Source organism: Salmo salar, chromosome 06 (assembly GCF_965601325.2).
Source record: "Salmo salar chromosome 06, fSalSal1, whole genome shotgun sequence".
Classification (NCBI taxonomy): domain Eukaryota; kingdom Metazoa; phylum Chordata; class Actinopteri; order Salmoniformes; family Salmonidae; genus Salmo; species Salmo salar.
In genome coordinates, this window is record NC_138296.1 from 66,308,844 (window position 1) to 66,380,932 (window position 72,089).

Genomic DNA, 72,089 nt, shown 5'->3' on the forward strand with positions numbered 1-72,089 from the left:
CACAGTACAAAAACAGATAGGCCATCAATCAATCGCATACTCCTCACGTCCTTTCATCTCCTCAAAACCCATTGGAGGAGAAGGTCAGAGGGGAGGGACATCAGGCTCTCATCCAATTGGTTTTGAGGATACAGAGGACTTGAGTAGTATGCAATAGAGAAAAGGCCATACTCTTCAAGCTCATATGAACAAAGTCAGCAGTCTGCAAGAAGAGACATGACTGGAATTTGAGGGGATAAGCTGAATAGCTAGGAGCAGTGTGTTCACAGAGAGCTGCTCTGAGCTTTCATGTAGCTTTGGGTTGGAGGCTGGAGGTGTAAACAGTGTTCCACACCCCTGTGTGAACGACCAAGCCGAGCACACTGGCAGACACCACCTCACACACACTCATCACTCTGATCACAGCCACAAAACAGGCTCTACTCAAGCCTAGTCTATCTCCATCAGACCATCACCCTACCCCCCGCTTCTGAAGAGACCAGTGACTTGTTATCAGGGTCCTCAGAGAGGCCATCATACCCCCCACAACCCAGCTCTCTCCCCTCGGGTGGGCCCATAGCTGGGAGGACTGGGCAGCAGCAGTGTCGCTGATCATCAGCTGCTTCCCCACGACTGACACCAAACTGCCACATTCCTCCACAGACAGACACAGGCTGAGTGGAGGTGGGGGGGGGATCCTGTAACTTCCTGCTTCTTTGGGCGCCGGGACTGGAATGCCAGGCATCCTAGGGCCGAGGCTACGGCTGCTGAGAAACACATTTTCACATAGTAAAGAGAGCTTGACATGAAGAGGTTAACTGCTGGTGTTTTTATTCAGGGCTCAGCTTACAGCCAACATGCAGTAGACACACAGAACGTTTTGAATGAGAGTGACATATCACAGAGAGAGAGAGAGTCTGTAGAGAATAACTTCTCGCAGTACATGTACATACAACCCAGCTGAAAAGATCTCCCAAAAAGATTTCACAGAAATGAAAGAGTTCTTAGCTCCATCCTAAGTTTTGTCTTCAGTACACAGCAGCAACACCACACTCACAGGTGCTTTAAATACAGTCGACAGCATTTTTCATTTCTTTTTTTTTTTCTTTCCTCTTGGCAATATACATTTTCAAACTGCGCACTTGTATGTACACACCTATACACAATCGATTAGACTGTAGTATCGGTACCATTCAACATGGCTTTGTATTCAAGATCCATTTAAATGGAACTGGCCTGTATAGTAGTTCTTCACCTTGTCCAGTTAAACAGAGCATCTAAAAACACAGCTTTGTGATGTGTTGTAGTCCAGTTTACTCTCCTAAATCCCCTGCTTCTCAATATGCCAGACTAACTGTAAACACTCTCCCGTTGCCTTTTCATTGGCTCTCTGATCACACTGACCAGATCTGCCTCCAGACTGATGCGACGCAGCCGTCGGCTTCAGAGCATAGAGCCCCCTGCAACATGGTGACAAAGCCCCCATTGTGGGGGACTCCATGCAGCGACACCAGTCCTTTCAGTCACTTCATTCACAGTGTGTACTTACAATTCTTTGTTAAGAGCACGGACTGACTTTGTAAAACATCCTATAGTAGGACCCCCTGGGGACAAATCTACCACTTTTAACTGGGGTACTGCTTTACTTAATAAAGCACTCGGCTTCCTCTATGCTTCCCTGCTGAAAGCAGCTTAACCTCAGACCGAGAGATTCTGAAAGCTTTATCATGACCTCAAAATATACTGTACAGTTAAGGAACGAAGTCACATTATATCTTAATCTATGTTACAGTCACAAGCATCAGTCACAGTTGAGAATGAGGAGAGGCATTTTCAGGACATTTCCTGTCTCCATCACCATTTGCTTTTTAATAAATCCCCCCACCCCTTAAAAAAAAAATAGGACAGTTAAAGTAACCATCTGTATTTTCTTATTCACAAAATGTCTGCCAGCACAGCCTCAGATACAAACACAAACACTGTCGTCTCCCACATTCCGAAAGTCAGTTGAGAAATAATTTACCGATTATGTTTGCTACAGTAAGCGCAGTCTAAAACGGCCGTGAACTGATCAAAATCATAGTTTGACAGTTTAGTCCTGTAGTCCCAGACATGTTCCATCTTCAGGTTCCTCCAGAACTGCCCTCAGGGTCTGGTCTATGGTCCGGCCTGTGGCCCATGGTGGGGGCCACCCTCACACAGTCCCTGGGGGTGGAGTAGGTTTCCAGCACGGCCGGCTTGGCCTGGGGCCTCTGGTAGTCTGAGAGGCCACTGCTCTGGCCCACAGGCTTGTTCACCTTGGGGCTGTCGTAGACCCCCTCAGAGTTACTGTGTCCCCGGTCTATTTTGAGCTGGGGCATCTGGTAGCCCCCGGAGGAGCCCACCCCTGCCTTCCTGTCCAGGGTTTTAAAGGATGGGGTCTTGCTGAGGACCACACCTGGGACGCTGTAACTAGCCGGGTCGGGCAGGAACCCGTCCTTGTGGAAGGTGTGATGCTCGATGATGGGCGTGGCGTACTCTGGCTCCTGGTTGGTGAGAGGCAGGGCATACTGGTTGGCTGTGTGCAGGTAGTCGTAGTGGGTGGAGGGGTTGCTAGGATCCTCCTTGGTCTCCGTGTCCATAGGCCGGAACGTAGAGCCCTTCCTGGCCACTGTGCCAACACCAATCATCAGAGGCTGCTGGTACTCTGGAGGACAAGGACACAAGACACTTAAGAACAGAACAGAATACTACCAACTTTATTACCAGTGCCCCGGTGATCAAACGTGACAATCTGTTTTGGAATGAGCATATTAAAACACCAACTTAAATTGTTTTCACTCAGTTATAATGAATAACATGACTCTGTTATAGATAAAAAAGGACACCACTTTTTCAACACGGACATTATCTCTTTGATTTATCTGCATATACAGGCAGCAGGTTTACAGTGCACAGGGAGCCTGTGATTTATCTAAATATAGAATATTCAACCCTGGCAGAGTATGTGAATCATCAATAATTGGTGCCCTGAAGGGAAGCTGTGGATTATTAACAGTAGCAGTAGGCCATTATTCATCTGGCTGCCTCTCAGCCAGTCAGGAACTATTCAGCAGACTACTAGAGGACTTTCCAAAGTCAAGGATTACACTGGCTAGCCTCCTACTGGCTCCAGCTTTAATGATCAAACCCTCTCCAGCTTACCAAGAATTACATCTAATTACTGATAAGAGCCAGAGAAGAGAGGATCGTCAACTGGCTTTTCAGGCCATTGTGTGATGTCTTCTTACTTTGTATGGTCGGTTCACACACTGAGCCAGGAGCTTACAATGAGTTCTAGATTACCTTGGCCATGGAGTGAGCAGAGAACTCTAAAGCAGAGAATTGTGTGCGCGAGAAGGGTCACAGTTACTGTGAATGGGGTTGTCTGTAAAGAGTGGAGAGCTTTACCACCACACACTGCCTGGGTTATGGAGTAATTATGGATCAATACAAGTAACCCAGCCTCTTGTGAAGGAAGATGGAAGTTCAATAGCAGGTGGTGGTGCCTAGGGCTGTTACGGTGACTGTATTACCGCCACACCGGCAGTCACAAGTCATGAAGGGAGTCAAATTCCATGTGATCATTTAGTCACGGTGATTAGGCTTCTCCAGGCTCTGATGCTGATGGTCATTAGTAGCCTACCAAACTTGATAACTGCCTGGTACTCAGCACTCTATTGTCCCTCTAATCACTCTGACATCAATGTAAATGTAATCGAAAATATAATCAAACACTTCATGAGAGCCCATGAGCTCATGTTGTAAAACATTTCTATAGGCTATGCAATTGGGTGAGAAAACAGTGTTGGCCTCTACTAAAAAGAGGAGGATCCCATCAGCTTTCTATAGGCTTTTCCTAATATTAAGTAGGGCTGGGCAATATGACGATGTATATCGTGTGACGATAAAAAAAAGTATATCGTTTCATATTATGCTCTTGTTTATGTCATTGTGTCGCAAATCACACTCTATACGGCAATATTTTAAGTCAATTGGATGACGCTTTGTGTTCTTCCACACGTGCCGTGTGAAAGGAAATTTGCAACACAAACAAACATAGAGGAGAGTGAACGTGACATAGAGCACGGAGACACGGAGCTCGTACCTAAAAGAGGGGCTACTTCGGTCGCATGGAAGTGGTTTGGGTATGAAAAGTCTGACACGGACCAGAAAACAGTCCTCTGCAAATTATGCCGCAGGCCGGTCCCGACAACAGGCTCAAACACCACTAACCTCTTTTACTACCTACGCAAGAATCATGTGAAACAGTACGGTGAAAGTCTACGGATGAGACACAAAAAATGAGTTGAGTGCTCAAAACAAACCCCCGACTCAGACGTTGCGAGAGGCTTTTGCCCGCGACACACCATATGGCAAAGAATCACGAAGATGGAAGGAGATAACAGCTGCCGTTACAACTTACATCTGCAAAGACATGGGCCCCAATTTACACGGTCGAGAAACGGGGGTTTCGTGAGTTGGTGCTAACACTCGGCCCAAGGTACCAAATTGATTTGTGACATGTATTAAATGCCAAAATAACAAGCAAAGTGGGAAAGCCCCCCAAAATAAATACATATATTTTAGGCCTATATTTATTTTGTTTTCAACTATAGTTGAAGTGTTTTCTATTTACCTTTTTATACATTCATATTTTATTACATGCTTAATAGAAAATTTGCACAAAGGTTCTAAATAAGAGGAGAAATAACCTTTTATTTGTTGAGTAAAATTCAAAATGTAATAAGAAACCAGGAACGCACAATCCCTGCATCAGTGCTCAGACTGTCCGCAATAGGCTGAGAGAGGCTGGACTGAGGGCTTGTAGGCCTGTTGTAAGGCAGGTCCTCACTAGACATCACCGGCAACAAAGTTGCCTATGGGCACAAACCCACCGTCGCTGGACTAGACAGGACTGGCAAAAAGTGCTCTTCTCTGACGAGTCACGGTTTTGTCTCACCAGGGGTGATGGTCGGATTCGAGTTTATCGTCGAAGGAATGAGCGTTACATCGAGGCCTGTAGTCTGGAGTGGGATCAATTTGGAGGTGGAGGGTCCGTCATATCCTGAGGCGGTGTGTCACAGCATCATCGGACTGATGAGCGTTACAGGGAAGACTGTGCGTTACAGGGAAGACATCCTCCTCCCTCATATGGTACCCATCCTGCAAGCTCATCCTGACATGACACTCCAGCATGACAATGCCACCAGCCATACTGCTCATTCTGTGCGCATGACAGGAATGTCAGTGTTCTGCCATGGCCAGCGAAGAGCCTGGAACTCAATCCCATTGAGCATGTCTGGGACCTGTTGGATCAGAGGGTGAGGGCTAGGGCCATTCCCTCCAGAAATGTCTGGGAACTCGCAGGTGCCTTGGTGGAAGAGTGGGGTAACATCCCACAGCAAGAACTGGCAAATCTTGTGCAGTCCATGAGGAGGAGATGCTCTGCAGTACTTACTGCAGCTGGTGGCCACACCAGATACTGACTGTTACTTTTGATTTTGACCCCCCTTTGTTCAGCGACACATTATTACATTTCTGTTAGTCACATGTCTGTGGAACTTGTTCAGTTTATGTCTCAGTTGTTGAATCTTGTTATGTTCATACACATATTTACACATGTTAAGTTTGCTGAAAATAAACGCAGTTGACAGTGAGAGGACTTTTCTTTTTTTGCTGAGTTTATATCGGGATATGAGATTTTGGCCATATCGCCCAGCCCTAATATTTAGCACATTGTTTCTCTTTACAACAGCCTACCTGGCTGGCATGAAAATGAACCACGGGAAAAGCGTCCTCCATTCGCTATTTAAGTGCATAGATGAGATGTATTTTCCCCGCTGCCCCTGTTTCGAGACAGGTGCATGATAATGGTCCATTCTAAATCAAAACAAATTTCACACATATATTATTTAGTATATGTAAAGACAAGATTAAATCAAGAATAGTCTGATGGGTGAGAATACTAGCCTATCACTTGTGAATTATCTATTATTACCAGCATAAGAAACAAAGTCTTTTTTTTGCGACTCGCCCATGTTTTAATAAGGTTGGTATCACAACTAAAGTGGCCAAATAACGTTTTAAAATGAAGAACATTAGAGCCTAACTGGCAAACATAAACAGCGCATGAGTTTCAAGTTTGGGGAAGAAAATGTTCACCATAAAAATGCACCTTTAATAAAAGCATTACAAGCATAATCACATTTGGGGTCACTTTTGATAATGGTGTTTTCCGCTAATGGAACATTTGCGCTTATAGCCTACTGCCGTATGCACATTGCTGCGCTTATAATGTGAAGAAATAGCCTAATAGTTTATCAACATTTGAAGGTAAATGTTCTGAACTGTTGCGTCAACCTCATTGCGTAAAAAAGGTTTTTTGATGCTAGTGGTTGTATTCATTTGGGATCTATGTTTGGAATATTTATTTCTCACACAGAATAGAATAAATCAACTTTTATACTATGGGGGATAGGAGATAGGCTAGTGCTTTTGCTGTTCGTTAGGCCTACTCATCTAGTTGGCTGACAAAGTAAATGTGGACAGTTCTTCCAATATCTTCAATATGCACCTCGGAATTGGATAAGAGTGTGAGCAGTTATGTCTCCAATGTGTCGGTTTTCACTTGTAGCCTGTGAGAAAGACCGGATCACGTGATGGAGAGCCATGTGAGTAAGAGGTGCTTCAGAGCATGCAGCACCCAGGGAGAAGGGAATTATAATTATTATATTTAGCCCCAGTGTACAACGGCCACAAAAGTTATGGATTTTTTAGGAGGCATTACAGACACGCAAAGGGGATTCTGCTGGGAAATTCGAGGCATTATCAAGTGCTTGTTAAATTGTGAATGAGAGACTGATGAAGTGTGTACAGCCTGCGCAAAAAACAAAGCAGAACTCATGCCTTTAATGTGACTTTTTTCAAATCATTGGAGTTGCATCATGCAGCCATAGAATGTATTAAAAATCCAAACATATAGCCCTACGTTTGTAGAATAATTAAAGTTACATTAATGAATCTAAATTAAGCATATAGGAGTACCCATTTCTTTGTTAACCGCTCAACACAGAAAAGCCACATGTGCATACTCCATGAAATCGTTCGGAGAAACTATCCTTTTTATTTTATTCAGCTTTGTAAAATAATATAAAGCCACGGAATTTTATGTACATATTCGTATTCATTCCTTTACACTTGTGTGTACAAGGTAGTTGTTGTGGAATTGGTAGATTACTTGTTAGATATTACTGCATGGTCGTAACTAGAAGCACAAGCATTTCGCTACACTTGCATTAACATCTGCTAACCATGTGTATGTGATAAATAAATTTGATTTGATTTTGAACTAGTGTAGCCCACAGCCATATGGCATAGTCAGATCACGGCCTAACATAAGGACAACTCAGAGTATGCTATTCTGTTCTTCTTAAATGGACTACATTTCCTTCATATCATGTTTCTTTAGACCTGTCTAAAATAAATAATGGCTTTATTGTGAAGGTGTAGGCTATATTACATGGATTTATAAGACTGGATTTATTCAAATGTAGATGTTCCAAAGGTCTACATCAGTGGCTTATAGGTTATGTGTGGAAGCCAGGAGATGCTAAAAGTGTTCATGTTAATTATCGGTCAATTACCATGGGACGGGCAGTTATTTGTTTGACAATCACTGGCTGACGAAATTCCTTGACCGCCACAGCCCTAGTGGTGCCTCCACAGAGTGGTTCTATATTCACTTCCATGGGTGCCTCAGTCTCTTGAGTTGTGATGATTGGAAGCGTGGGAGTATGGACGCACGTCTCAGTGAGTGCATGTGTCCTCACCTGCCATGGTGCTGGTGACCAGGTCTAGTTTCTGTATTGGGTCTTTCTCTGAACTGTAGCTGATCGTGAACTCTGTGGACTGGTGCCTGGCAAACGGGTGCTTGATCTGCTTCCAGCAACCTGAGGGCCGGCAGGCAGTAAAAAGACAACTCCACAGACAGACATAATGACAGGTCTCCAGCATGGAGAGAGAGCACAGATATAAGCTCCAGATGCAAGCCTAGGCATGACTGAATTTTCACTAACCACAACCCCCCACTACACAGCACCGACATGTTGTCACAGATCAACAAATGGGCTCTGGTAGTTTCATTAAAGCAGCCATAATGATAAGGAATGATACGTAACCTGTCCACTGACTGGGTATCACTATAACATGGATTATCCTGCCTACAGTTTGTAAACAAAGGATTATTTCTAGGGCTCATCTTCACCATACATGTTCTGTTTCTCACAAACAAATTATTCAATTTTGATGTGCAGTAATATGAATGACATCTTTTACAAAGTAAATTGTTCACTGACCTGGTTTCTGGTCATCTGAAGATCCGTACGAGTTCTCTTTTGTCTTCTTCCTGTGACAGAAAGACAAATGCCTTTGTGAACTCCAGTTACAGGGAGGACAGTGGTGCTCCCTCACCCCATTCCTCTGATAACCTCCTGGGGGGAGATGAGGCAGGGGGGTGAGGTGTCCCCTAAACACCACTGCCTGGCTCTGCTGAGCACCCCTTCTCTCGTTTCTCTTCCTTTTCCCCCTCTCCCTTTTGCTCCCTCTCCTCTCTGGCCACATCTTCTGACACTGACAGATGACCCCGTAAGGCATTAGCATGCTTCAGCCGAACGAGTGTGCTCGCATGACAAATGAGAAAAAAAGCATCAATAGTACTGTTTGTCCATTTTGAGACGCAATAGTCACTTCCTAGTCTGTACAAGGAATTGTATTTGGGGTTTTTTACTCATTATTTTCTCATCTTTACAGGAAAATGCCATGGGCACTATCTGATGTGTGGAGACATTTCACTGCTTCTAATGTAGAATGAAAAGCTGTGTACATGAAAAATGCAACAAAGATGCAGAATCATCTGGCCAAGTGCATAAAGTTCCCTCAGCGCTCACAACAAGCAACCTCTGACAAATGTCCCTCTACCTCTCTTCGAGGTGAAAATTATGAATCAGACACCTTATCGATAGCAACAGCTCATAGTCCTCCTGGAATCAGAAGTTTTTTTTGACTCAATGGAGGAAAGGTAGTCAGAGAAATGCTGATGAATGTCTTGCTTGAGCTGTGTATGCAATTGGTTCACTTCTGATGCTCACAAGCAATGTGTAGTGGAAGATATTTCTGAATGTTCTTCCCCCAGCATACACCCCTCCAACCAGACATACTTTATCTACTAATTTGCTGGATGCCGAGTTCAGAGTTCAAGTGAAGATCAAGCAAATCATATTGAAAGCAGACTGTATTGCAATCATCTCTGATGGGTGGTCGAATCTCCACCCCTCAACCAGTATTCTACAAGAGCACAGACACAAGGGACAGACACACCGGTCTCTACATTGCAGATGAGCTGAAAGCAGACATCAATGACTTTGGACCACAGAAGGTGTTTGCACTGGTGACAGACAATGCTGCGAACATGAAGGCTGCTTGGTCTAAAGTGGAGGACTCCTTCCCTCACATCACACCCATTGGCTGTGCTGCTCATGCATTGAATCTGCTCCTCAAGGACATCATGGCACTGAAAACAATGGATACACTCTACAAGAGAGCCAAGGAAATGGTTAGGTATGTGAAGGGTCATCAAGTTACAGCAGCAATCTACTTCACCAAGCAAAGTGAAGAATAAGAGCTCCACTTTGAAGTTTCCCAGCAACACTTGTTGGGGTGGTGTCGTCATCATGTCTCCAGGAGGGGAAGGAGTCTGATGTCTCATGTTCAGACTGCTTGCAGATGTAAGAGAATAAATCTGTACTGCCCTGCCCACTTCACTGTTGACAGTCTCCTGGAGGGGAAGGAGTCTCTCCAAGAAATGGCCATATCACAGTCTGCTGATATGGACAGCCACATCAAGAGGATCCTCCTGGATTATTTATTTTGGGAGAGAGTGGTAAACAGCCCGAAACTCCTGAAACCTATAGCAGTAGCCATTGCATGGATTGAGGGAGACAATGCCATCCTGTCTGATGTTCAGACTCTGCTTGCAGATGTAAGAGAAGAAATCCGTACTGCCCTGCCCACTTCACTGTTGCTCCAAGCAGAGGAAACTGCAGTTCTGAAATACATCAAAAAGCGTGAAGACTTCTGCCTGAAGCCCATACACGCTGCAGCATTCATGTTGGATCCCAAGTATGCTGGCAAAAGCGTCCTGTGTGGTGCAGAGATCAACAAGGCCAATGGTGTCATCACTACCATGTCTCGCCACCTTGGCCTGGATGAGGGCAAGTTTCTTGACAGTCTGGCGAAGTACACTTCCAAGCAAGGGCTTTGGGATGGAGATGCAATATGGAAGTCTTGTCAACATATCTCATCAGCCACCTGGTGGAAGGGACTTTGTGGATCTGAGGCTCTTTCCCCTGTTGCCTCCATCATCCTCCAAATCCCACAACCATCAGCCGCCTCAAAGCGCAACTGGTCCTTGTTTGGGAACACACACACCAAAACACACAACAGGCTGACCAATACAAGGGTTGAAAAATCGGTGGCCATCCGGGCAAATTTGAGGCTTTTTGAGCCTGACAACGAACCATCCTCAACAAGGTTGGAAAGTGACAGTGAAGATGAGGCCTCAGTCTGATGTTCAAGAGGTGGACATTGAGGAGGTCCAGGGAGAAGACATTGGAAAGTGACAGTGAAGATGAGGCCTCAGTCTGATGTTCAAAAGGTGGACATTGAGGAGGTCCAGGGAGAAGACATGGAGGAAGACAGCCTGAGAGGAAGACAACCAACGCTTTAGTTTCTAGACTATCATTTTACAGAAGTATGTTGAAAAAGTTTTTGGGAGATGAGATGGATCATTGGGGATCATTCAATATTCCCTTTCTTTTGTTGTTCAGTGAAATCATCCCATGTGAAGAGTCAACTCTTTTAATTAAAGTTCAATTCGTAACTAAATACATTTTTTTCTATTGGAAGGATTTTAATAATTAGCAATTACGTCTACTTATGATAAGGTAAAAGGTTTATGTTTCTGTCTCCATATAATATGGTAAATATATCCAATGCAAAAAACAGCTACATTTAAATGGTATTAATATCACATTTCGCTAGATTTACATTTATTCCCATATATTCCCCAAAATGTGCAACCCTTGTCTGACCGAAGACTCAATTTTTCATCTAACCAAGTTGTTTGGTTCATTATTTCTTAATGAAAAAAACTGCATGAAAACGAGTCATCTCTCATTGAATGGCAACAAAGACTTTATTGAATCCCTACTGTTTTTTGTTTATTTTGGCACTTTTTACCCCTTTTTTCTCCCCAAGTTTGTGATATCCAAATTGGTAGTTACAGTCTTGTCCCATCACTGCAACTCCCGGACGGGCTTGGGTGAGGCAAAGGTTGAGAGCCATGCGTCCTCCGAAACACAACCCCGCCAAGCCGCACTGCTTCTTGACACACTGCTCGCTTTACCCGGAAGCCAGCCACACCAATGTGTCAGAGGAAACACCGTGCAGCTGGGGACCGAAGTCAGCGTGCATGCGCCCGGCCTCCACAAGGAGTCGCTCGAGCGGTATGGGACAAGGACATCCTGGCCGGCCAAACCCTCCCCTTAACCCGGACGATGCTTGGCCAATTGTGCGCCGCCTCATGGGTCTCCCGGTTGTGGCCGGCTGCGACACAGCCCGGGATCGAACCCGGATCTGTAGTGATGCCTCTAGCACTGCAATGCAGTACCTTAGACCACTGCGCCACTCAGGAGGCCCTATAATCCCTACTGTTGACCAATCACAGACAAAGAAGCGCAAACTTCAGCTACCGACTTCGGCTTGCCTCCAGAAAAAAAAATGTGCCCGAACAGCCGACCAAACAAACATTTCACAAAATGTCGTCATAATATAAGCACAAACTCTTCCGAACTGTTTTGGCTGGGAAGCTTGAGGACGCCTTTAAGCCCCTCTACCTTCCACCTCCACATAACCAAAGACAACAAAGGCTGGTAGTAAAAAGATGAATGGTATACATCCACATATGTGTTGTGCATCCTCCTCCAGTGTTCTCTCACTGACACGAATGACTGTGGTTGTGTTGGTGGTCAGGCTTGTTATGTTAGCTGAGCAACAGAAAGGCAGCCATTTCAAAGGACCGTTCTAGGAATCTTCCTGACCCTCATTGTCCCATACATCTCTCCCTTGCTCCAATCTATTCATTGTCCTCCCCTCTCTCTTTTCCTGAAAAGATCTCCTCCTCAGGCACATTCATACTGACAGACACACAGGCAGGCAGACGACATCTTACACACATAATTAACAGACATAGTCTAGAGAGTAGGCACACGGTAGAGAGAACCCGCTCAGGCCAATCTGAGCTCGTCAGTCACGTTGTCTTGGGGACAGGAAACCCATGAGTCATTAAGGTGCAAGCTCTTTTTACACGACCTTACACTACTGTCTCTAAAAGCATTACATTATCTATTCAAATGACATGAACGACCCACTTACTTCTGTAGCATCTTGAATAGACAAATCCCAATGAGCACCACAGATAAGACTGTGGGTATGATGATGATGGCCAGCTTTACTGAGAATAGAGAAGAGAGAGCATGTTAGCCAGCTATTACACAAACAAACATCTGGTGGAAGCAGTGTTTTAATGAGATGGGTACCTAGGTCTGCCTGGGAGGGCACCGGCTCAGTGATCTTCTCGTCCCCCACCGGAGGCTTGGGTTTGGTGGGTACCGTCTCCAGGGTGACCTGGGATGACATGTTCACTGAGGGTAAAGAGGGAAAGGGAGAAGAGTAGAGACAAAGGTAGAAGAGTGGTAGCGAGTGAGAGAGAATGAGCGTTGAACGATCAACAGGTGTGCCAATAACATTCAGCAAAATTACAGATCTATCCTACTTCCCCACTTTATTGTAAATGTACTGTAAAACAATAGGTCAGTTCCCTACAGGAGCTGATCTTCCTCACCAAAGCTTCTCTAAAGGCAGTCATCAATCGCAATTACTGACTCACTGATAACACCATCTGCTCCTGCAGCCAGACCCACTCAACCAGACTGATATATTTCTGCTGTAGTCAGGTTAGATATGGTTAGGATTTGTACCTCTGACATAGTTGCAGCCCAGCAGCTCTACACTCATGGCAATCCTCTGGTGCCAGGTGTGAGGTATGATGCGCAAATAGCGGGCTATGATTGGAGGGTGGAAGGTGTTCCTGGTCTGATGCAGACTGTCCTGGTTCCCCTCAAATATCTGCCCGGGAGAAAGGGGGAGACAGAGGGAGAGAGAGACCGAGACAGAGAGAGAGAGGAGAGGGTCAGAGGGACAGGCAAGCATTCTTGTGACTCATGAGTAACAGAAGACATTGATTATGCATATAGGAAGGCCTGTTGTTGTACAATAATGTATAAAGACAGTTAATTACGGAACAATAGACATAACAGGAAATTGAATATGGAAGTCAGATATAAGATAACTGGATTCGGAATACTCACCATGTATTGTGTTCTGTTGTTCTGTGTGTAGGTCCTCCACCGACGACTCTCCTTGTGATCGATCACGAAGCTCATCACATAGTAGTCATAGTCCAACATTGTAGAGCCAGTCGTGATAATTCCTGTAAAACAAAAACAGAGCGCATGAAACTCCAGTCAAAATGTCGCATTTTCTTTCTATTGTTCAGCATGTTTCACCCCCCCTTTTAGTGATGTCACCCACTGGTCTGTCCTGGAATGTACTGGAACAGGGACAGGAGACATCACCTCAGAGAGCAGAACAATCACTGCACCACCACGTGGAAACCTTCACAGTCATTTGCAGCTCCCAGACAGTATGATTGAGCATTTTTGTAGCAGATGAGCACCTGGCACTGAGCCAGAACAATATGGCGGCAGACGGGCGACCCGCAACATGTCATTACTCCACATTACACATGGCATTGTGGGTTATATGGAGACGCAGCACACCTATCATTATAGGAAATGACAGTCATAATTCCAATACAGAATCTCAGACACTCAAGGTATTGAAATTAACTATTGGATTTTTGGCTCATGGTTGAAACTGTACTTTCGGTGAACTTTGAGTGTAAGAGTTTCCAATTCATAATTGCTAAATCAAATCAAATTTTATTTGTCACATGCACACATGCACAGAATACAAGACCTTACAGTGAAATGCTTACTTACAAGCCCTTAACCAACAATGCTTTAAGTTTAGAAAATAAATAAAATTAAGTGTTAAGTAAAAAAAAATACATAACTAGAAAATAAAAGTAACAAATAGTTAAACAGCAGCAGTTAAATAACAAGTGAGGCTATATACAGGGGGTAGCGGTACAGAGTCAATGTGCGGGGGCACCGGTTAGTTGAGGTAATATGTACATGTAGGTAGAGTTAAAGTGACTACAGCAGAAGTAGCAGAAGTGTAAAAGAGGGTCTGGGTAGCCCTTTGATTAGCTGTTCAGGAGTCTTATGGCTTGGGGGTAGAAGCTGTTAAGAAGCCTCTTGGACCTCAACTTGGCGCTCCAGTACTGCTTGCGTGCGGTAGCAGAGAAAACAGTCTATGACTAGGGTGGCTGGAGTCTGACAATTTTTAGGGTCTTCCTCTGACACCGCCTGATATTGAGGTCTTGGATGGCAGGAAGCTTGGCCCCAGTGATGTACTGTGCCGTACGCACTACCCTCTGTAGTGCCTTGCGGTCGGAGGCTGAGCAGTTGCTCTCCGGACAGCCCAGTCGATGAAAATGGGGGTGTGCTTGGTCCTCCTTTTCCTGTAGTCCACAATCATCTCCTTTGTCTTGATCACGTTGAGGGAGAGGTTGTTGTCCTGGCACCACACGGTCAGGTCTCTGACCTCCCTATAGGCTGTCTCATTGTTGTCGGTGATCAGGCCTACCACTGTTGTGTCATCAAACTTGATGATGGGGTTGGAGTCTTGCCTGGCCATGCAGTCATGAGTGAACAGAGAGTACAGGACGGGACTGAGCACGCACCCCTGAGGGACCCGCATGTTGAGGATCAGCGTGGTGGATGAGCTGTTCCCTACCTTTACCACCTGGGGGCAGCCCGTCAGGAAGTCCAGGATCCAGTTGCAGAGGGAGGTGTTTAGTAGCAGGGTCCTTAGCTAAGTGATGAGCTTTGAGGGCACTATGGTGTTGAACGCTGAGCTGTAGTCAATGAATAGCATTCTCACATAGGTGGGAAAGGGCAGTGTGGTGTGGAGTGCAATAGAGATTGCATCATCTGTGGATCTGTTGGGGTGGTATACAAATTGGAGTGGGTCTAGGATTTGTGGGATAATGGTGTTGATGTGAGCCATGACCAGCCTTTCAAAGCACTTCATGGCTACAGACGTGAGTGCTACGAGTTGGTAGTCATTTAGGCAGGTTACCTTAATCCAGGTGCCCAAGAACACTATGGTGGTCTGCTTGAAACAGGGACAGGATGAAAATGAAGACACTTGCCTGTTGGTCAGCGCATGCTTGGAATACACGTCCTGGTAATCCGTCTGGCCCTGCGGCCTTGTGACCTGTTTAAAAGTCTTAATCACATTGGCTATGGAGAGCATGATCATACAGTCATTCGGAACAGCTGGTGCTCTCATGCATGTTTCAGTATTACTTGCCTCGAAAACGAGCATAGAAGTAATTTAGCATGTCTGGTATGTTCGTGTCACTGGGCAGCTCGTGGCTGTGCTTCCCTTTGTAGTCTGTAATGGTTTGCAAGTCCTGCCACATCTGACGAGCGTCGGAGCCGGTGTGGTACGATTCCATCTTAGTCCTGTATTGACGCTTTGCCTGTTTGATGGTTTGTCGGAGGGCATAGCAGGATTCTTACAGGCTTGCGGGTTAGAGTCCCGCTCCTTGAAAGCAGCAGCTCAGTGCGGACGTTTCCTGTAATCCATGGCTTCTGGTTGGGGTATGTACGTACGGTCACTGTAGGGACGACGTCATCGATGCACTTATTGATGAAGCCAGTTACTGATGTGGTGTACTCCTCAATGCCATCAGAAGAATCACAGAACATATTCTGACAACAGAAATCCAATCTACCATAATGTGATTATCAGAAAAGCATGACCGTCTAGGAAAGAAAGGGTTGTAGTTCCTCAGACTATAGAATCTTATGATTGTTGCACAACAACAATTCTACTACAAAAGTGCTTCCATTTTCAATAGCTCGCATTCCAATCAATACAATGTTCCTCTTAACTCTGAATTTCGGAAACGGCAGACAAAGCAGACACTCTGTATTGACTAGAACCCAATGTGTTATAAAGCAGCATGAAATTAACTGGTGACTTGCTGACTACACACACCACGCTCAAAATAAACTCTCGTGTCCGGCATGGTCCTATATTTAAACCAGCCTTCGTAAGTCTCTCTCTTGTTTGTAGAGGAGCAATACAGAGGGGCATTCTCTAACGCTGTGTGGGTGTGTGCGTTTGTGTGTGGTGCACCACATGTCCCACGGTTTGGCGGTGGTGAGCCCTCCAGAGTTAAATCACGAGACAGACCCCTTTATAAGGATAACTACCCCCTTTAAAACAACCTTAATCCCCGGATCCCATTTCTATCCATCCTCTGCTTTTTCCGATAGATGTGTTCGTGTTGCGCCTTAGTCCTTTTACCATCCTCTACAGAGGGCTATGAATGGGGGGGGGGGGGGGGGCAGCCAGGCAGGAGAGGGTTAAAACTGAAGGCCTGTTTTTAAATTGATGCCACGGAGGGAGGAACTCTACAGCAAAGCTCTGCCATTGATCCTTTATGACTTGGCCAAGAACACCAGGGCTTCTACTTAATTACGGTTAACGGTTACAGTATGCTGAGCACGGAGCAGGCCCAGTAAGAAGGGATTGCCATTCATCAGGACAGAGAGCGTGGCAACGGTGGAAATATGTACCAGTAGGCTACAACCAAATCTCAAAATTCCAACAACAAAAAAAACTTAAGCGTCGCCTGGTAACCCAAAGGCATGCTGGGCAAGCAAGACATGCTCTATAGGGTGTGGAGCCAATATGGGGAGCCAAATAACTGAATAAACCCTGAGAAAAAAAACAGAGTGCTACTTATCTTCTATTGTTAAGAGTGAGTTAGAGAGGCGTTTTGGATGAGTCATGTTTGAAAGCAGATTTCCCTGAGTAGGACTCTTATCTCACCTGTGATCCTCTTCTTCTCCCCCAGGTCCAGCTGGAGCCACTGCAGGCTGTCGTTCTGGTCTGCAGCCCAGGAGCGGCTCCCTGATCCTGGGTCAGCCTGGGAGCTGTTGGACGCCCAGTCAGACTGAGGACCCATCTCTCCTGCCCTCGGCCACCATGAACTGGCACTCACAGACACAGTCCGCAGCACTGACTGGTTCTTACAGTCTAGAAAACAACAAAGGAAGAGGAAAAAGTAAATAACATACAATTCTCCTGAATTAAACTTAACAAAAATATTCCCACTATTTCCTCTGTCTCACTCCAAAATGACTGCTAGTTTTTGTTTTTCTGGTTTATGATGGTGATGAAGTTTAAAACCAAATTCAAAGGAGGGGGACTGTATATTGTTTCTCAACTTTGCACCAGCGTTTAATTAACATAAAACGCATGTGGAAGCAATAACACAGCCACTCGTGGTGAGCATTGACTCAACAGGAAAATGTACACGTCTTAAAAATCCGCCTCTGTACTCTTAACTGGAGTCACATGTTGTTAAAAAAAGAAAAAAAAGCACAAAGGCAGTGGAGAAGCATTAGGGGAATCTGAGCCCAGTTTTTCTAAAGCCCACTTCTTTCTGATGGGAGACATCCTGTCAGAACAGTCACAGGAGCACCTAGTCTGACTAAAGCCCTGTCAACTCCACAACTAACTAAAACCCTATGTAACAACTATGACTAAAGCCCTGTCAACTCTTCAACAAACTAAATCCTTATGCACTAGGACCCTAAGGCAGCTATGACTCCTGTACTCATCACCATTCCAACATAATGAGAGTGTGGACAGAGGACAGTCAATAAGGAGCTAGTCTTGATTAAAGTGCAGGACATCGACGTTGTTGACGAGGTCATGAAGCTTCCAGACTAGGGAAAGTATGTCATGGCATCATTTGTCAGTGTCAGGACATTTGTCAATGTGTCATGTGAACATTGATGCTGTCTAAGTCAATCGGAGAGACCTCTCCACTCAAAGATTGATTTGTTAAAGGGAGCAGTCCCCGAGGCAATAAACTAATGATCACATATTAAGGCCAATAGTCCACAAGAAACATAACGAAATTGGAAATGTTTCACATCACAAGTTCTTAGAAATTGGTACCGTTGTCCAGTTACTGAGCATAAATATGACTAATACATGCAGCCAATCTGCAGTTGTATCATCACAAATCTGAATTAATACTTCTGCTCTCTATACTAAACACCAACTGTTTATTTCAAATCAAAACTTATTCGTCACGTGCTTCGTAAACAACAGGTGTAGACTAACAGTCAAATGCTGACGGGCCCTTTCCAACAATGTAGAGAGAAATAGTACAAAAGTAGTAATAATAAAAATAAATACACAATGAGTAACGATAACTTGGCTATATACACTGGGTACCAGTACCAAGTCGATGTGCAGAGGTACGAGGTAATAACTTGGCTATATACACAGGGTACCAGTACCGAGTCGATGTGCAGAGGTACGAGGTAATAACTTGGCTATGGGGTACCAGTACCGAGTCGATGTGCAGATGTACACGGTAATAACTTGGCTATATACACTGGGTACCAGTTCCGAGTCGATGTGCAGAGGTACAAGGTAATAACTTGGTTATATACACAGGGTACCAGTACCGAGTCGATGTGCAGAGGTACAAGGTAATAACTTGGCTATGGGGTACCAGTACCGAGTCGATGTGCAGAGGTACGAGGTAATAACTTGGCTATGGGGTACCAGTACCGAGTCGATGTGCAGAGGTACGAGGTAATAACTTGGCTATATACACTGGGTACCAGTTCCGAGTCGATGTGCAACGGTAATAACTTGGCTATTTACACTGGGTACCAGTACCGAGTCGATGTGCAGAGGTACAAGGTAATAACTTGGTTATATACACAGGGTACCAGTACCGAGTCGATGTGCAGAGGTACAAGGTAATAACTTGGTTATATACACAGGGTACCAGTACCGAGTCGATGTGCAGAGGTACAAGGTAATAACTTGGTTATATACACAGGGTACCAGTACCGAGTCGGTGTGCAGAGGTATGCGTAATTGTGGTAGATATGTACATATAACTAGGAGTAAATAGATAATAGTAGAAGCAGCATACGTGAGGAGTCAAAAGAGTTTGTGCAAAAAGGGCCGATGCAGATGGTTAACTATTTAACTAAATAGCTACCCGGACTAACTATTTAGCAGCCTAATGGCTTGGGGTAGAAGCTGTTCAGGGTCCTCTGACTCCGCCTGGTATAGAGGTCCTGGATGGCAGGGTGCTCGGCCCCAGTGATGTACTGGGTCGTACGCACTACCCTCTGTAGCGCCTTGCAGCCGGATGCCAAGCAGTTACCATACCAAGCAGCGATGCAGCCAGTCAAGATGCCCTCAATATTGCAGCTGTAGAACTTTGAGGATCTGAGGGCTCATGCCAAATCTTTTCAGCCTCCTAAGGGGGAAGAAGCGTTGTCATGCCCTCTTCATGACTGTGTTGGTGTGTGTGGACCATGACAGATCCTTATTGATGTGGACACAGAGGAACTTGAAGATGACAATGATGCAGCCTATGGGGGCGTGCTCAGCCCTCAGTTTCCTGTAGTCCACAATCAGCTCCTTTGTCTTGCTGATGTTGACGGGAGAGGTTGTTGTCCTGGCACCACACGGCCAGGTCCCCTCCCTATAGGCTGTCTCATCGTCGTCAGTTATCCGGCCTACCACTGTCGTGTCGTCAGCAAATGTAATGATGGTGTTGGAGTCATGCGCAGCCACTTAGTTGTGGGTGAACAGGGAGTACAGGAGGGGACTAAGCACGCACCCTTGAGGGGCCCCAGTGTTGAGGGTTAGCGTGGCGGATGGGTTGTTGCCTACCCTCACCACCTGGGTGCGGCCCGTCAGGAAGTCCAGGATCCAGTTGAAGAGGGAGGTGTTCAGTCCCAGGGTCCTTAGCTTAGTGATGAGCTTGGAGGGCACTATGGTGTTGAACGCTGAGCTTTAGTCAACGAACAGCATTTTCACATAGGTGTTCCTTTTGTCCAGGTGGGAGAGGGCAATGTGGAGTGAAATATAGACTGCATCCTCTGTGGATCTGTTGGGGCGGTATGCGAATTGGAGTGGGTCCAGTTTCTCTGGGATGATGTGAGTGTGATTATTTGTGGGTGTTTCCTGGAGGCCTGCCTGCCTGCTGTGAGATAGACAGCCAGAGCCTATCTATCTCCACAGGTAGAGTTGACTGACTGGATGAAACTGTGCCAGATTGCAAACAGCCGTATTAAAATAAACAGACAAGAGATAAGGGGTTCCCATGCTTCCCAAGATAAGATGCGACTACGCTAACTTTCATTTTTCCAAATCAAGTAGGTATTTTGCCCATTTGGCACTTGTTGACTGTGAATGATTTCCTTTTTCAACACCTATCAGCAAATTGTCCGAAATGCCAGCATACAATTTTTCATATAGTAAGTTGTAGGTAGGCTTTGACAAATTTCTGCCTGCTTAATTCAGCACATTTTGTTTGAGATACAAATATTTAAGAGCATAAAATCAGTAGCGAATGAGAACAAAACAAATCTTACCATTAGTGACGAACGTGAAGAGAGCATCGGACAAAGAACCGCTGGAAGAAGAAAAATAAGATTTCCATCAATGGCGGACTGTTAGCTTCAACCATTACAATGATACATTGAGGGCCTGCCATTGTGGAGGAACACCCATTGTGGCCACAAAGGAGAATACCCAGATTGTCACCCCACCCGTTCTCTTCCCAAATCAGCCTTCCCCCCAGGACCCAGTGCCTTTTTCCCCTGCCCTCCTACACTCTCTGTGGAGTCTCTTCTCTCCTCGCTGCCTGTAACTAGGGGATTAACCTGAACACTTTAAGACACCAGGGGTGGTGTTAATTAAAGGGGGCGAGTTGGAAGAATCATCTTTCTCAGCCATCACTCAATATCCTGTCATTTTCATCAGCTTCCTGGATCTGATGTCTCTGAACAGTTCAGAAAAGCAGATATGGTGGTTCAATTATATTTTGGGACGATTAGAGAGGTGTGTCAAACTACAAAAAGATAAAATGCTTTAATGTGGGTACTAAATTTCACCTGAGTGTCAAAATAATCGAAGTATCTCGGTCAAAATGTAACTGATCCTGCTACAACGTGGATACAGTACGAACAACCACACAGGTATCCATCTTGATTTGACGTCATCCAATTTCATATTACAAACAAGATATTGATATTTTCTTCCAGAGACAGACTTACATCTTCTGGAGGTGGGATGGGGCTTGAGTGAAAGGGATGTTTTCCTTTCACATTTCATGTCCAAATCCAGCAGAATCCAACGAGAAAATGTCAAACTTGTCTTAACACAATGGCTTAACAGCGTCCAATACTTTCTGCATTTCATTCATACCACATTAAATACCGTTGGAGTGTTGCAGTTAACAGTGTGTTCTGACAACCCAAGTATTCACACCTTTTAGCAAAAGCCAAGCATTTGGAGAATAAGCCTTGTATTAGGCTGGGGTTGTACCTTTACAACGGAGCAGCACTATGCTTTATGTAAATTTGATGACATAGCACTTTTCAAGGGAAATCCACAAATACTCAAGGTCTATAAGGAGGTGTATATTCAATTCAGCAGTGCATGTATAGCCAGTGAATCCAACGAAGCATTAAGAAAGTGATTGCTTGATGAGCAGAGTTCATCTTTGCATGTATTACTTCTAAATGACAGAAACCTGTGCCCCACTGAATATATTACGGACAGCTTGAGTGATGGCCAATATTATTCTCTCCTCGGCCACCTCAGACCTCCATCATACATCTCTGTGATTGCCATAGGCCAGACTGAGTGTCTCTGACATTAGCGAGGAGCTGGCTAATCTTATCGCTGAAACAGTGCAGGAATGCTAGCCCGCTAGCCCTGCCTGATGAATCCTGTTTTGACTGAGGTAAACTATCCAAGGTCAGGGGCAGTGGGCAGGAGCCATTTATTTAACACTCAGAGCAAAGATGACAGAGAACATGATGTGTCCCATCATGCAGGTTTGTGTTCCTTAAGGAAAGTTATTATCAACCACTTCTTTCAGAATCTTACAACGAGCTATCCTAAGCCAGTAGATCATGTTTTTGGACACCAATTGGTACCTCTGCTTAGGCTGCATTTACACAGGCAGCCCAATTCTGATCATTTCTGACCAATCACATCAGATCTTTTCACATCAGATCTCTTTCAGAGATCAGAATTGGGCTGCCTATCTAAAGCGCAGCCTTAGTAGTAGCCTTTAGTGCTGTTAAGGGCAACATATGACGCCTAACATTCACATCTACTGTTGTTGTACTGCCTACCCTTTTAATCATGGCATGTCATTCCGCAGTACTCACTCTTTGGACTGGATCCCATTGGCTCTGGTGGCGGGGTAGTGACTCAGGCCTTTTTGGGTCTCCACGGATACCCAGCCTCCTAACTCATCCAGGATAACCCCGGCATGGACCGCAGCCTTACACAGCACAGACGTCTGAAAGCAGCGAGAGATATGACACAGACAGTCAGCACAGATAAGCATGACTAGAAGAGGGAGAAGAGTGAAACTTCGCACACTGGTAATGAAAGTCTGACCGTGAGCTAGCCAAAAACCACTTCATCAAGACAGTGTAGGCCACGAAACATACAAGTTTAAACATGGACACTAAGTGAAAAAGCTTGCACTACGGCTTCCATCAGCGCATCTTTGTTCATTACAATGCACCATCCCTCCATCTGGGAGGTTCCCCTTTACGGGGACTGGCCCCGCCCCATGATAGATGGCATGTACGCAATGCCGCGCCCCATCATTCCTCTGTGTCAGCAATGGGAGCACAGGCATCTCAACACAAACGAAAGAGCCAATCTCATGACATGGAGCCACAGTCGACTAATCTTATTTAATTAAGGCCCATGCATTCTCAATCACGCCACACTTCACTTAAGCATGGAAAAAAGGCACATTGCGATTGCATTCAGGGGCGACAATTACGGTAATTGTAGCTATAGGAGGAATGTCAAACATATTTCTCAGTGGTGAGTTACTTAGAAAAGCAGCACCTTGTCACAGAACATAGCTCTGGAATAGCTAGCTGCCAACCTCTCAGTGAATGACCCACCCTGCTGCTGAAATGAAGGACTGGGACAGGTAGGAATGACCTCAGAGATAACCGTATAAAACAGACATTTTCTACAAAAAGACAGGATTGACGATTTACAGTTGATGACTTACAATTAACATGGCAATCACCGGAGCGCTTTAAAAATGTATCCGAGCTCTGCCGATAACATTCTCCATTAAGGTCCATCAAGGATCAATTGAAACAAGCACTCAAACACATTAATACAGACAAAAATAATGAATTACTGAAAACATATTGTTATTCAAATGTAAAAATAAATATACTAACTTTAACATGGGGACAAGGTGAACGCTCTGTGCTAAAATCCGTTTCGGCTCATTTCAGCCTGCAGCAATTTCCTCCCTTTCCATGTAAAAAGCCATTCCAGACAGGCTAGATTCCAGACAGGCTGGTCTGGCAACTAGGTGTTATAGGTGACCACTGAGCACATATTCCATGCTGGGTGGGGGGGATGGGAGGGAGAGCTGCTGCTCCCATAATGGGACCAATGGCTGGGACCCTGAGGACCTGCTTTACAGAGTCTCTTATCTGGAATAACAGCTGCTCTGGGGACAGATTTAACTGCCTCATGAGTATTACCCTGATCTTTTATATACTGCAGGGCAAGACACCGTAAATACAGATAACTCTGCCCTGCTGCCTGCCCATCTGTCTGTCTGTCGATGGAGCAGATGGATAGGCTCTGGTAGTTTGTATATTAGATCATGGCCCCAGTCAGTTATGTCTAGAGACTAATCATGGACTGGTGCTGGAGCAAGGCCGGGTTCAAGGCTGCTGCTGCTGCTAGGAGGGGCATAATAGACTAGATAATGGTTTTAACACTTCAGCCAAGGACTTTCTGGTTCTAACTGAGACTGGCCATGTGTCCTGCCTCGGTTAACCTTCTTGTCTATACCTCTGCTGACTGCTGTATTTCAGAGAAGCATTTACCATTTTAGCAGCGGGGGGGGGGGGGGAGATAAATACCACACAGTAGAAGAGGAACCAGCAACAGTTACTTACTTCCCTGCTGTCAACGCCCAAGGGTCATATTCACTAACTAAAGAGACAAATGACCTTTAAACAAACAGAATATACTGCTAAATGATTCATTCACTACAGTGCTTCTTAACACGGAATGGTGACATATGGAACGATAACCACGTTAATGACCTATATGCAGTGTATCAAAACAATGCGAATGGTTATACCAAATATACTCTGAGGAACCAATAATACAACAAACCGCCCGGTTGTGTTAGTCTAAATGCAAATGAGCGTGTCTATTGAATGGGTGCAGTGGACAGATAAACACCTTCTATTCCACAGGCTTTATCTCGTAATCTAGGCCCTCCACCAAACCCTCCCTATACAACAGCCAACGTGGACTAATCGATCGCTCTGGAGACGAGCTCTATGGTTCAGTCCCTCGTGCTTCTTCCCAGCAGCAGACGGTGGAACGTTGTTGTTGTGCTCCAGCAGCCTATTGTTGTGGGGCTTGAGCTTCCTGCTGGGCTTCCTAAGCCTGAAGCTGTGTCACATTGTCACACTGACCGCTGGCCGCTCAAATCTCCCTGATCATGCCCAAGAGAGAGCCGACCCTCAGGAGACCGAGAAAGCCCCTTGATCCCCTCCAGGGGGCCCACATGAAAGGTATCCGGAGCCCCATAGAGATCATATAATTGATTTTATATGTCCTGAGGCCATAGGTGGGAGGGGTGGTAAAACTATGGTTCTGAAGTGACTCTGGACATCAGTGACCAGAACTTTCTCACAGCGCTTAGTTCTTAAGTGCTTAGTCTGTGTGTGTTTGGCTGTTTACCTCAGTATTACACATCTTATGGTATTACTATATAGCTACTATTTCCAGGTATTACACTGAAAGTTCGGAAATCTCTAGATCTAAATATGTGTAAGGAGCCCAAAGCATTCTACAGTACAAGACCCCTAAGCCAGTTAGACACAAACACTTTTTGTTTGGTTTTACAGTTGCCTTGCTTCTGTGGTTTGACTGACCTGTGATGCAACCTACTAAACAGCAAAACCCAGCTCTGCTGCTGAGGAAAAATGCACTGCAGTTACATAAACAGATTACCCATCCAGTATACCTCCACAACCAGTGTGTGTGTGTGTGTGTGTGTGTGTGTGTGTGTGTGTGTGTGTGTGTGTGTGTGTGTGTGTGTTGTGTTGGGGGGTGGGGGTTTATCAGGGGAACAAAGGGCCCAGCCCCCCCACTCCCCCGAACCCTGAGGTAGAAATGACACAACAAGCACCCTCGGGCAACACAGCAGTGTCCCAACAAATCACAACCACTTGCACAGCAGGAGCCAGACAAAAGCACCAGCAACAACTGGTTAGCCTGGGGCCAACTCCTCATATCCAGCTTTTGGTGTGTCTGTTTCTCAGGCTAACAAGGGCCCATTCAGTAAACCTACTACTACTCTAAACACCTGTGGGCGGAGGTGGTCTAAGTGGGGCCTCTGAACAGTTTAGTTCCTCTGACATAAGACAGGACAGGCTAATGTAATCAAGAGTAAACAAACAAGTGCATGGCTGGTATGGCTGCTTCAGGGGACTAGAACCTGCCAGGGCCACACCGATGCCCCATAAATAACGAATCTCCAAACCAATGTCTGTGGTTACACTTTCCCCTGGGAGGAGGCAGAGACCAAACAGCATTTCTGTCTGCTTTTAGAAACCTGGGAACATACAGTAAAAAGCATGCAATAGGCTACCCTTGAGGACAGTAGTAGAATTTTACTTACATGTCTGTAACCCTGGGAAATGTCCCCGGATATGTCGCCCGCCACTGCTTTGCATCCTGCCGGACAGTACTTCCTGTGAGGGTAGACAACAATAGACACAGTTCAGTGAGTGATCTCTTCACACCAGAGACACCAACATTACAACACCGTAAGTGGACAAAATTGACTTAATGGAGACGTATTGAATAAGATACTTGAATTTAAATTGTATAAAAATGTCAGAATATTGAGGAAATGAGAAGCCCATCTTTGACTAGCTGATGGGTAACAAGGGGTAATATTTTCCATGAAGGTCCATGATCAACCTAGTTATCTATTGTCATTACAGTTCATCAAGGACACAAAGGAAGACACCTTACTGGTTGTAGACACACACCCCTACATACGAAACACCCTTACCTGTACTTTAAGTCGGAGAAATGGCTGCCTTTGTCTAAACATGTCAGCAGATCTGAGGGGAAAAAACAGGAGAGGGAAGAGATACAATGAAGGCTAAAAATATAATCTGACCAGTGGCTTCAGAGTAGAGCAGACAGAGGAAACCAGTCCTGTGGAGCAGAAAGGACCATAACAGGACACTATTAGAACAACAGGATGAAGACCCTGATTCCTTCACTCCCTCTGGGATAAAGGTTCATGTACACACACACACACCACTCTTACATGCTGACCAAACCGGCCATGTTGCAAGCGTTGCAAAATAAATGTACACCTACATATTATTCAACAATTTCATCCAAACTGCTCGCACGCGTCTGCATAGCCAGGCACAAAAATAGAACTTCTATTTTAGACACTTGATGCGCTTCAAGTCCCACTTCTCGCATCTCCTCGCTGGTTTTTAAGAGCATATACCCACGTAGGTGATTGAAAGATGAAAAAAGTCCACACTCATGTCCAGTTGGTGGGGGTAACACGCCTTAAAATTGGTTGCCAAATGCCATATAAAATCCACAGAAGGATCAACGAGGAGAGACTAGGTTTCCCCTTTTTATATGTGGATTAATTGTCAGAGTAGAGAACACACAACTTTGTATAACTCAAAATGGGTCAAAAGTCTACAAAGATATAGCAACAAAAAAATGGACCCTATACATTTCAGGTAAAATAACAACCCAATGTTTATCACCCAGGACAAATTAGCTAGCAACAGCAAGCTAGCTAGCTAGCTAAATGTCCATGACTGTTTGTGTGTTTCGACCTGTCCCCAACTTATATAGTTGGTTCACGGTTGGTTTTGGTATTTTAACCTGCGTGTCATAAACACGTTTGGTGGGGATAGACAAAATCAACATGCGCATGATGGCGCACGCGGACACGCACGGAGACGGTTTGGTCAGCATGTTATCGACCAACGGTCATCTACATTATGCTTTGGTTAACAACAACGGTGGAAACAGGGATATCCATCAAAACCAGTTTGCAAACTGACACCTATAATCTCCTGGATCAGCACACTGTGTGAAATGTGCCTTATTCAACATGGCCTGACTAACAGCCGTCTATGCTGTGTTTGAAAACGATGCCTGTAGAAACAGCCCCATCAGCTCTGGGTTCACCCTGCGCAGAGAAACGAAGACGAAAGGCAAGCCGTGGCATGTGGCAAAGCTGATTGGTTTACCAGGATCACTGTCTGTCCGCCAACCAAGAGGGACGGAACAGGACTCAGACTCAGGTGTTCAATATTAAACCAGCATGGCCGTTAGTTTAGGAGGAAGAGCTTCAAACCTCTGTTGTCCCCGGTGGAGTAGGAGAGAAGAAACCCTCGGCCGGAGATGTGACGCCCGCTGCGGAACTGTACGATGACCTCATTGGAGTCTGTGTGCATCTCTCTGGGGTAGGACTTCAGGCTGCCACAGAATGTCCCATATACTGCAACAGGAGAGAATGGCAGGTTTATCAAAACAACCATTGACCTGCATTAATCTGCATTTTGACAGCAATGTGACCTTATTTCATATTCCAAATGACCAACACAAGACGGTGGCACCAGTGTTTTCCCTAAGTGCCGGCCGTCGGCTAAACTGCCGGTAACAGACTCATCTTCGGCCGGCTACTTTTTCCACTTCATAAATGAACTAGGCTACTTTTCATTTAAAAGTACGCTAGTTCGCTAGTCAGAAAAAGTCTGTATAGCCCTCTCCCGCTAGAATGAACGATATGCCTTGTCATCTATTGATAGGCCAGGCGCCTGTCAGTCACAAAGTGAGCGATGACAGGGAAACTGCTGGTTTGTCAGTCTCCTGGCTGTCCTGCCTCTCCGTACCTGTGTACAGTTTGTGCGCCGTGGTTGGTTGCGGTAAAACGTATTTTCAGGACGCTTCTTTATCGTCTCCTGTGTGTGAATTTACACATCCTATGTAACGTAAGTGGTAACTTAGCCTAAATATTGTTATGTGGCACATTCGTGTATTTTCTTTCACAAGTTTCATATAGCCAGCCACAGAGACGTGGTGCATAGGCTATTTACAAACCATGTGTTTGATGTATTTGAGACCATTCCACTTATTCCGCTCCAGCCATTATCACGAGCCTGTCCTCCCCATTTAAGGTGCCACCAACCTCCTGTTGTAGACTGGGGCGCTAACAACAGCCCAGACAGCTCTTGCAATGACTGAATAAGCGGAGCAGGCACTTTGCTCTTAGCACTATAAAGGGGGCTGCACTGACACAGACTTGACAGATCTAATATAACTAAAATTCTTTTTTTTAATCAAAAAAGTACACATTTTGGTAAACACACAGGTTTAATGTTCTCTTTCTTAGAAAATAGTCCTGATCATATAGGACTAGACAATATCCAAAACAACTAACAAAACTCTGAATTCATACAGTACATTTTCAGTCATTTTAAATTGTCTTTCTACTCAACTCTTTTACCAATGTTGGAGGTAAATAAGTTTAGTTGTGTATTTCAGAAGGAATCAAGGCATTAGAATGGAACAGAGGCCACCAAAATAGAGCAAAACAATTGCATATTATTGGAAAAAACCGACACCATATCTGAGGTCACAGACAGGGTCTGACCTGCTATCTACAGAGTCCCCCCTCCCACTGGGACTGTTTGTCCCTCCAGACCTCACCAACGGGCACACTATTTTCAGCCCCAACAAGCCAAGCCACATCATGTCATTTAAACCGCTCTTCCTCTCACACAGGAGGGAAAAAAAGCTTCCTTTTGTCAACGACAGGAATCTCACTGTAAATAATTTGCAGGGCAGACAAAGAGATGGGAGAGGGAGATGTCCAGGCCAACCTAGTGCCCAGGGCCCTTTCCAATGAGAGGGAACTCAGCCAGTGCTGGTTGTTCTTGGTCTCCATGGCCTTTGTGGCTTTGCTTTCACCTGACGGCCATGATGAGACACGATGCCTCCACCAGTCAGCGCCACGGAAGCCACAGCCTCTGGGTGGAAATCACTATATCCACCGACTCACTGTACTACACGTCAACAACACCGAGGGATTTCATGATGAACAAATACATTCCTCAATCCTATTGTCCTACGGAACATTAGAAGGGTAATATAAGAAGAAGTTTCAAAGAACTGTGAAAATACCACTTTCAAGGTCAGGACACGATTTCCTGTTAGAAAAGTATGACTGGGAATGGGATACTGTAAACAACACTAATTCCTATGGATATTTATGAGCAACACACGTTGTGAAACCTGATTGGTAATGGAATACTTCCACCAGGAAGCTGTTGAGGGGAGAAGCCAAGGCAGGCAGTGTTTCACCACTGAGGTTTCCAAGGGCCCTTGACACCCTGGCCTCTGTACTGGTAACCTCAGCCGTGGGTGAGTTGCAACATGGGCATGATAACCATTCACTACATTAAGATGGATCTGGCAGCTCAACATTAACCTCAGCCCATACCCTGCTCTTCTCCCCAGCCTACTCATTCTTACTCGCAGTGGCAGGCTGAAGGAGAGACTTCCTGTCACAGTGCTGCATGACAAATGCTTCTGTGTGGGGCTACGCTCCGCTAACAGCCGACATACGTTTTATTGCTTGTCAGATATACTGTGACTAATTGTCAGGTGAGGTGACGGTTGCGTCTCACATGTTGTACACACTTGTGTCACTGTTTCCTTAAAACTTGTTTGGGATAGGGGGCAGTATTTTCATGTCCAGATGAAAAGCGTGCCCAAAGTAAACTGCCTGCTACTCAGGCCCAGAAGCTAGGATATGCATATAATTGGTAGATTTGGATAGAAAACACTCAAGTTTCTAAAACTGTTAAAATAATGACTGTGAGTATAACAGAACTTATTTGGCAGGCGAAACCACGAGGACAAACCATCCAGGATATTTTGTTGTTGTTGAGGTGACTCTGTTTTCCATTGGTTTTCTATGGGAACTTAGATTTCTCTGGCACTTGGTTGCAGTTCCTATTGCTTCCATGAGATGTCAAAAGTTTTTAGAAATTGGTTGATGTATTTCTTTAGAGAAATGAAGAAGTACGGCTTTTCAGAACGAGGGTCCAGCAGAGTGGACTATACTGTTTTGATGTGCGCTCCAGGTCATGCGCTTCACGTTGTTTTTATCCGGTATTGAACACAGTTTATCCCGTCTTAAATTTTACCGATTATTTACGTTTTAAAATATCTTAAGTTGGATTAGGAAAGTTGTTTGAAATGTTTGGACAGCGTTTACAGGTAACTTAGTCGTCATGCTGGGCGAGTTGGAACCGGTGTTTTTCTCAATCAAACGCGCCAAATAAATGGACATTTTGGAGATATAATGACGGAATTAATTTGAACAAAAGGACCATTTGTGATGTTTATGGGAGAGTGCCCACAGAAGAAGTTCAAAAGGTAAGGCATGAATTATATCGTTATTTCTGGTTTTTATGTCGCGCCTGGCGGGTTGAAATGTGATTGTCATGTGTTTGTTTGATGGGGTGCTGTCCTCAGATAATCGCATGGTTTGCTTTCGCCGTAAAGCCTTTTTGAAATCTGACACGGTGGCTAGATTAACAAGAAGTTAAGCTTTAATTTGGTGTATTGCACTTGAAAGTTAAATATTGAAAATTAAAGTTAAGAAAGTTAAATATTTGTAATAATTTTTGTAGAATTTCGCGCTCTGCAATTTCACCGGATGTTGTGGAAACGTTCCGCTAGCGGAACCCCTATCCCAAACAGGTTAAATTTGTTCAATACAAATTGATTGACTTCTAACAAATGTATGACAATCAATGTAAAGAAATTGGAATGAAGATTACATGGAGGGTTAAGGGTCATAATGTCTTACTGTATGAGTCAGTTAAGAGCACACTATCTGTAAGGCCTGTCTATTCAACTCAAACATTCTACATATCTGCTGCAAAGCCCTGAGCACTTATTCTCGGTTAGCCCATATTATGGCAAGAACAGCAATAAAAATAAAGCGAAATGAGAAACGACAGTTTATTACTTTAAGGTCAGTCAATCCAGAAAATGTCAATAACTTTGAAAGTTTCTTCAAGTGCAGTCGCAAAAACCCTCAAGCGCTATGATGAAACTGGCTCTCATGAGGACCGCCACAGGAATGGAAGACCCAGAGTTAGTTCATTAGAGTTACCAGCCTCAGACAATTGGGATTTAACTGCACCTCAGATTGCAGCCCAAATAAATGCTTCAAAGTTCAAGTCCCAGACATCTCCACATCAACTGTTCAGAGACTGCGTGAATCATTTTTGGTTCCAACCGCTGTGTCTTTGTGAGACGCAAAGTAGGTGAACGGATGATCTCCGCATGTGTGGTTCCCACCATGAAGCATGGAGGTGGGGGTGTTTTGCTGGTGACACTGTGTGATTTATTTAGAATTCAAGGCACACTTAACCAGCATGGCTACCACAGCATTCTGCAGCGATACGCCATCCCATCTGGTTTGCGCTTAGCGGGACTATCATTTGATTTTCAACAGGACCATGACCCAAAACACACCTCCAGGCTGTGTAAGGGCTACTTAACCAAGAAGGAGAGTGATGGAGTGCTGCATCAGATGACCTGGCCTCCACCATCACCCGACCTCAACCCAATTTAAATGGTTTGGGACGAGTTGGACCGCAGAGTGAAGGAAAAGCAGACAAGTGCTCACCATGTGTGAGAACTCCTTCAAGACTGTTGGAAAAGCATTCCAGGTATATATCTGTATATCAGTATATCTGAAACTGGTTGAAAGAATGTCAAGAGTGTGCAAAGCTGTCATTGAGGCAAAGGGTGGCTACTTTGAAGAATCTCAAATATAAAATATATTTTGATTTGTTGAACACTTTTTTGGTTACTACATGATTCCGTATGTTATTTCATAGTTTTGATGTCTTTACTATTATGCTACAATGTAGAAAATTGTCAAAATAAAGAAAAACCCTTGAATGAGTAGGTGTGTCCACTTTTGACTGGTACTGTATATTCAAACCCTATCAAAGCACAGATCTCAAGGTAACAGAGAGACTTTAATAGAATACTCGGTGGGCTTGAATTCTCAGACCAGCAGGATCATCCACACTTTCCTCTTTGTTGTAGTTGAGAACAGCCTCACACAGAGACATCCGCTCCCTCCTCCAGCTCTCTATATATAGTCAAATCCCCCACAAGAACTCTGTCCTTGGCTATTAAGTTATTAGGGTAGCGCAGTCTGACATGTGCTTTTCATCTCTGGGGAAGGAACTTTGTGAAGACTGTTCTGTGTAGAACCACCACTACCACAGCTAGCTAGCTAGGTCATACATCAACTCATAGACCCAGAGAGACAATAGCCAAGGCCAAGATGGTTGACTCAGACTCACCATGTTCTCCCCCGTAGCCCCCCTTGAGGACCTTGACGTAGTCCGACTGGCAGTCCCGTGCCTCCACGTCGAGGTCACCAAACCTGATGACTAGGCTGTTGCCCTCTGGCACCTGGATCTTCCACTCACACCAGGTATTGTTAGGGTAGGTGCCCGGGTAGCTCTTAGAGGAGAGGACACCGCTCTCTGGGCCCAGCACGGAGTGGCCACAACCGTCATCTGGACAAAACCATAGGAGAGAAGTCGAGTTAGATTAGGATGAAGTTCTCTCTCTACTAGAGGTCGACCGATTAATCGGAATGGGCGATTAATTAGGGCCGATTTCAAGTTTTCATAACAATCGGAAATCGGTATTTTTGGACGCCGATTTGGCCGATTATTTTTTTTTTTAACCTTTATTTAACTAGGCAAGTCAGTTAAGAACACATTCTCATTTTCAATGACGGCCTAGGAATGGTGGGTTAACTGCCTTGTTCAGGGGCAGAAAGACAGATTTTTACCTTGTCAGCTCAGGGATTCAGTCTTGCAACTTTACGGTTAACTAGTCCAACGCTCTAACCACCTGCTTTACATTGCACTCCACGAGGTTATGCAAATGCAGTAAGAAGCTAAGCTAAGTTGCTAGCTAGCATTAAACTTATCTTATAAAAAAACAATCAATCATAATCACTAGTTAACTACACATGGTTGATGATATTACTAGTTTATCTAGCCTGTCCTGCGTTGCATATAATCGCTTAGGTACACGTTGCTCCAACCATAAACATCAATGCCTTTCTTAAAATCAATACACGAGTATATATTTTTAAACCTGCATATTTAGTTAATATTGCCTGCTAACATGCATTTCTTTTAACTAGGGAAAATGTGTCACTTCTCTTGCAAACAGAGTCAGGGTATATGCAGCAGTTTGGGCCGCCTGGCTCGTTGCGAACTGTGAAGACTATTTCTTCCTAACAAAGACAGCCGACTTATCCAAACGGGGATTAATTTAACAAAAGCGCATTTGCGAAAAAAGCACAATCGTTGCACGACTGTACCTAACCATAAACATCAATGCCTTTCTTACAATCAATACACAGAAGTATATATTTTTAAACCTGCATATTTAGCTAAATGAAATCCAGGTTAGCAGGCAATATTAACCAGGTGAAATTGTGTCATTTTGCGTTCATTGCACGCAGAGTCAGGGTATATGCAACACTTTGGGTAATTTGTCAGAATTGTACGTAATTATGACATAACACTGAAGGTTGTGCAATGTAACAGGAATAACGTTTTGTTTTCGAGATCATAGTTTCCGGATTCGACCATATTAATGACCTAAGGCTTGTGTTTCTGTGTATTATGTTATAATTAAGTCTATGATTTGATAGAGCAGTCTGACTGAGCGATGGTAAGCAGCAGCAGGCTCGTAAGCATTCATTCAAAATAGCACTTTCTTGCGTTTTGCCAGCAGCCCTTCGCAATGCATTGCGCTGTTTATGACTTCAAGCCTATCAACTCCCAAAATTAGGCTGGTGTAACCCATGTGAAATGGCTAGCTAGTTAGCCGGGTGCACGCTAATAGCGTTTTAAACGTCACTCGCTCTGAGACTTGGAGTAGTTTTTTCCCTTCCTCTACATGGGTAACGCTGCTTCGAGGGTGGCTGTTGTCGATGTGTTCCTGGTTCGAGCCCAGGTAGGAGCGAGGAGAGGGACGGAAGCTGTACTGTAACACTAGCAATACTAAAGTGCCTATAAGAACATCCAATAGTCAAAGGTATATGAAACACAAATCGTATAGAGAGAAATAGTCCTATAATTCCTATAATAACTACAACCTAAAACATCTTACCTGGAATATTGAAGACTCATGTTAAAAGGAACCACCAGCTTTCATATGTTCTCATGTTCTGAGCAAGGAACTTAAACGTTAGCTTTTTTACATGGCACATATTGCACTTTTACTTTCTTCTCCAACACTTTGTTTTGCATTATTTAAACCAAATTGAACATGTTTCATTATTTATTTGACGCTAAATTGATTTTATTGATGTATTATATTAAGTTAAAATAAGTGTTCATTCAGTATTGTTGTAATTGTCATTATTACAAATGAATAAAACATTACAATCGTTTTTTTTTTTTTTAAACGGCAGATTAATCGGTATCGGCTTTTTTGGTCCTCCAATAATCGGTATCGGCGTTGAAAAATCATAATCGGTCGACCTCTAGTCTCTACTTTGTTGTATTTCAGTTACATCGTTTAAGACTTGTTAGACCATGATATGAGGAATGTGTGATGGTGGAGCTAGGTGGAGAGAAACCAATAAGATGCAAAGTGCTCTCTCATCTGGAAGGCAAATAAAAACATTTTGTAAGACAATCAACATTGTACATTCAAGGCTCAACTTTCACTTCACAACCAGGACAAGCAACCAGTAAAAAATACATTTATCAGTCTGCTTGCCAACATTACTAATTTCAGCAGCAGGTCTAAAAAGAGAACATGCCAGTACATATAAAAGGAATCACTCATGGTAAGTAAACACTTAGGGAGGGAGACAAGTCAAGACATGCCAAACATATTGTAAATGTTGCATTGTGTCAGTCAAATAAAATGCCTAATGAGAGCTATTTGAAATCAGTCCTAATTACATCAATCACAGTGAGTCATAATGAACCAATGTCTCATGAGCCAACATCTTCTCCTTAGACCGACAAGTCAAAACAAACAGGAGTTACTTCACAGAAATACCTGCTGCATTTCTGTTTAGGAACGCACAGCATAACACTGACACACAACCTCCAAGAAAGGCAATTGCTCTCTCCCTGGAGATCCCCATTGGGTGAAAGAAGAGGTGGGGTGTTTGACTGCTCAGCTGCTGGGGCCAGACCAGATCCAGGCTCCTGCAGGTGTGGGGCTGCCCTTTGGCCGTGTGTGTGTGTGTGTGTATGTGTGTGTGTGTCAGTGGATCCCACGCCTTGGAGCCCTGGTGACACAGTGGCCCCTGTTTACAGGGAGGTTAATCCACTGTCCCCCAGGGTGTGGCATTAACACCTGTGACAGCACTAACAGGCCTGCATGGGCCTCATGGCAGCTGTGTCCCACAGAGACCAGTCACCAGACTGCTTCCCACCGACCTTGACCCAGTCCTAGTCTCTAATCCCTTGCGACTTCATGTAGATAGGACATTATTGCTTAGCAATATGGTGAAAATGAAACCTCTTATCAAAGGCAATGTTGAGCTACTAAATTACCATATTGATATAGGCTACCTATTGAATTCTTCAATCATACAGTGAGGGGAAAAAAGTATTTGATCCCCTGCTGATTTTGTATGTTTGCCCACTGACAAATAAATGATCAGTCTATAATTTTAATGGTAGGTTTATTTGAACAGTGAGAGACAGAATAACAACAAAAAATCCAGAAAAACGCATGTCAAAAATGTTATAAATCGATTTGCATTTTAATGGGGGAAATAAGTATTTGACCCCCTCTCAATCAGAAAGATTTCTGGCTCCCAGGTGTCTTTTATACAGGTAACGAGCTGAGATTAGGAGCACACTCTTAAAGGGAGTGCTCCTAATCTGTTTGTTACCTGTATAAAAGACCCCTGTCCACAGAAGCAATCAATCAGATTCCAAACTCTCTACCATGGCCAAGACCAAAGAGCTCTCCAAGGATGTCAGGGACAAGATTGTAGACCTACACAAGGCTGGAATGGGCTACAAGACCTTCGCCAAGCAGCTTGGTGAGAAGGTGACAACAGTTTGTGCGATTATTCGCAAATGGAAGAAACACAAAAGATCTGTCAATCTCCCTCAGCCTGGGGCTCCATGCAAGATCTCACCTCGTGGAGTTGCAATGATCATGAGAATGGTGAGGAATCAGCCCAGAACTACACAGGAGGATCTTGTCAGTGATCAAGGCAGCTGGGACCATAGTCACCAAGAAAACAATTGGTAACACACTACGCCGTGAAGGACAAATCCTGCAGCCCCCGCAAGGTCCCCCTGCTCAAGAAAGCACATATACATGCCCGTCTGAAGTTTGCCAATGAACATCTGGGTGAAAGTGTTGTGGTCAGACGAGACCAAAATGGAGCTCTTTGGCATCAACTCAACTCGCCGTGTTTGGAGGAGGAGGAATGCTGCCTATGACCCCAAGAACACCATCCCCACCGTCAAACATGTAGGTGGAAACATTATGCTTTGGGGGTGTTTTTCTGCTAAGGGGACAGGACAACTTCACCGCAGCACATTAAGGTCCTGGAGTGGCCTAGCCAGTCTCCAGACCTTAATCCCATAGAAAATCTGTGGAGGGAGCTGAAGGTTCGAGTTGCCAAACGTCAGCCTCGAAACCTTAATGACTTGGAGAAGATCTGCAAAGAGGAGTGGGACAAAATCCCTCCTGAGATGTGTGCAAACCTGGTGGCCAACTACAAGAAACGTCTGACCTCTGATTTCCAACAAGGGTTTTGCCACCAAGTACTAAGTCATGTTTTACAGAGGGGTAAAATTCTTATTTCCCTCATTAAAATGCAAATCAATTTATAACGTTTGACATGAGTTTTTCTGGATTTTTGTTGTTGTTATTCTGTCTCTCACTGTTCAAAGAAACCTACCATTAAAATTATAGACTGATCATTTCTTTGTCAGTGGGCAAACATACAAAATCAGCAGGGGATCAAATACTTTTTCCCCCTCCAGTTATACTGAAATATAAAAACACAACATGTTAAGTGTTGGTCCCATGTTTCATGAGCTGACATAAAAGATCCCAGAAATGTTCCATATGCACGAAAAGCTTATTTGTCTCAAATGTTTTGTACATCCCTGTTAGTGAGCATTTCTCCTTTGCAAAGATAATCCATCCACCTGACAGGTGTGGCATATCAAGAAACTGATTAAACAGCATGACCATTACACAGGTTCACCTTGTGCTGGGGACAATAAAAGGCCACTCTAAAATGTGCAGCTTTGTCACACAACACAATGCCACATGTCTCAAATTTTGAGGTTGCGTGCAATTGGCATGCTGACTACAGCAATGTCCACCAGAGCTGTTGCCAGATAATTTAATGTTCATTTTTCTACCAAAAGCCGTCTCCAACGTCGTTTTAGAGAATTTGGCAGTACGTCCAACCGGCCTCACAACCACACCAGTGGCCAGGAGGTAGGGGCTAGGGGTTTGTTTTTGGACTGGGCCCTTAAACTCAGATATATGTGGCACATAAACACTGTCCAGACATCAATGGTAGGTTCTGTGTGATGGTGGAGCATTTTGTATAGGAATAAACATGGATTAAAAAACACTGACTTGTGGATAAGAATCCCTAAAGTTAGATTCTTTCCAAGGAAGGTAAATCAAATTGAATGGAAAAACATTTAAGCAAAATTAGCAGGCCCGTGGACAAATGAGGCTATTAAAAAGCAAGATGGGAGCTTTGACTTGTCTGGCCAGTCCCAAGCCATGGAGCGGCAGGCACACACAGTGGCCTTTGTGGTCCGAGGCTGAACTAGGTCCAGATGTGAGGCTGGGTGAACACCACAGCGGGACGGAACTTTTTAAACAGGATGCAGCTACCCACCTGGAAGAAGGTGCAGGAGCGGTGACATCATTACCACAATGGTAAAGGAGGAAATAGACAACACCTATGCCGCAGAGCATTACTGACCATAGGTGTGTAAACAGAGAAGGGCAGAGTGGGCCCTATAACATCCACTGAAGAGTATTTTCATGTAGTGGTTTGTTTGGGACAATAACAATCAACCTTTCTGTCTACTGTATGTTTAAGGTTGAACTTTTTTTTTGTGTTTTTTTTTTTTTTTTACAGTTAGTCCAGATGTACTTTTTTTAAACACTTGACAGCATCCCCAGCAAACAGGCCAACTAAGCCTGTTTTTAATCTTCCATGACCTAGACATTTTCCGATCCTCTCTGATATGGGGTGCCTGTGTTGGAGGTTTCAGTCTGTCTTTTTTTATGCTCCTAAGATTCCTCATTCATAGCAAGGCAACATTTGTCTATGCAGTGCATATAGCTAGCTTGACGACTCACACTGACTAAATTCTTCAGCTGCTCTGTCATTCGCTACATACTTTAGCCCGAAACTCATTGAAGTTGTTTTGTAGTGACGAGTGGCGTTGTACAAAACAATGTCCAGAACAGACACACTGCAGTTTTGTCACAACACAATGCCACTGATGTCTCAAGGTTTGGGGGTTTGTGCAATTGGCATGCTGACTGCAGGAATGCCCACCAGAGATGTCGCCAGAATTTAATTTAAATTTCTCTACCATAAGCCGCCTCCAACATCTTTTTAGAGAATTTGGTAGTACGTCAAACCGGCCTCAACTGCAGACCACGTATAACCACACCAGCTTAAGACCTCAATATCCGGATTCTTCACCTGCAGGATCGTCTGAGACTAGCCACCCGGATAGCTGATGAAACTGAGTTTGCACAACCAAAGAGTTTCTGCACAAACTGTCAGAAACAGTCTCAGGGAAGCTCTGCGTGCTCATCGTCCTCACCAGGGTCTTGACCTGAATGCAGTTCGGCGTCAACGACTTTAGTGGGCAAATGCTCACCTTCGATGGCCACCGGCACGCTGGAGAGTGTGCTCTTCACGGATGAATCTCGGTTCAACTGTACTGGGCAGACGGCAGACAGTGTGTGGGGCGTCGTGTGGGAGCGAGCAGTTTGCGGTTGTTAATGTTGTGAACAGAGTGCCCCATGGTGGCAGTGGGGTTATGGTATGACCAGGCATAAACTACAGACAAACAAACACAATTGCATTTTATCGATGGCAATGTCAATGCACAGAGATACCGTGACGAGATCCTGAGACCCATTGACGTGCCATTCATCCGCCGCCATCACCTCATGTTTCAGCATGATAATGCCCATGTTACAAGGATCTGTACACAATTCCTGGAAGCTGAAAATGTCCCAGTTCTTCCATGGCCTGCATACTCACCAGATATGTCACAGAGCATGTTTGGGATGCTCTGGATCCACGTGTACGACAGCATGTTCCAGTTCCTGCCAACATCCAGAACTTCGCACAGCCATTGAAGAGGAGTGGGACAACATTCCACAATCAGCCTGATCAACTCTATGCGAAGGAGATGTGTCATGCTGCATGAGGCAAATGACTGGTTCTGATCCATGCACCTATCCATTTTAAAAGGTATCTGTGACCAATAGATGCATATCTGTATTCCCAGTAATGTGAAATTCATAGATTAGGTCCTAATGAATATATTTCAATTGACTGATTTCCTTATGAACTGTAACTCAGTAAAATCTTTGAAAATGTTTGCATGTTGCGTTTACATTTTTGTTCAGTGTAGTTGTCACGGTATTAGACTAAGCATAGGTTATTTGATGATGTTGAAACGTTGAAATGGTGCTGGAATAGTGCAGGCAGGTCCTGTTTTCCTTGCAACTTCCGGTAACTCTCCATGGTTCTAAATCAATAGGTGCTGAGTAATCCGAAAATGTTGGAAACATTAAAAAGAAAGGTTCACCCATTTTGAATGGTACATTGTTTTTGTGCATCTCTGAGTGATGTTCTATCTATTCCCTGGGTCATTTCATGTTTATCTGAGTTATTGGCGTTCAAACAGGCAGAAATCCAGCCAGTATGATGTAACACAGTTAAAGTCGCTCTCGTTTGGAAGTCCAAACTGATATATTTGACTAAAACATAATAATTTCAAACCTTGATTACATTTGTATATGATCACGTGTTTCTCTATTATGCGTGGGAATACTTGAAACAGATTTCCAAAATTAAAATCACAGAGCTGATTTCCTGGTGTTTTTACAATTAAGTTGAGCAGATTAGAGTATTTTCATTGTCTTCTCTTTACAGCAATAGCCATTTCAAATCATATCAAATTATATTTGTAAATAAACTAAACATAATAATAGTCCAGGTGGCCATTTGAATACTTGTTTAGCAGGGTTAGAAGCTGTTAAGGAGCCTTTTGGACCTAGACTTGGCGCTCCGGTACCGCTTGCCGTGCGGTAGCAGAGAGAACAGTATGGTATGACTTGGGTGACTGGAGTCTGACAATTTTTGGGGCCTTCCTCTGACATTTGAACTCCAAACTATGTTTTTCAGCGATTGGATTTAGAAATATTGCGATATTCCTGGCTGGGCCTCTGTTTCACTAACATTCGCAACTCAACAATCATCTCTTTGCTATTTGCCACGCAGCGCTGGCCAAATTGCGGGCCCTTCCGACAGGCTATGCGATTTAAAACAATAAAACAGAGAAGCTAATGATCATCCATATCATGCTCTGGTGTAGTAGCATTTAGAATAATTAAAAAATGTTGTTGATTAAATAAATTTTCTCCCCAATTTCGTGATATCCAATTGGTAGTTACAGTCCTGTTCCTTCGTTGCAACTCCCGTACGGACTCCGGAGGGGCGAAGGTCGAGAGCCGCGCGTCCTCCGAAACACAACCCAGCCAAGCCGCACTGCTTCTTGACACAATGCCCGCTTAACCCGGAAGACAGCCGCACCAATGTGTCTGAGGAAGCACCGTACACCTGACTACCGTGTCAGCGTGCATTGTGCCTGGCCCGCCACAGCAGTCGTTAGTGTGCGATGGGACAGGAACATCCCTGCCGGCCAAACCCTCCTATAACCCGGACGACCCCCCCATGGGTCTTCCGGTCACGGCCAGCTGTGACAGAGCCTGGACTCGAACCAGGTTCTCTAGTGGCACAGCTAGCACTGCCATGCAGTACCTTAGACCACCGCGCCACTCGGGAGGCCCTTCATTTTATTAATTTCTGTATAGGCAGGAGTAGGCCAATTAGGCTATATAACTTGTGCAATTCAATTTACTTTAGGGGAAGCGTAGCCTTATAGATGCGCTGCAATTCTTCCCCAACTCTATGTTGGACTATAATATGAATCGGACTAAAACTGCTCACTGCATGGCTCAACATGAGAATCCCAAAGGCAGACAGTTTGAGAGATTTAGCGGTCTCCTAAACTGACTGCTTGTGAGTGCTAAGGCATGCGTGGCACTACAGTGCATTGTTCAAGAGCCAGCGGTGCGTCCTTGGTAATGAGCGACAATACCACAGGAGCACAGGCACAAAAAGATGGCCCAGCTTCTAAGGGAGAATCTCAATTGCATACGCCTCGTGTCCTCTACCCTCGCCACCCTCAAAACCCATTGGATGAGAAAGCTAGAGGTCCTTTTCCTCCAATGGGTTTTGAGAAGGAGGCGAGAGGATGCGAGGAGAACAAAATTGAGATGCTTCCAATGGCACGTAGCCTACTATGAGCCTAGAAGGTTACATGAGTACAACATCGAGCCATGCTGTCACTGCGGTGTGAGAGGACGATCATAGCTAGTATTATCCCAGCACCCAGTCAGTTCCTTCCTTTTGGCAGGTTTGTCACTGGTGAAAGACACCTACTGTATCTTCAAGGATTGTTAGATTACAATTGACGGGTATAGTATGTTGCCCTACATGTCAACAACATCCTAACTGACAACACATTCGAATATTTCATATCATGGAAGCCTGCTGACGATCTCATACGAGTAGGGGATTTGCTGAGGAAACGTTGAAACAAACCGTCTCTGCTCAGTGGAAAGGTTGAAATATTTAAGTAGAGTGTGGAGATCAATGAATCCATAAGAGTGCATTTTTAAACTAAGGTCAACAGGCCTTAATGGTTAACCATTGCACATTCCTCATCTAATATAGTAAGTACAGCTCAAGGAGTAATGTTTGGAAGACAACTGTTAAAACATGACTGGTTACATTTGAGTCAGAGTTCTCAACGTTTTGCATGATTGAGCGCAACTTAATGTGGCCTAACAATGATATAATGTATCAAATGTATGATGCATAAGATACATTGTTGCAGTTATATGCCACACACTATTGTTACATTTGACTGTTGGCAACCCAGTTATCACAACCCAGTCTACTTAACATTCGAGGCTTGTTGAACATGCCACCCAGTGTTATTAACCCTTGATCTGCCATGTGGACCAGGCACACCAATGAAGTCTAGTACAAAGTAAAATGATCGGAACCATGGTGAATTAAATAAAAAAATATATATTTCCAATCGAATGTAAGGTAACTAGATCTGTTAAATCTCATCGGTTGTAGTACAAAAAGTATTGGGTAACCGTGTAAATCCCTGTTGCTAACAACGGTTAGTTTGCTTACCGAGTTTTTCACCGACCGCGGAAAGTATAGACCAAACGACAAAGAATCCATTAACTTTCTTCTTTACAGACATCTCAGCTTTTATCCACAGTAACGCAACGAAGGCGCATATGGAGACACATTTGTTTCGTTTTCATGGGATCATTTTCTTTAGGAAGTTTTGCCGTAATAGAAAGGACCCCGACGCGCTCCGTCTGTTTCTGTCCTGCCTGCTTCTCCACAGTAGATTCATTCCTTGAATGAACTCTTCCGTGTTTCATCCACAGGCGTCGACCAACCAGTCTGACCGCCTCTGTGTCGTTGGGGAGGGGGGGATAATTGCTGAGCAGCCAAGAAAAGTAGACACGCAACACAATTAATCAAAATAATTGTTGAGTTCAACTGCCTTCCCCCCCTCCGGCTGAAAGTTATAGGCCTATGATCGTTAATACTAGGATTACTTCTTACATACAATATTCTGTACTCAACTGCCAGTTTGCTACCCTACATATTGTAGCCTATTTAATGACAGCAATACTATCACTTAGGTAAGATGTTTTTTGGTTTAACATATAATGACCATAGGGCAGTGAGGTATGAAAGATCCCTGTTCATGTGTTGATTGATCTAATCAAATAGTATGCATGCTTCTCTTTTGCTCTGTCTCTATGCATCTGCATTTTATTATTTCACCTTTATTTAAACAGGTAGGCTAGTTGAGAACAAGTTCTCATTTACAACTGCGACCTGGCCAATATAAAGCAAAGCAGTGCGACAGAAACAACACAGAGTTACATGGAATAAACAAGCGTACAGTCAACACAATAGAGAGAGAAAAAGAAAGTCTATATACAGTGTGTGCAAATGGCATGAGGAGGTAAGGCAATAAATAGGCCATAGTAGAAAAGTAATTACAATTTAGCAGATTAACACTGGAGTGATAGATTAGCAGATGATGATAAGCAGATGATGGTGTGTAAGTAGTGATACTGGTGTGCAAAAGAGCAGCAAAGTAAATAAAAACAATATGGGGATAAGGTAGGTAGATTGGGTGGGCTATTTACAGATGGACTATGTACAGCTGCAGCAATCGGTTAGCTGCTCAGATAGCTGATGTTTAAAGTTAGTGAGGGAAATCCACTTTTGACTGACTGGTGTTATTTCGCTTTAGGGAAATCTATTTTTTATATTCCTTGTTGAATTTTTTTGTTGTTGAATAGAACGTTCATGCTATTGGTTGATCAACAAGATCTTCTTGACCAATGTCTTTCCTGTAAAGAAGGACTACTTTACTGTAAGGGCCATCTCCAAATTGTCCCCCTGCTGCTCTCTTGCCAAAGACAGAGAAGTTATACGCTGTCTCACTACCACACAGTGACCGTACTGGCCTCTCAGGGGAGATGGTGAGGGGAGGCTGTGGGACTCCCCTAGGCCTGGGCCTGCTGCTAGTTGCAACAAACACGTTAACACGTCCGCATCTGAGCTCCATTAAACACTTCCGCAATCACATGGGCTCATATCACACATGTCCTGAACCATAAACTTTTATGGGTTTGATAATGGCAAATGCAGCTGGAGCTTAGGCTTACTACCAGCATAGATCAAATCGAGCAGAGTTAATCACTAGCTAGGCTGGAACTAAGTGCTGAGACCACAGGCACATAATGTGGTACAGTGACCAGATGATGCAATAATGAGTTAAAAAGGGAGGAAGCATCAAGATAGGCAGACTCATAAGGCTCTGTTCAGACTGCCTTAACGCTGTGGCCTATTGATTATTAGTCATGTATTTTATCACCTTGATGTATCTTCCTTTTCTTTTTTTCACTTTTTTTTCTTTTGCTTAAACAGCAGGCAATCTTACATATTGTGTCTTTAATGTTGATCTTTGGTCCATAAATTGAATAGTGGAACTATAGCTCATCCGAGTGGAATTTCTGTGCACTGCAGGTCAGTAGAGTAGGGACAGTAGAGACACAGATGAAAAGGGGTCGTATTATGATATTTGGTAGAGATGCAGAGTGATCAACAGCAAATCTGTCATTTTGTCAATGTCCCTATTACAGCACTGGGCCTGAAAATAGTTTGTGTTTATTTTGAGGTCACTCTGGAGTAGGCCTATGTGACTTTCTGTATTGAAAGGCATAGACTTTCCCTTTTTTTTACAGAACCATTTCAAGTGTCACCCATTACAATTGCTGTGTAAATCAAACACACTTCTGAAAGCAGTATCTGGAAATCCACTATCTGCAATTGATTGAACCCCTTTGGATAAAATAATCAAATGGCCTTCTAAACTGAACAAAAATATGGATAGAATATAGCAGCCTGCAGATGGCGCTGTTGATTAAGAAGGGATCGCATGCTCTTTTCTATACAGGGATTAAGACCCATTGGCGACTACACTGCGTGTACAAAACATTAGGACCACTGGAAATTGCTGCTGACCTTGACAATAGCTCAGGGGCGAAAATCTGATATCAACTTTGGAGGGGACAATTACATGACATTTTCTCAAGAGCAATTCCTGAGGGGGACACCAAAAGTAGTGCTGTAACACATAGCCTACATTGTAATATGGTAAATGTATATTGAGGAACCAAAGAAATAAGGTGTTTGCCGTACTCCTAACTACCGGTACCCAAAACTACACAACTAATCACAACAGCAATACCATTGCCTTTAACAAATCTTAGTTCAGTTTAAGTTGAGAGTGGGGGTATCCATGGCATTTTCCAATTATGTTCCTATTTTACAAGTCAAAAAGATGGAGAACCTTTCATAATGTTGCCAAACAAAGACTCAACAAACTTACCTGAGACTCCCTGTCTCTGCCAGTCTGTCCCTGCATATCTGTCCCCAACTCTGCTGTCTGTGTGCCATCTGTTGCCTGCTCTGCCTAATGACATCATTGTGAAACATTTCCATTAGAATTTAATTTCTTTCTTATGAACATTTTATCAACTAGTCTTTGAGATATTAGGCTACTAGGGTTCTTACTATGCGTTTTGGTGTATTGAAAAATACTCTGATGTCCGTCTTTTATTTTTCTGCCATTTTTCTACCTGGCTGGCTGGCTGGCTACACACACACACAGTGTGTAGGTTATTTACAGTAGGAGATGGGCTTCTATCATCTTCAATCATTCTATTTGGGCTTCGATCTAAAAGGTAGCTAGCAAATGTGAAACGGATTAAAATGACAAGAGTTGACAGCTGTATGAGTTCACCATTTACACAACATATGCTGCAACCTTTTGTAATTTTAATAGTTTGTTTCATATTGGCTGGCTTCCAACAATAGCTGAATTTGCAAAGCTAGCGAGCACCAATTCAGTTTCAGTGGTGTTTGCTATAATCTTTGCTACCCGGGTTAAATAAAGGTGAAATAAAATAAATAAATAAAAGTTCACTTGCGACAATTTAGCTTTTGCAATGAGACCATTAAATATATTTAAGACAATGGTAGAAGAGAGTGTAGTTCTGTTCAGTTTGGATTTCAGTTTATCGCTAACCTTATCACAGGGACTTTGAAGCACTAACTTACATCATCTGCATGCTGATTCCATCTTTGACGACGCTACATAAATGGAATAGGTACTAGCTAGCTTAATAGTTAATATTTGCGCGCTAGCTCTGCATATTCAGCTAGTGTGTGTGCGCGATTGACTGGATTAACCTCACGTCAGTTACGTGCATTGAGTGCCTTTCAGACAGTAGATACAACCTCTCTGTTACCTAGCAAGCTAAGGAACTGGCAGTGGATCAAACCATTGTGAGGCAAAGGGTGGGGGGGGGGTTGCAATCTTTTGAAACTTAAAAACGTGCTATTAAGTGTGTATAATCAGCACAATTGCTTTCATTGCGTATTATTAATATTATTTAAATTACATAGTTATGTTTCAGTGATATATTGGGGGGGACAAATCATATTTTTCCCAGGATGGAGGGGTCGTGTCCCCCCCGTCCCCCCCGGGATTTCCACCCCTGCAATAGCTTATATTGAACCTCAATGATATATTAACCCAAGGTTAGAAACAAGTTTTAATAAAAGGGAGAAACCTGAACAAATAGCAAGTAGTCGTTGGTGCACTAGAAAAGACTCAAGGACCGAGATAATAGATCTGGCTATAATGTACAGCACATCTTATGAAAGAAAGGCCATCAGGCTTATGGTTCCTCTCCTTTGGCCTCAAAGTTTCATTTTATTTCCAAATGACACTGACCTACAATATACAGTGAATGTGTTCACAGGCCATGTCATTGGATTTAGGTGAAAAGTTGGGTGAAAAAAATGATAAAATTCCCTTATGTTGATTACTTTATTCAAATCCATTCAGTTTTCACATTCATTAAACATCATCACATTGATTTTCTTCGTTGAAATGATGTGTAAACAACATTGATTCAACCAGTTTTTGCCCAGTGGGTTGGCATTAAAATGTCACACCCTTCCCCCAACTTAACTTATTTACATACCAGCTCATGTTACACTTAATGCCTATTCAGGCAGTGTGTTGTAGAGCCATTGTGTCACGTCCTGACCAGCAGATGGAGCTGGTGTAGTAGTTTGGGGTCAGGACGTGGCAGTCTGGTGTGTGTCTTGTGACTCCTGATCAGGAACAGCTGGGAATCGTTGTTCCTGATTGGGAGTCACATATGTAGGAGTTGTTTGTCACTGGGGTTTGTGGGGAATTGTTCTGTGTTGAGCCTATGCTTTGCCAGACTGGTTGTTGTTGTTGTTGTTGTTGTTGTTGTTGTTGTTGTTGTTGTTGTTGTTGTTGTTGTTGTTGTTGTTGTTGTTGTTGTTGTTGTTGTTGTTGTTGTTGTTGTTGTTGTTGTTGTTGTTGTTGTTGTTGTTGTTGTTGTTGTTGTTGTTGTTGGTTGTTCGTTCATTCATTCTCATGGTTTGTTATTTTGGCATTCATTTTGATAGTGAATAAAAGTCAAGATGAGCCTGCACATACCTGCTGCGTTTTGGTCCTCTTCTCTCCAGTACGACATTTTTAAGGATGAGTACAACTATTTGTATGACAGAATTCCCCACCAACAAAGGACCAAGCAGCGGAAGAAGGCTGGCGAGGTAAGGGAGACCGAGAGGCACCCCCAATCATTTTTTAGGGGGGGGCACAAGGGCTGTTTGACGGGGCAAGAGCTGCCCGCCAGTCAGTCGCCAGAGCTGCCCGCCAGTCAACAGTCGCCATCAGAGCTGCCCGCCAGTCAACAGTCGTCATCAGAGCTGCCCGCCAGTCAACAGTCGTCATCAGAGCTGCCCGCCAGTCAACAGTCGTCGTCAGAGCTGCCCGCCAGTCAACAGTCGTCGTCAGAGCTGCCCGCCAGTCAACAGTCGTCGTCAGAGCTGCCCGCCAGTCAACAGTCGTCGTCAGAGCTGCCCGCCAGTCAACAGTCGTCAGAGCTGCCTGCCAGTCAACAGTCGTCAGAGCTGCCCGCCAGTCAACAGTCGTCAGAGCTGCCCGCCAGTCAACAGTCGTCAGAGCTGCCCGCCAGTCAACAGTCGCCAGAGAGGTCAGACTGCGCTGAACTGCCGGAGTGGCCAGACTGCGCTGAACTGCCGGAGTGGCCAGACTGCGCTGAACTGCCGGAGTGGCCAGACTGCGCTGAACTGCCGGAGTGGCCAGACTGCCCTGAACTGCCGGAGTGGCCAGACTGCCCTGAACTGCCGGAGTGGCCAGACTGCCCTGAACTGCCGGAGTGGCCAGACTGCCCTGAACTGCCGGAGTGGCCAGACTGCCCTGAACTGTCCCGAGTGGCCAGACTGCCCTGAACTGTCCCGAGTTGCCAGACTGCCCCGACTGTCCCGAGTTGCCAGACTGCCCCGACTGTCCCGAGTTGCCAGACTGCCCCGACTGTCCCGACTGCCCCGACTGCCCCGAGTTGCCAGACTGCCCCGACTGCCCCGAGTTGCCAGACTGCCCCGACTGCCCCGAGTTGCCAGACTGCCCCGACTGCCCCGAGTTGCCAGACTGCCCCGACTGTCCCGAGTTGCCAGACTGCCCCGACTGTCCCGAGTTGCCAGACTGCCCCGACAGCCTGGAACGGCCTGCACCTGAGCCACCTCCAGGATAGGTGGGTTGGGGAGGGAGGGTGTAGCACAGTGCCGTCGTTGACGGCAGCCACCCTCCCTTATGGTTTAGGGGTTATTGTTTGTTGGGTTTTTGTTGGGGTATTGGGGATTTTTCTTGTTTTTCTTTTTTAGGTGCATTCCGGGGTCTGCACCTTGAGGGGGGGGGGGTACTTTCACGTCCTGACCAGCAGATGGAGCTGGTGTAGTAGTTTGGGGGTCAGGACGTGGCAGTCTGGTGTGTGTCTTGTGACTCCTGATCAGGAACAGCTGGGAATCGTTGTTCCTGATTGGGAGTCACATATGTAGGAGTTGTTTGTCACTGGGGTTTGTGGGGAATTGTTCTGTGTTGAGCCTATGCTTTGCCAGACTGTTTGTTGGTTGTTCGTTCATTCATTCTCATGGTTTGTTATTTTGGCATTCATTTTGATAGTGAATAAAAGTCAAGATGAGCCTGCACATACCTGCTGCGTTTTGGTCCTCTTCTCTCCAGTACGACATTTTTAAGGATGAGTACAACTATTTGTATGACACATTGCCAATAAGACTTTCGTTCAACCTAACAATGGTGATTTTCTATCACTGATTATCTAAACAGTGTATTTCCACATACAAAAAGAAAAGAGGAACTCAAATATTCTTTAGATATCCCTTCAATTACAGATGAATGGTCCTCACTCCACTCCAATTTACACCAAGCTACAAGCAATAGCTTGCTGCATATTCACCATTATCCTAAAACTATTGCCAGCTGCATGCAAATTCATTAATAAATATAAATACTGTGACTTTTCATTTTCATTAGATTAAATCAAGGTTGGTTATCTTTTCATGTGTGAGATTTTGTTTTACATGTCTTGTGCACTCTAATGCGTTCTTAATGTTATGACTCAGAGCAGAAATGGTGGGTGAAATGAATGAAGAAAAAAAGTACAATTATTATTTTATTTCACTATTCTAACACTAGGTCTTCATAGGCCATGTTTAAACTAAATACAATTTTAGAGAATACACAAGTCTGTATTGTTGTAGTTTGTAAAGTTCAAGGTCACCAATGTCTATCTCATAAGGACAAATGTACAATAGTACTTTTTCCAAGGTTTCAGTAGAGAGGAGAGTGCACTTCACCATTCAAGACTTGTGCTAAATCAATATCCAATTTTCAGACCACAATTTAAAATATCTCTTTTAATAAAAATAAAGGTTGATGTTTTCTTTCCAATGGTCTCGCTCAAGGTTCCATTTCATTTTAATAATACAAAAGCAAACACATGTTTTGTATGTTAATTCCACAACACAAAATGAATTGTACGCAATGGTCTGTTGTTTTATTTGTTTGGACAGATTGTTAGAATTTGTTTATATATTTAGATGTTGACCCAGGAGAAACTGATTAACTTGTTCACTTGTTAAGTTGTTTACAAATCTCTTCCCCAACATTTTGACCTGTTTTTGTGTGGCTTAATTCGTGTGAAAAGACAAACATTTTTGTGCGACTTCATTCATGTGAAAATACATTTTTGGGGGGCAAACTTTGGAACAATATTTTTTAAGTTATTAGAGCAATGCATGATGGTGTTCTGGGATTAGGGTATTTAATTCATTTCAGACACACTTTTTATGTGTCCCAAAATGTGTCCCACATTGATTTATAAATACATCAAAAAAATTGTTAACAACGCAATATTGTTCATCAACCAGGTTGTCACCAAAATAATTACACATAGTTATATATTTTTCTTATTTAATATTTTTATTTTTTTACATTTAACCTTTATTTAACTAGGCAAGTCAGTTAAGAACAAATTCTTATTTACAATGAGGGCCTACCAGGGAACAGTGGCTTAACTGCCTTGTTCAGGGGCAGAACGACAGATTTTTACCTTGTCAGCTCGAGGATTCAATCCAGCAACCTTTTGGTTACTGGCCCAACTCTCTAACCACTAGGCTACCTGTTGCCTCAAATGAATGGGTTGGATGTTATTAATGCCTATAATGTTTTCTATGCTTGTTTTCACTTAATACTTTGGGATACAGGTATTTTTTTAGTGTAGGCAACAGTAGGCCTACACAGTTTTCTTCATAATGCATTTAATACAAGGCTCCACTTTTTCGTGTACATTACACCATTTCTTTCATAATGCCTTTTATAAAAGGCTATGCCGAGTTTTATGAGGGTTGCCAGATTGGAGAAAAATACAGGTTTTGATATCGATAAAGGTATTTGACTGGCGAATGGGGATATAATACACACCATAATACACAGACACAAACACTTACACAAGCTCACTTTGTTTGTACTCATGTTATAGCCAACTCTTGACTTTTGTATCTAGTTGTCATATATTCATTATCATTAACTCACTAAATGTTTGTAGTTTGCATGTCTCAGTAATGATTAAATAGATTTAGCTTTTGGATATATTTGGCATTTTTATACATATTCTGTATTTCCACTGAAGAAAGCATTACTTAATCAACACACTACTGTAAATAAATGGACACTACCTGTTATAAAACGGGATTTGCTCTCCATAAATAAATGGTGAGAATTACTCAGTCTGAAGCCATTCAGCCATAGGTTTCACAGCCCTATAATAATGTTAATAATAACAAAGTTATATCAGCTTAAAATTGTTTATTTACAACCTATGGGGTATCACATGTTGGGAATAGTGGGATAGGAGAGTCTGAAATGAATTCAATACCCTAATCCTAAACTATTTTCAATATCAGCAGCAGTTTCCAGTGAGAAATGCTCAGTTTGAAGCCATTCGGCTATAGGTTTCACAGCCCTATAATAATGATACATGTTATATCACCTTAAAAAGGGTTTATTTACAACTTATTGGGTATAAGATGTTGGGAAAAGTTGTATAGGATAGTCTGACATATAACCCCTAATTTGAGTACAGTCTTCGCCAATGAGAACCAAGAGGGGCCTAGCTTCGTCCTTCCTGACTGGGAAAGGCCTTGTTTCTAGGCCGTGGAAAATCCTACATCCATCTCATTAGATCAGAACAGGATGGATCAACAGTGATTCATATTACTGGTTTGCATTCTAAAAAAAGGGATAGTTGTGTTTTACAGCATAACACTTACATTATTTGTCTACTCATATGATGTGGATCATTGTCAGGTTATTAGATATATAAGCTTCTGTAACAAAATAACACCATGGTTATAATAACACTTTAACAGGTAGTTTGTAAATGTGTAGAATGTGTTTGCTATTGGTCCACACTGGTAAGTTAACTTGTGTAAATTAAACAGTCACAGAGGATTTTCTTCTGAATAACTGGTCAGAGCATAGCACTTTCCATTCAGCTTCAGGCAACTTGGATGTAAGGCTTGATCACACATGTAGTGACTACTTCTATCCGTTACGCCCATTGTTGCTTATCCATTGTTCACTAGATATATCAATGTAATTACACCCAACACAATGTTGAAAAACAGAATGCTTCCCACCACTAGATCACAGAACTAGACTTGGGCTGGACGTGATCCCAACGCTGCCACCAATGTAGCAGAAGAAAGTGAACGCTGCAACAGGGACTCTAACCAGGGCTCATACGTGGCAAAGTGAACTCTAATGGCCGTTGCCATGAAAACCTAGTAGGCCTCTGGGCAGAGGCAGTAGGCCTACAGTGCTGGCTATGCCTTGTTAGTTGTTACAATGACTAAGTTTATAACATGATTGACACAACATAATAATCATCATGAAACAGCCTTGGAAGTGCCATACTGTCGGTGGAAGCCAACATTATTCATTATTTTACATTAGCCTGTTTAACTGGATTGATATGGCTTAATTGATCATAGTCCAGACTCGTTATAGTTCCAAATACCATACAGTTGCACCGGGGGAATTGAAACCAAACAGATCTTCTGTATCCCCACATTTATTGATTAATTCATTTCCCATCATGAAAATGTATCCCCATTACCCAATCAAATACCTTCATCGATACCACAAAAAAAAACAGACAAATATAGCTTTTTATTCCAATCTGGCAACCCTCATAAAATCTGACATAGCACCATTATCTCAAAGTATTAAGTGAAAAAAAAGCATAAAAAACAGCATTAGCGTTAATACATTTTTTTTTAAAACGTAAGTATTTCGGTGACAACCTGGTTTATTAACAAAATTTGGTTGTTAACACTTTTTTTTTCTATACACTACTGTAACGCCCTGGCCATAGAGAGGGTTTTTTGTTCTCTATTTTTGGTTAGGCCAGGGTGTAACATGGGTGGGCGTTCTTGGTTTCTTTTTCTATGTTGGTGGTTTTCTTTATTTCGGCCGTGTATGGCTCTCAATCAGGAACAGGTGTAGATCGTTGTTGCTGATTGAGAGTCATACATAGGCAGCCTGTTTTTCCTTTGGGGTTTGGGAGTGAATGTTTTCTGTTTATAGTTTGTATCCTGACAGAACTGTTGCTGGTCGTTCTTTTTGGTTTGTTTTTGTATAGTGTTCTTTCGGTCATTAACCTCTTACATCTAGACGTTCCACTAGCGGAACACCTGCTCCAATATCCAATGATAGGCGTGGCGCGAATGACAAATTCCTCAAAAATACAAAAACAATTTTTCAAACATATGACTATTTCACAGCATTTTAAAGACAAGACTCTCCTTTATCTAACCACACTGTCCGATTTCAAAAAGGCTTTACAGCGAAAGCAAAACATTAGATTATGTCAGCAGAGTACCAGCCAGAAATAATCAGACACCCATTTTTCAAGCTAGCATATAATGTCACAAAAACCCAGAAGACAGCTAAATGCAGCACTAACCTTTGATGATCTTCATCAGATGACACACCTAGGACATTATGTTATACAATACATGCATGTTTTGTTCAATCAAGTTCATATTTATATCAAAAAACAGCTTTTTACATTAGCATGTGACGTTCAGAACTAGCATACCCCCCGCAAACTTCCGGAGGAATTTGCTAACAATTTACTAAATTACTCACGATAAACGTTCACAAAAAGCATAACAATTATTTTAAGAATTATAGATACAGAACTCCTCTATGCACTCGATATGTCCGATTTTAAAATAGCTTTTTGGTGAAAGCACATTTTGCAATATTCTAAGTACATAGCCCAGCCATCACGGGCTAGCTATTTAGACACCCGGCAAGTTTAGCACTCACCAATATCAGATTTACTATTATAAAAGTTTGATTACCTTTTGTTGTCTTCGTCAGAATGCACTCCCAGGACTGCTACTTCAATAACAAATGTTGGTTTGGTCCAAAGTAATCCATCGTTATATCCGAATAGCGGCGTTTTGTTCGTGTGTCCCAGACACTATCCGAAATGGTAAATCAGGGTCGCGCGCATGGCGCAATTCGTGACAAAAAAAATCTAAATATTCCATTACCGTACTTCGAAGCATGTCAACCGCTGTTTAAAATCCATTTTTATGCCATTTTTCTCGTAAAAAAGCGATAATATTCCGACCGGGAATGTCCATTTAGCTAAACAGAGGAAAGAAAACAAAGCTTTCGGTCGACGCGGGCACGAGCCTGAGTCTCACAGTACTGTAACCAGCCACTACCCAAACGCGCTACTTTGTTTCAGCCAGAGCCTGCAAAGCCACGATTCAGTATTTTGCCGCCTTCTGAGAGCCTATGGCAGCCGTAGGAAGTGTCACGGGACAGCTAAGATCCTCACTCTTCAATAAACAGAGACAAGAAGAACGACACCTTGTCAGACAGGCCACTTCCTGCATGAAATCTTCTCAGGTTTTTGCCTGCCATATGAGTTCTGTTATACTCACTGACACCATTCAAACAGTTTTAGAAACTTTGGAGTGTTTTCTATCCAAAGCCAATAATTATATGCATATTCTAGTTACTGGGCAGGAGTAGTAACCAGATTAAATCGGGTACGTTTTTTATCCAGCCGTGAAAATACTGCCCCCTAGCCATAACAGGTTAAAAACCTTACAAGATGAACACATCCTCCGCTGCACCTTGGTCTCATTTCAACGACGGCCGTTACAGATTCACCCACCGACAACGGACCAAGCAGCGTGAGAGGAAGGAGCAGAAGGTTCAGGATTCTTGGCAGTGGGAGGAATTACTGGACGGTAAGGGACCATGGGCTCAAGCTGGGGAGTATCGCCGCCCGCAGTGGGAGATTGAGGCAGCGAAAGCTGAGAGGCGGTGGTATGAGGCAAGGGAGCGCAACAGGCAAGAGGCAGCCCCAAACATTTTTTTGGGGGGGCACACGGGGAGTGTGGCAGAGCCAGGATCGAATTCTGGGCCAACTCCCCGTGCTTACCGGAAGCAGCGTGGGTCCTGTGGGTCTCCCCAGCCTGGTGAGTCCTGTGCCTGCGCCCAGAGCCAGGCCTCCTGCATGTCTCCCCAGCCTGGTGAATCCTGGGCCAGAGCCGCCAGAGCCGCACGCCAGTCCGGAGCCGCCAGAGCCGCCCGCCTGTCCGGAGCCGCCAGAGCCGCCCGCCTGTCCGGCGCCGCCAGAGCCGCCCGCCTGTCCGGCGCCGCCAGAGCCGCCCGCCTGTCCGGCGCCGCCAGAGCCGCCCGCCTGTCCGGCGCCGCCAGAGTCGCCCGCCTGTCCGGCGCCGCCAGAGTCGCCCGCCTGTCCGGCGCCTCCAGAGTCGCCCGCCTGTCCGGCGCCTCCAGAGTCGCCCGCCTGTCCGGCGCCTCCAGAGTCGCCCGCCTGTCCGGCGCCGCCAGGGTCGCCCGCCAGCCCGGAGCCTCCAGGGTCACCCGCCAGCCGGGCGAAGCCATGGTCGCCCGCCAGCCGGGCGAAGCCATGGTCGCCCGCCAGCCGGGCGCAGCCCGGGTCGCCCGCCAGTCCTCCGGCGCAGCCAAGGATGCCAACTAAGTGGGCTAAGCCGAGGGTGGAGCGGGGTCCACGTCCCGCACCAGAGCCGCTGCCGTAGGAAGGCCCACCCGAACCCTCCCCTTTAGAGTCAGGTTTTGCGGCCGGAGTCCGCACCTTTGGGGGGGGGTACTGTAACGCCCTGGCCATAGAGAGGGTTTTTTGTTCTCTATTTTTGGTTAGGCCAGGGCATGACATGGGTGGGCGTTCTAGGTTTCTTTTTCTATGTTGGTGGTTTTCTTTGTTTCGGCCGTGTATGGCTCTCAATCAGGAACTGGTGTAGATCGTTGTTGCTGATTGAGAGTCATACATAGGCAGCCTGTTTTTCCTTTGGGGTTTGTGGGTGAATGTTTTCTGTTTATAGTTTGTATCCTGACAGATCTGTTGCTGGTCGTTCTTTTTGGTTTGTTTTTGTATAGTGTTCTTTCGGTCATTAAAAACCTTACAAGATGAACACATCCTCCGCTGCACCTTGGTCTCATTTCAACGATGGCCGTTACAACTACCGTTCAAAATTTTGGGGTCACTTAAAATGTCCTTGTTTTTGAAAGAAAAGCACATTTTTTGTCCATTAAAATAACATCAAATTGATCAGAAATACAGTGTAGACAGTGTTAATGTTGTAAACGACAATTGTAGCTGGAAACGTCTGATTGTTAATGGAATATCTACAAAGGCATACAGAGGCCCATTATCAGCAACCATCACTCCTGTGTTCCAATGGCACGTTGTGTTAGCTAATCCAAGTTTATCATTTTAAAAGGCTAACTGATCATTAGAAAACCCTATTGCAATTTTGTTAGCACAGCTGAAAACGGTTGTCCTGATTAAAGAAGCAATAAAACTGGCCTTCTTTAGACTAGTTGAGTATCTGGAGCATCAGCAGTTGTGGGTTTGATTACAGGCTCAAAATGGCCAGCAACAAAGAACTTTCTTCTGAAAGTCGTCAGTCTATTCTTGTTCTGAGAAATGAAGGCTATTCCATGCAAGAAATTGCCAAGAAACTGAAGATCTCGTACAACGCTGTGTACTACTCCCTTCACAGAACAGCTCAAACTGGCTCTAACCAGAATAGAACGAGGAGTGGGAGGCCCTGGTGCACAACTGAGCAAGAGGACAAGTACTTTAGAGTGTCTAGTTTGAGAAACAGACGCCTCACAAGTTCTTAACTGGCAGCTTCATTAAATAGTACCCGCAAAACAACAGTCTCAATGGCAACAGTGAAGAGGCGACTCCGGGATGCTGGCCTTCTAGGCAGAGTTGCAAAGAAAAAGCCATATCTCAGACTGGCCAATAAAAAAATATAAAAAGATTAAGATGGGCAAAAGAACACAGACACTGGACAGAGGAAGTGTCACGGGTGTCGTATAGATGAGACCAAGACGCAGCGGGTTGCGTGCTCAACATACTATTTATTAAATACGTGAACACGAAAAACACAAGAAAATACAGAAACACGACAGGAACAGTTTTGCAGGCTAACAAAACGCAGTGCGAAAACAACTACCCACGAAACACAAAGACAAACACACCCTACTATATAGGACTCCCAATCAAAGGCAACTCAACACACCTGCCTTCAATTGGGAGTCCAACCCCAATTAACTAAACATAGAACCACAGACATAGACCAGTGACAAACCCTATAAACATACATCAACTCCCCTCTGCCACGTCCTTACAAAACTACAATAACCAAATATACTCTATACTGGTCAGGACGTGACAATACCCCCCCTCAAAGGTGCACCTACACAAAACACAGAAAAAAAAACAAAACAACAACAACAACAAAAAATTCCCCTAAACAACAAGGGAGTGAAGGGAGGGTAGCTGCTGTCAACGACGGCACAGTGCTACACCCCCCCTCCCCAACCCACCTATATGGGAGGCGGCTCAGGTGCGGGACGTGGACTCCGCTCCATCCCTGACGCAGTCCACTTCAATGGCACCCCTGACCTCGCCCGACTGGCGGGCGATTCTTGCCGCAACCGGCTGGCGGGTGTCTCTGGCTACGCCCGGCTGGCGGGCGGCGATGACTGCGCCCGGCTGGCGGACGACCCTTGCTGCGCCCGGCTGGCGGCGATGGCTGCGCCTGGCTGGCGGACAACCCTTGCTGCGCCCGGCTGGCGGCGATGGCTGCGCCCAGCTGGCGGGCGGTGATGGCTGCGCTGCGGGCCTCTCTGGCAGATCGGGCGCGGCGGGCCACTCTGGCAGATCGGGCGCGGCGGGCCACTCTGGCAGATCGGGCGTGGCGGGCCACTCTGGCAGATCCGGCGCGACGGGCCACTCTGGCAGATACGGCGCGGCGGGCCACTCTGGCAGATCGGGCGCGGCGGGCCACTCTGGCAGATCGGGCGCGGCGGGCGACTCTGGCAGATCAGGCGCGACGGGCCACTCTGGCAGCTCCGGGCAGACGGCCACTCTGGCTGATCCGGGCAGACGGGCCACTCTGGCAGCTCCGGGCAGACGGGCCACTCTGGCAGCTCCGGGCAGACGGGCCACTCTGGCAGCTCCGGGCAGACGGGCCACTCTGGCAGCTCCGGGCAGACGGGCCACTCTGGCTGATCCGGGCAGACGGGCCACTCTGGCTGATCCGGGCAGACGGGCCACTCTGGCTGATCCGGGCAGACGGGCCACTCTGGCTGATCCGGGCAGACGGGCCACTCTGGCTGATCCGGGCAGACGGGCCGCTCTGGCATCTCCGGGCAGACGGGCCGCTCTGGCATCTCCGGGCAGACGGGCCGCTCTGGCAGCTCCTGACTGGCGGGCGGCTCTGGCGACTCCTGACTGGCGGGCGGCTCTGGCGACTCCTGACTGGCGGGCAGCTCTGGCAACTCCTGACTGGCGGGCAGCTCTGGCGACTCCTGACTGGCGAGCGGCTCTGGCGGCTCCTGACTGGCGAGCGGCTCTGGCGACTCCTGACTGGCGGCGGCTCTGGCGACTCCTGACTGGCGGGCAGCTCTGGCGACTCCAGACTGGCGAGGCTGGGCTGACGCACTAGATGCCTGATGCGTGGGGCTGGTACAGGACGTGCCAGCCTGGAGACACGCACCTCAAGGCTAGTGCGTGTAGCGGGAAACATTGGACCGTAGAGGCGCACTGGCGGTCTCGAGCGCAGGGTTGGCATCATCCCTTCAGGCTCGATGCCCACTCTCCCCTGGCACATGCAGGGCGCTGGTACTGCGCATACCGGCCTGAAAATACCAGGCCTCACCACAGCACCTACCCCAAAGCACGGGACCTGTCCAGTCAGTTTCTGTCCAAAAAGCGTACGGGGAGCTGGCCTGGGTCTCCAACCTCGCCCCGCCAAACAGCCATTGTGCCCCCCCCAAATTTTTTTTATTGGGGCTGCCTCTCGGGCTCCCTTACCCGCCGTGTTCCCCAGTCCTCGCCAGAATTCCTCCGCTGCTTGGTCCTGGTATGGTGGGTAGTTCTGTCACGGGTGTCGTATAGATGAGACCAAGACGCAGCGGGTTGCGTGCTCAACATACTATTTATTAAATACGTGAACACGAAAAAAACAAGAAAATACAGAAACACGACAGGAAAAGTTTTGCAGGCTAACAAAACGCAGTGCAAAAACAACTACCCACGAAACACAAAGGCAAACACACCCTACTATATAGGACTCCCAATCAAAGGCAACTCAACACACCTGCCTTCAATTGGGAGTCCAACCCCAATTAACTAAACATAGAACCACAGACATAGACCAGTTACAAACCCTATAAACTGCATCAATTCCCCTCTGCCACGTCCTGACCAAACTACAATAACCAAATATACTCTATACTGGTCAGGACGTGACAGGAAGATTGGAAAAAAGTGTTATGGACAGATTAATCTAAGTTTGAGGTGTTCGGATCACAAAGAAGAATATTCGTGAGATGCAGAAAAAATGAAAGGATCACAAAGAAGAACATTCGTGAGATGCAGAAAAAATGAAAAGATGCTGGAGGAGTGCTTGATGCCATCTGTCAAGCATGGTGGAGGTGATGTGATGGTCTGGGTGTGCTTTGGTGGTGGTAAAGTGTGAGATTTGTACAGGCTAAAAGGGGTCTTGAAGAAAGAAGGCTAACGTTCCATTTTGCAACACCATGCCATACCCTGTGGACGGCTCTTAATTGGAGCCAATTTCCTCCTACAACAGGACAATGACCCAAAGCACAGCTCCAAACTATTCAAGAACTGTTTAAGGAAGAAGCAATCAGCTGATATTCTGTCTATAATGGAGTGGCCAGCACAGTCACCGGATCTCAACCCTACTGGGCTGTTGTGGGAGCAGCTTACCCGTACGGTATGTACCAATCCAACTGGTGGGAGGTGCTTCAGGAAGCATGGGGTGAAATCTCTTCAGATTACCTCAACAAATTGACAACTAGAAAGCCAAAGGTCTGCAAGGCTGTAATTGCTGTAATTGGAGGATTCTTTGACAAAAGCAAAGTTTGAAGGACACAATTATTATTTCAATTAAAAATCATTATTTATAATCTTGTCAACATCTTAACTATATTTCCTATTCATTTTGCAACTAATTTCATGTATGTTTTCATGGAAAACAAGGACATTTCTAAGTGCCCCCAAACTTTTTAACGGTAGTGTGTGTATATATATATAAATTAATGTGGGACACAAAAAAAGGCAGTGTAGAACACCTTTGCCCAAAATGCATTGTTCCAATAACTTTCAAAAGATTGTTCCAAAGTTTGCCCCCCAAAAATGTATTTTCATATGAATGAAGTCGTACCCTTGGGTACAGTCCACACCCAGTGCTTGGTAGGTGAAATATATTTTTTCACATAAAGAAATCCCTATCTTTTGAACTCTTAGAAGAAATATCGTCAAATCTAATTACAGTATCATTTCATTCATACTGCTAAACTAACTGGGCATAACTTCATTAGCTACCTATAAATCCCAAATCCAAACTATTTGATAGCAAACTGTTTATCTCACATTCCACTTGGGAATAGCTAAAGGCTATTTGCTATATAAATGGTATGCCATGGAAAAATAGTATGGCACAAAACATGCAAGGCAGAAACATGCATGGACAAACAAACCATGAATAAAGACCAGAATACTACGTCATATCACAAACCACTTGCCTGTCAAGAAGAGAACTGTCCAGCGCCTCTGAATTCGTATTTTTTCATGTTCTTGGTACATTGTTATATCGAGCACATTTTCCCTTTAATTAACAAGAAGATTGCAGACATAGCTGCAATATGTCAGTTCTCTAAAAACAAAGATGGAATGCTGTTGAGACCTTGGTTGTTATGTCTCTTTCTACCACAGATGTGACTGGCAGTGGTTGAAACACAAAGGCTGGCTATAACATAACATAGCTTCTTGACAGGAGGATTTATGGTGTGACTCGCTGGTTTTGAGCTACAGTGACATTTCCCCCAGTCTTTGCTGAGAGGGACTCACGTCTCTGATAGGGTAATCGGTTTAGCCTTGCCATTATTCCTGTAGTAACAGGTGCTTACAGAGTTCTCTCATAAACCTAACTCCCACATTATCTCTGTTTTAGACACAGATGAGTTGAGTGGGCATGCAAAAGCTGGGTGGCAGAAGGAATATTTTACATGGTGGGGTCCCTAATTTGTCATAAAAAACTATTTACTTACACCTAATATCATACTCTTGAAGCCATCACACACTCACCTTGATTTCAAAATCTGCAGAAAAACTTGTGGAGGCTGGTGGGAGGAGCTATAGGAAGAGGGGCTCATTGTGAATGGCTAGAATGGAATAAATGGAACTCTATCAAACATATCACAAATATGGAAGCCCTGCTTGTCTCCGTTCTATCAATTCCATTCCAGCCATTACAATGAGCTCGTCCTAATATAGCTCTTCCCACCAGCCTCCACTGCCATGCAGCTATTTTACCAGATCATAGCAGCAGTGGCGTGTATTCATGGATGCCAAGGGAAGCCAGGCTTCACCAAAAATTGTACAAAGAAAAAAACATAAAACAATTTATCTTTTGTCTCTCTGTGTTTCATAATTTTCCTTCAATTCGCAAGTCTGAATGTACACTGAACAAAAAGATGGTCCCATGTTTCATAAGCTGATATAAAACATCCCAGATATTTTCCATACGCACAAAAATCATATTTCTCTTAAATGTTCTTAACAAATGTGTTTATGTCCCTGTTAGTGAGCTTTTTTCCTTTGCCAAGATAATCCATCCACCTGACAGGTGTAGTATATCAAGAAGCTGATAAAACAGCATGCTAATTACACAGGTGCACCTTGTGCTGGGGACAACAAAAGGCTACTCTAAAATGTGCAGTTTTCTCACACAACACAATGCCACAGATGTCTTATGTTTCGAGGGAGAGTGCAAATGGCATGCAAATTGCAGGAATGTCCACCAGAGTTGTTGCCAGATAACTGAATGTTAATTTCTCTACCATAAGCCACCTCCATCTTTTTAGAGAATTGGGCAGTATGTCTAACCGGCCTCACAACCACAGACCATGTGTAACCATGCCAGCCCAGAACCTCCACATCCAGCTTCTTCACCTGCATGATCATCTGAGACCAACCACCCGGGCAACTGATGAAACTGTGGGTTTGCACAATCGAGAAATTTCTGCAAAAACTGTACGAAACTGTCTCAGGGAAGCTATTCTATGTGCTCGTCGTCCTTACCAAGATGTTGACCGACTTCAGTGGGCGAATTCTCACTTTTGATGTCCACTTGCACGTTGGAGAACTGCAGTGGTGGAGAAAGTATTCAATTGTCATACTTGAGTAAAAGCAAAGATACCTTAATAGAAAATGACTAAAGTAAAAGTCATCCAGTAAAATACTACTTGAGTAAAAGTCTAAAAGTATTTGGTTTTAAATATACTTAAGTAGCAAAAGAAAATGTAATTGCTAAAATATACTTAAGTATCAAAAGTAAAAGTATAAATCCTTTCAAATTCCTTATTTACATTTACATTTACGTCATTTAGCAGACGCTCTTATCCAGAGCGACTTACAAATTGGTGCATTCACTTATGATATCCTTATATTAAGCAAACCAGACGGCACCATTTTCTTTTTTAAATGTACAGATAGCCAGGGTGTCACGCCCTGACCATAGAGAGCCTTTTTATTCTCTATTTTGGTTAGGTCGGGGTGTGACTAGGGTGGGTAATCTAGTGTGTGTATATCTTTGTTGGCCTGGTATGGTTCCCAATCAGAGGCAGCTGTTTAGCGTTGTCTCTGATTGGGGATCATATTTAGGCAGCCATTTTCCCACTGTGTTTTGTGGGATCTTGTTTATGTGAAGTTGCCTGTGAGCACTCCATAGCGTCACGTGTTCGGTTATTCTTTATTGTTTTTTTTTTAGAGTTTCATTTAATAAACATGTGGAACCCAGATCACGCTGCGCTTTGGTCCGAGTATGCTTCCAACGACGATCGGGACAGAAGATCCCACCACAACAGGACCAAGCAGCGTGTCCAGGAGGAGAAGGTATCCTGGACTTGGGAGGAGATCTTGGATGGGAAGGGATCCTGGACTTGGGAGGAAATCCTGGCAGGACAGGATCGCCTTCCTTGGAAGCAGACGCAAGGAGAGAAGGGAGGGAAGCGACGACGCTGGGGTTCGCGGCCACAAGGAAAGCCCAAAGGACAGCCCAAAGTTTTTTTGGGGGGGGCACACGGGGTGGTCGGCGGAGCCGGGGGGTGAACCAGAGCCAGTCAGGGAATCGAAGGAGGAACTCGATGAGGGATTCCGGAGAGAGGTGGTAGCGATGAGAGTGCTTCAGCACAGGCGTGCTGAGGAGTGTGACACCAGTCCGGTGTCATCTGCACCGGTTTCACGCATCTGGCCTCCGGTGTGCCTCCCCAGTCCGGTACGTCCTGTGCCTGCTCCTCGCACTCGCCCTGAAGAGCGTGTCACCAGACCGGTGCAACCTGTGGCGGCCCCATGCATCAGGCCTCCAGTGCGCCTCCCCAGTCCGGTACGTCCTGTGCCTGCTCCCCGCACTCGCCCTGAAGTGCGTGTCACCAGTCCGGTGCAACCTGTGCCGGCCCCACACATCAGGCCTCCAGTGCACCTCCCCAGTCCGGTACGTCCTGTGCCTACTCCCCGCACTCATCCTGAAGTGCATGTCACCAGTCCGGTGCCCCCTGCACCGGCTCCACGCACTAGGCCTCCAGTGCGCATTCCCAGTCCAGAGCCTCCGGCGACGGTCCCCAGTCCGGAGCCTCCGCTGATGGTCCACAGCCCGGAACCTCCTGCGATGGTCCACAGACCGGAGCCCTCCTTTGCGCCGGTGCCCAGTCCAGGCACGGCGTCCAGACCCGCTCCAGGGTAGGAGCCTCCCTCTGCGCCGGTGCCCAGTCCAGGCACGGTGTCCAGTCCAGCTCCAAGGCCGGAGCCCTCCTCTGCACCGGTGCTCCATGGCCGGACCCGTGGTCTGGCCGGGGGCAAAGTCCCGCATAAGAGCTGCCACCGATGCTGGCGGATCCGCAAGCGGAGTGGGTACTTCGCCCCACACCGGAGCCGCCACCGACGCTAGATGCCCACCCGGACCCTCCCCTATTGAGTCAGGTTTTGCGGCCGGAGTCTGCACCTTTGGGGGGGGGTACTGTCACGCCCTGACCATAGAGAGCCTTTTTATTCTCTATTTTGGTTAGGTCGGGGTGTAACTAGGGTGGGTAATCTAGTGTGTGTCTTTCTTTGTTGGCCTGGTATGGTTCCCAATCAGAGGCAGCTGTTTAGCATTGTCTCTGATTGGGGATCATATTTAGACAGCCATTTCCCCACTGTGTTTTGTGGGATCTTGTTTATGTGTAGTTGTCTGTGAGCACTCTATAGCTTCACGTGTTCGTTTATTCTTTATTGTTTTTTTTTTTGAGTTTCATTTAATAAACATGTGGAACCCAGATCACGCTGCGCTTTGTTCCGAGTATGCTTCCAACGACGATCGTGACACAGGGTCACACTTCAACACAAACATCATTTGCAAACGAAGCATGTGTTTAGTGAGTCCGCCAGTAGTGATGACCAGGGATGTTCTCTTGATAAGTGTGTGAATTGGACCATTTTCCTGTGCTGCTAAGCAATGAAAACGTAACAAATACTTTTGGGTGTCAGGGAAAATGTATGGCGTAAAAAGTACATTATTTTCTTTAGGAATGTAGTGAAGTCAAAGTTGTCAACAACAAAAAAATGGCAAAGTACAGATACCCCAAACAACTACTTAAGTAGTACTTTCAAGTAAGTGCTTTACACCACTGGAGAAGTGTGCTTTTCATGGATTAATCCCGGTTTCAACTGTACCGGGCAGACGGAATGTACTGCGTTGTGAACAAAGTGCCCCATGGTGGCAGTACGGATATGGTATGGGCAGGCATAAGCTATGGACAACGAAACACAATTACATTTTATTGATGGCAATTTGAATGCACAAAGATACCGTGACGAGATCCTGAGACCCATTGTCGTGCCATTCATCCGCCGCCGTCACCTCATGTTTCAGCATGATAATGCCCATGTTACAAGGATCTGTACACAATTCCTGGAAGCTGAAAATCTCACCCATTGAGAATGTTTGGGATGCTCTGGATCAACGTGTACGACAGGGTGTTCCAGTTCCCGCTAATATCCAGCAACTTCTCAAAGCCATTGAGGAGTGGGACAACATCCACAGGCCAAAATCAACAGCCTGATCAACTCTATTCGAAGGAGATGCGTCGCGCTGCATGAGGCAAATGGTGGTCACACCAGATACTGACTGGTTTTCTGATCCATGCACCTACCTTTTTTTAAGGTATCTGTGACCAACAAATGCATATCTGTATTCCCAGTCATATGAACTAACAGGATTATAGGGCAAACAACGCAATTATCACAACACATAGGTTGTAATGTGGCTTTTTTTGCTAGATTGGCTTCCCCAGTGATTTTACCCACGCACCGCTACTGCATAGCAGGGATCTGTGAACAATCTCACACTACCCACTAAGTCCTCTTGACTGAAAATGAAAATATTTCCACTTTGTAAGTGCTTGTTACATAAACCACCATACTGTGGAATTCAAGTCAAAGCTGTAAGCTAAATCTTTCATATAGATTTAGACTCACAGAATGAATACTGTTAAAGTATCTATTCTATCATCAAGACTGTACTTGTTTGAGGTCTTGTGTTTTGTTAGGTTTGGAATCAAATAGGATAGTAAAATCATACAATGAAGAAAGGTAGATTTAACATAGTACAAGACACATGTGTGATATAATACATACAGCATCACATGGGCGATTAGGAATAACCCACTGGACATAGACGTCACATATACTAATGTGAATTCAATGTGAAATCAACAAAAAGGTCACCATGTCATTGGATTTAGGTTAAAAGTTTGGTGGAAAAAAAACCCGAAATGCCCTTACATTGATTACTTTTTGCAAATCCAATCAGTTTTCCATGTTGATTCAACGTCATCACATACATTTTTTGGGTTGAAATAACGTGGAAACAATGTTGATTCAACCAGTTCTTGCACAGAGGGAAGGTACTGATTGTCAGTATTATTGGTGCTGTTCTGTCGTGCAACTTTCCTCTCTGTTTGGACTTTCAGATGAGGGCTTTTTAAAAGCCTACAGGAGGAGAGGACACTGTCTTCCAGGGATGAAAGGAATGCAGTGGACAATGCTACTGTATGCTTTCATGCACTCCCGCTTCCATCTTTGAACTCAGCCTTTTACTGAAGCAATAGATTTTATACAATTTCTATGGTTGAATGTGGAAAAGACGGAAGGAAAGATTTTGTGTTAACCACTAAAAGGATTGAGATGAGGACGAGTGAGCTGACAGAGGACAGAGACAGACTGAGGGTAGTCTGTCCCATTTTTAGCAGCAGCTCTTCATGGAATATTGTAGCCCCTAAAACCAGAGTTCCAACAATGCCATATTGGCTTGTGAGATATGGATGTGAGATATTATAAGTAAACTTCTGACTTGTATTATTCCAAGATCAAGACAAAATACTTAAGAAATATGTTGAATCCATGTAGAGTTGAAGATCAATGAACTCTTCAGAAATTCATTCTCTGTTCATTTCCAGCATCAATCTGTGTAGAGATTGCCAGATGCTCCATCCCAAATGGCATCCTATTCCCTATGTAGTGCACTATTCCCTATGTAATGCACTGGTCAAAAGTAGTGCTCCACATAGGGAATAGGGTTCCATTTGGGAGTCACACCAAAGAGAGGCATTACTGCAGCCGAATACTGCCCAGGTTTCAGATTTCTTGAATGTTTTAATTTCAGACTGAAAACGGGCAAAGGCTTCTACTGGCAACAAAGACATTCCAGAAGCTGTTGCTTCTTTAATTACATTGATGCTAACGTCGCTCACATGGGTTCCATTGGTAAAAATAATTGGATTTTTTATTTATCCTAGACCTGTGTATAGCCTGTACTATGTGCGACAATAAAGTGCATCCTCCTTTAGAGACATTGTTGTTCAGATGGGACCATCGGAGAGTTTAAAAACTGCTAGCCCCAGCAAACCTGCACAGCATTCCACCAATTGAGTACCTTTTGGGTAGTGTAACTTCGTCTAAATAAACATTTTATTTCCCCAAATTCTTACATTCAGTCATAAAGAGCACATGTTCACAACCCAATTTCAAAATAAAATGCCAACCCATGGCATAGCTAAAGCAACAGAATTACGCCATGGCTTGAAGTTTTAATTACGCCATGTGGTGCCATATCTTAGCTGTCAGTCAAACTCCGCAAAAGTAAAACTAAAATGTATGGTTAAAGTTAGGGTTAAGGTTAAACTTAAGTTGAGGCATTCATTCTAATTGGTTAAGTTCAGGGTTAAGCTTTGGGAAAAGCTTTAAAAAACGAGTACCTAGTGTAACCGATGTGAAATTACACTAGCACTGGGATTGAGCACACAACCCTCAGAGCCGGAGTCTGCGGCTTAAATGCAAATCCCCCATCCACAACATCCTTCGAAGCAGCAAGCCTACTAGATGGTAATATGTGCGAACTTGCCCCTAGTGAACAGTATTTATAGGTTGCACCTCCGTCATTTGATCGTGTCATGTCATTTTTATGAATGTTCTCCAAGCCGCCCACTTCCGCCAGTGCAATAGTGGCCCTAATGTCATGATAAGCCCAGTCATTCTGGTTGGAGACTAACAACTGTTTAGTCTAAATTATACTACAGTGCCTGGAAGTATGATGAAATTGCTAAAGTAGTCAAATGTTTAGTAGTAAACAACTTTGCCAGAATTATCATGTTGTAAAATTTACTTTAGACAGATGGCAATGTTGTCATTGGCTAGCAAAGTTAATAAAAAATAGCATTTCTAGCTAACGTTAGCTTGCTAAAATCCGGTGTCCTCCCCTCAATCTTAGCTAACTAACTAATGTTATACTGCATCTAAAATCAATCTGGCGACATCAAAATGATGACAAAAGGTTTTCCTTCTAATTATTTGTTTCCTTTTGAACAGCATTGTAATGCACTTTTGCATAAATCGTAATCAGCGCTTATTGACAATGCATTGAGTAGAATTCTCAGTTGGGCATCAGTCCAAAATGAACGTTCAAAACAATATTGTGATAAAACACGCAAACCTTGAATACCTTCCACATTTCGCCAGGTCCAAATTGAATCTGTTACCTTCAGAATCTGCAACTCCAGGCGTATTCCATAAGAGAATGGGTTGCATGTTCAACTTAATAAAAAACATGTTTTTCCATCGCAAGAGGTTAAAATACAATACGACTATAGTAAGTGCCTATTTAGTGTCAAATAAAGTAACAGAGTTGACCGAAACAGGGTTGACGATTTAATCTTAAATCCCCTTGTGACCGGGGTAATGCATTGTTGTACAACTGACTAGGTATTCCCTTTTCCCTTTCCCTTAATGGAAGCTGGTTGTGTTTAATAGTCTGTCTATCTACGGGTAACAGGTTTGACTTGTTATGCTCGACCCGTTCAGTTTTCCACCACAAAACACCAGGAAATGGCCAAAGAGTAGAACCAGCTCACCTGCTTTTACACTATGATTTAACTATTAGGTGTTCAAAATACTTAAAAATAAATAGTTTAACCATATTAAAATTGGTTCAGAGTTCAGTTCACGTAACAAGGTTGACCTTAAAAAGAGGGACACATGTATCACTATCAGGTATGAATCACTTATCACATGAAATAATAATCTTCTGATTTCACTTTGTCAAAGCAACAGAATACCTACGTATTTACAATGATGGAGAAAACTTGAAGAAATGTTAGATAAGTGGGTACAGAGGGACATGTTAAAATGCTGCATATTGGCACTTGTCTTTATTCATATAAAAAAATCGGATTCATTCAATTTTTCATTTTTTCAATTTTTCATCTATACTAAAGGGCACTTCATTTAATATACAGATTTTTTAATTCAATACTGGTGTGCAAAAGGCACTCTTTTCGTGGATTGACCGAGTAGCACTCAGAGACAGGAGGCAATAAGCTACTGTAGAAGTTTGAGGGATATGGAACTTTTACTCACCTAAAAGTACAAACCCACACACTGGACATGAAGGCATGCTGATCATTACCGTCTAGCCACACAGATCCACTTGTTCAGGTTTCTTAATTACAGAGCTTTGATTGAAGAGAAAAACTCAAAATAGAACATATTTTCACTTATTAAAGGACTGAGCAGCAGTTTTTTCTTTGACCCAAGGCCCTGACATTATCTAACCGAAATGGTGTTTCTGATGCCAGTTCATGACAGAAAATAGTTTAAATACTTTTCCATCTCCTCTTTAAATGCCATTATATTTCACAATGATAAACTGTAATTGCTTTACTGTCAAATAAGACCATTCATTCTAAGAATGTTGCCCTCCCAACAAACAAAATCAATTACATTCTACTAGCTCTGACTCTGCTGATAGCTACTTTAATGAAACATGTAATAGCTATGACTGATATGTGTTTGTCCCACCTAGTTATTTTAAAGGTTCACTATACAGAAATCACTCTATCATTTCCTGGTTGTTAAATTCTAATGGTTTGCCTAATTTCAGTTTATGTGACAAAACAAGTAGGTATAGTGTACAGAATCATTGTGTCATCTAAACCGCTGTGTAATATATTTTCCATCACCCCAAAAATATATTTTTGCTGTTTTAAGCTGGTGTACAAAACCGAAAGTAAAAGACGCAAAAAAACAAAGCTTAGGAATGGGATGCATAGAAATAGCACACGTAGATCAGATCTACAGCGTCTTAGACTTGATTTCGACCGAATGACAGATCTATAACTCACATTTCTATGTGTTACAAAAAAAGTTACATATTGCAGCTTTAAGATAAATGCACTAACTTTAAGTAGCTATGGAAAAGAGTGTCTGCTAAATGACTAAAATGTCAATGTAAATAGCAGACGAAGGTAGAAGGACAGCCCATGTTGTTTGATGTTGTGGATCTGTTTGGGATAGAATACTTCATACATTCAAAATATACTTCTGTAACTACTGAACATTTTCATGAATTCCCCTTGATTGGAGCCAATAAAGCCTGATAAAATCACTCAAAATATCTTCAGGACCAATCTAAGGCAGGTACGTGATTACATCCCACTGGGCACACCACAAAATTTCAACGTGGACAGTTGGGTAATATTTGGTTGAGACGTTGAACCTATATTCACCCACTCAAAAATAATTCCCAATGTGTTATCACTATGCTTTCAACCATTTAAAAGCACAGCAAAGTTCAAATGGGAATACAATGTCAGATATTTTGTTTATTAATACAACAGATGAATGTGTTATAATGGTGCTTCATCTAATAGCAGAACCAAATGACCTGGATTGCAGTTGAGATTACGTTAAAAGTACATGGTGTAAGTGATCAATGCCGTTCGAGATTCTGCACAGATTATTACAGCAATAGTGAAGATGTCCACAGACCTGCAACGACCTATCCATGTAATCTGTAATTTTTTTAATTGAATATTAAAACATACAATCTACTTGCAGTGAAGCCGCTTAACATTTACATTACATTCAGTCATCTAACAGACTCCCATCCAGAGCGACACACAGGAGCAACCAGGGTCAACACCCTGCCCAAGGGCAAGTGGGCAGATCTCTCACAAGGTCAAAAACGGGGACCCGAACCAGCGACCTATCAGCCACCGGCCCAAGCTCCCAACCGCCAGGCCACCAGCCCTCAAAGATCCTACAATTACCTGAGAGCCCCCCCTGAACATGCACGCTATATACGACTACATAAGAAGAAATGGATAGTTACAGTCACCTCAAAATGTGGCCATGGGTGTTACACATTATTATTATTTTTTAAATTTTACCCCTTTTTCGTGGTATCCAATTGGTAGTCTTGTCTCATCGCTGCAACTCCCGTACTCACTCGGTAGAGGTGAAGGTCAAGAGCCGTGCATCCTCCGAAACACAACCCAACCAAGCCACACTACTTACACTACACTACACTACAAAGTGTATCCTACACGGGTCCCGTGTGGCTCAGTTGGTAGAGCATGGTGTTTGCAATGCCAGGGTTGTGGGTTCGATTCCCACAGGGGACCAGTTCGGAGAAAAGAAATGTATGCATTCACTACTGTAAGTCACTCTGGATAAGAGTGTCTGCTAAATGACTAAAATGTAAATGTATCCTCCTTCAGAGACATTGTTCTTTTGAGTTTAAATACTGCTAGCCCCAGCACACCTGTACCAATCACTTCCTGTTGAACGTGGAATGAAGTAGAGCTTGGTTTGTTGTTTTGGAAAGTTTGAAAGTCTATTGACAAGTTTCTTAGTAGCTAGCTACCTTTTGAGTTTGGATCCAGCAACGCAATTGGCATCAGTTGCTGGGCCTGCTACTATCTGTCCAGTGATCCTGCCTACCAAGGCCGGGTCTGAGGAGCTGTTTGGCGTAGCAGCTAGCCTAGCTGCTAGCTAGTTGCCTATCAAGCTAGCAAGGTTTTCTTGAGTGCTTGAACACAGCATGCGACGAGTTTAGCCATTGTGGCTGGGATATTCCCTGCGACCTGCCCTGTCTGGAACTGCGCGGAGTAACAGAGTAACCTATGTTACTACCATGACAAAGACAAGTG

General features: G+C 44.3%; 1 protein-coding gene across 2 annotated transcripts; it reads right to left on the reverse strand.

Annotated features, from left to right (window-relative positions):
* Positions 1–793: 793 nt before the first annotated feature.
* Positions 794–43,326, reverse strand: dcbld1 (discoidin, CUB and LCCL domain containing 1). Of its 2 annotated transcripts, XM_014205140.3 has the most exons (15): positions 43,058–43,326; positions 32,847–33,065; positions 27,803–27,946; positions 26,474–26,525; positions 26,075–26,147; positions 22,548–22,681; positions 20,739–20,779; positions 17,149–17,355; positions 13,485–13,606; positions 13,095–13,242; positions 12,654–12,758; positions 12,490–12,568; positions 8,355–8,404; positions 7,830–7,949; positions 794–2,665 (listed from the first exon to the last, which is right to left on the reverse strand). In XM_014205140.3, the coding sequence occupies exons 1-15, from the start codon at positions 43,128–43,130 to the stop codon at positions 2,103–2,105; spliced, it is 2,130 nt and encodes a 709-aa protein (XP_014060615.2). In that variant the 5' UTR covers positions 43,131–43,326; the 3' UTR covers positions 794–2,102. The 2 variants fall into 2 exon arrangements, with proteins under 2 accessions (XP_014060615.2, XP_014060616.2); XM_014205141.3 differs by lacking the exon at positions 7,830–7,949.
* Positions 43,327–72,089: the final 28,763 nt, after the last annotated feature.

Bases quoted from the DNA above. Each gene is read 5' to 3' on its own strand.
- dcbld1 (XM_014205140.3), bottom strand. From the start codon at position 43,130: ATGTCTGTAAAGAAGAAAGTTAATGGATTCTTTGTCGTTTGGTCTATA. The intron at 33,066-43,057 runs GTAAGCAAACTA...GGTTTTGTCCAG, and splicing joins CGCGGTCGGTGAAAAACTCG to ATGACGGTTGTGGCCACTCC. The intron at 13,243-13,484 runs GTGAGTATTCCG...TCTCCCGGGCAG, and splicing joins ACAACAGAACACAATACATG to ATATTTGAGGGGAACCAGGA.